The sequence below is a fragment of the Prunus persica genome, chromosome G4 (genome assembly GCF_000346465.2).
Source record: "Prunus persica cultivar Lovell chromosome G4, Prunus_persica_NCBIv2, whole genome shotgun sequence".
In the NCBI taxonomy this organism is placed as follows: domain Eukaryota; kingdom Viridiplantae; phylum Streptophyta; class Magnoliopsida; order Rosales; family Rosaceae; genus Prunus; species Prunus persica.
The window spans coordinates 6,185,459-6,256,360 of record NC_034012.1 but is presented as its reverse complement, the minus strand read 5'-3'; the positions used below and the strand labels follow the sequence as shown (position 1 = coordinate 6,256,360).

General features: G+C 36.1%; 6 protein-coding genes across 12 annotated transcripts; 3 read left to right on the top strand and 3 right to left on the bottom strand.

Moving 5' to 3' along the window:
* Window positions 22,963-26,790, top strand: LOC18778510. Its single transcript, XM_007214381.2, has 4 exons — window positions 22,963-23,623; window positions 25,202-25,276; window positions 25,447-25,590; window positions 26,025-26,790. The coding sequence occupies exons 1-4, from the start codon at window positions 23,366-23,368 to the stop codon at window positions 26,358-26,360; spliced, it is 813 nt and encodes a 270-aa protein (XP_007214443.2). The 5' UTR covers window positions 22,963-23,365; the 3' UTR covers window positions 26,361-26,790.
* LOC18778793 (phenylalanine--tRNA ligase, chloroplastic/mitochondrial) lies at window positions 35,686-42,086 on the bottom strand. The gene is made up of 10 exons (XM_007211663.2): window positions 41,745-42,086; window positions 40,712-40,902; window positions 39,172-39,378; window positions 38,960-39,077; window positions 38,651-38,727; window positions 37,570-37,749; window positions 37,362-37,406; window positions 36,777-36,881; window positions 36,161-36,274; window positions 35,686-36,073 (listed from the first exon to the last, which is right to left on the bottom strand). Exons 1-10 carry the CDS (start codon window positions 41,953-41,955, stop codon window positions 36,023-36,025), a joined length of 1,299 nt encoding a protein of 432 aa, XP_007211725.1. The 5' UTR covers window positions 41,956-42,086; the 3' UTR covers window positions 35,686-36,022.
* Window positions 45,329-52,479, top strand: LOC18778695 (UDP-N-acetylglucosamine diphosphorylase 1). The gene is made up of 15 exons (XM_007211960.2): window positions 45,329-45,650; window positions 45,908-45,962; window positions 46,037-46,188; window positions 47,704-47,743; window positions 47,914-48,006; window positions 48,246-48,358; window positions 48,452-48,526; window positions 49,032-49,071; window positions 49,176-49,258; window positions 49,615-49,692; window positions 49,943-50,086; window positions 50,292-50,359; window positions 51,183-51,297; window positions 51,404-51,560; window positions 52,138-52,479. The coding sequence occupies exons 1-15, from the start codon at window positions 45,501-45,503 to the stop codon at window positions 52,233-52,235; spliced, it is 1,461 nt and encodes a 486-aa protein (XP_007212022.1). The 5' UTR covers window positions 45,329-45,500; the 3' UTR covers window positions 52,236-52,479.
* On the bottom strand, window positions 52,857-55,944 carry LOC18778813 (urease accessory protein D). 3 transcript variants are annotated; one of them, XR_002271359.1, is made up of 9 exons: window positions 55,744-55,843; window positions 55,534-55,599; window positions 55,306-55,380; window positions 55,128-55,172; window positions 54,734-55,030; window positions 54,237-54,319; window positions 53,924-54,092; window positions 53,318-53,497; window positions 52,857-53,157 (listed from the first exon to the last, which is right to left on the bottom strand). XR_002271359.1 is itself a non-coding variant. In XM_020562799.1 (9 exons), exons 1-8 carry the CDS (start codon window positions 55,843-55,845, stop codon window positions 53,384-53,386), a joined length of 888 nt encoding a protein of 295 aa, XP_020418388.1. In that variant the 5' UTR covers window positions 55,846-55,944; the 3' UTR covers window positions 52,857-53,157; window positions 53,314-53,383. The 3 variants fall into 3 exon arrangements, 2 of the variants coding, with proteins under 2 accessions (XP_020418388.1, XP_020418387.1); XM_020562799.1 differs by having other exon boundaries at window positions 53,314-53,497; window positions 54,734-54,967; window positions 55,744-55,944; XM_020562798.1 differs by having other exon boundaries at window positions 54,734-54,967; window positions 55,744-55,944.
* On the top strand, window positions 56,016-57,884 carry LOC18781344 (50S ribosomal protein L7/L12). Its single transcript, XM_007211981.2, has 2 exons — window positions 56,016-56,114; window positions 56,855-57,884. Exon 2 carries the CDS (start codon window positions 56,966-56,968, stop codon window positions 57,608-57,610), a length of 645 nt encoding a protein of 214 aa, XP_007212043.1. The 5' UTR covers window positions 56,016-56,114; window positions 56,855-56,965; the 3' UTR covers window positions 57,611-57,884.
* Window positions 58,034-63,102, bottom strand: LOC18779383 (protein FAR-RED IMPAIRED RESPONSE 1). Of its 5 annotated transcripts, none has more exons than XM_020562794.1 (9): window positions 62,948-63,101; window positions 59,908-62,203; window positions 59,751-59,807; window positions 59,384-59,452; window positions 59,199-59,264; window positions 59,005-59,073; window positions 58,714-58,782; window positions 58,537-58,633; window positions 58,034-58,325 (listed from the first exon to the last, which is right to left on the bottom strand). In XM_020562794.1, the coding sequence occupies exons 2-8, from the start codon at window positions 62,167-62,169 to the stop codon at window positions 58,553-58,555; spliced, it is 2,673 nt and encodes an 890-aa protein (XP_020418383.1). In that variant the 5' UTR covers window positions 62,170-62,203; window positions 62,948-63,101; the 3' UTR covers window positions 58,034-58,325; window positions 58,537-58,552. The 5 variants fall into 5 exon arrangements, with proteins under 5 accessions (XP_020418383.1, XP_007214615.1, XP_020418386.1 ...); XM_007214553.2 differs by having other exon boundaries at window positions 59,908-62,198; XM_020562797.1 differs by having other exon boundaries at window positions 58,037-58,325; window positions 58,537-58,627; window positions 59,008-59,073; window positions 59,908-63,102.

Sequence of the window (70,902 nt, the reverse complement as noted above, 5' to 3'; positions counted from 1 at the left end):
ACTTCCACTTTCCTTTTCCTGCCTAGAATGAACATTGATACAGAGGCCACCAGGAGTATTGCTGATATGATCCCTGGAATAAGATACTTCAGGTTGGGTGAACTAGCTTTCCTTGAATTTGGTTTATGTGTATTATTTTTGCATGGTGGAACATGGAGTCAGGCTGCACCACAGAGCGCACTATTCGAGACAAATGATTGAGAGGAGAGGTTTCGAAAAGGTCGGTATTTTTCAAAATCGTATAGCCGCACGGCTATACTCGGGTATTTTATATTAAAAAATAGTATAGCCACTAGGCTTTAATAATGGTAATTTTTTTAAAGGATGGCAGCACGGCTATACTCGGGTAATGTTTTTATTTTATTATTTCAAATTGTATAGCCGCGCGGCTATACCATTTAAATATTCGTATATTTTTAATTAGTGATTCTCTCCCTCATCGGCCTCGCGATCGCCTGCGCAGAGGTAACCCATTAAATCCAAGTATCTGTGCAGAGATAAACCTTTAAATCCAACCAATGTTTGAATAAAGCGTTTCCCTTTGTTACGTTTATGCATCAGTCCATGGATTGTAAAGGACGATTTGTTCCAAGAAACTGTGGAACAGTTGCCTCGCTACTTCATTCTTCGATGAAAATTTCAGTCGTGTTCCAAGAAACTCTGAAAAATCGACCTAGGCGGCGCCTAGGCCCTAGGCGGCCGACTAGGCGGCTCCCAGACGTTAGGCGGGAGTGTTAGAGTTTATGAGTTAATCTGAGCTAATGAGAAAATAGAGTATTAAGAATAATGAAGAAGAGAGAGAGATGAACAAAAATGCTTTGTAAAACACTTCGTGTGAGGTAACCAATTCACACTCATATTACCGTTATAGGAGAGAGAGAGCTAGACAGCTCCTAGCTTCAATCTCAGCCATCCAACTACACTATCAATATGATTAAGACACCTGTCCAAGTCAAGTCCTATGAGACTTAACAAACTAACTTAGCCTATGAGCTAAGACTTAACACTAAACAAAACGATTATAATACTAAATCAGTTCACCATTTACACATTAACACTCCCCTTCAAATTGTGAACTGATTTCACCCCAAGCAATTCTCTAAGATATGAGAACTGTTCTCTTGCCAAAGCCTTAGTGAATATGTCAGCTACTTGCTCCTTTGTAGGACAATGAAGCAAGTCGATTACACCTTGTTGTAGAGCTTCCTTGATGTAGTGATACCTCCGATTTATGTGTTTAGTTTTCTGATGAAAGATTGGATTCTTGGTGATTGCAATGGCTGAGGTGTTGTCACAATTCAGTAGTGTGGCAAGAGCTTGCATTTCACCAAAATCCTCCAACACAAATCTTAACCATGTAGCCTGTGCCGTAGCTTCTGAGGCACTAATATACTCAGCTTCTGCTGTGGATAGAGCAACACATTGTTGCTTCACAGATGCCTAAGAAAACACCCCACTGCCAAAGGTGAAGGCATATCTAGATGTACTTCTCATGTCATCTTCTGAGCCACTTCAATCACTGTCACAGAAGCCTATCAAAACTGTCCCTTCTCCTTTCTTGTACTCCAAACCAAAATCAAGAGTGCCTTGAATATATCTAAGAACCCTTTTAGCCGTTCCATAACGCTTGTTGGTTGGACAGTGCATAAACCTTGACAACAAACAAGCAGCATACATTATGTCTGGTCTGGTTGCAGTAAGGTAAAGCAAGCTTCCAACCAATTTTCGATACTGAGCCTCATCTGCAGCTCCACTATCATCATCCTTCCTTAGTTTGTCATTTGGAACAAGAGGAATACTCACTGATTTGCACTCTTGCAGGCCAAATTTTCGTAAGAGAGTATAAGCATACTTCCTTTGATGTAGGAAGATGCAATTATCACTATGTATAACTCCCATTCCTAGGAAGTGATGCAAAAACCCAAGTCTGTCATCTCATACTTCTGCATCATATCTGACTTGAATTCCTGCAACAATTCTTGTGAGTTACAGTGTAAACAATGTCATCAACGTATATAGATACTATGACCAACTCTGAGTTTCCCTTACACTTCACATAAATAGTTGCCTCACTAGTACTTCTTTTGAAACCACTGCACAAGGTAGAATCAATCTCTCCATACCAAGACCTAGATGCATGCTTCAATCCATACAAAGTCTTGTGCAATTTGTACACTTTATCCTCCTTACCCTTCACTAGAAATCCATCTGGCTGCTCTATGTATACTTTGTCTTCAAGTACCCCATTCAAAAACACAGATTTCACATCCAACTGATACAACTTCCAGTTGTTCTTTGCAGCCAATGCAATGAGAGTTCTTATGGTGTCCAATCTGGCCACAGGTGCAAAGGTCTCATTATAATCAATCCCTGGCTTTTGTGCATAACCTTTTGCAACTAGTCTGGCCTTGTTCTTCTGAATTGACTCATCTAGATTCAATTTTGTCTTGTATACCAATTTTACCCCAATCACAGGTTTATCAAATGGTCTGTTCACCAACTTCCATGTCTGATTCTTTTCTATCATGCTTATTTCATTTTCCATTGTCTTTCTCCATGCCGCATCCTTTGCAGCCTCATCAAAGCACTCAGGCTCAACAATGCATACATGGCACCTTTCATAAATTTCACTTAAATTTCTATATCTCAATGGAGTATCATCATACTGGGAATGACTACTTGATTTTCCACCCTCAGTAGCTAAGGGAATCTCACTTTCAACCTGAGTATCATTAGAAATCACTTGATCTTGATTTTCCAATTCATCAGTAGTTCTATCCATATCTGTATATCTGTTTGCAGATAGAGGAATATAAATTTCCTTGACTTTGTGCTTCTCCCAATCCCACTTGCCTTGTTCATCAAAGATCACATCTCTAGAGAGTAACACTTTCTGAGTTATAGGATTCAGTATCCTATATCCCTTCTCACAGATGCCATAGCAAATAAAGACTCCTATGACACTTGTTGCTTTCAACTTGTGTCTCACAACTCCTGGAACTAAAGGATAACACATTGAGCCAAACACTTTTAAGTGTTTAACATCTGGCATTCTTCCACTAAACCTGTCAAAAGGTGTAGAGTTTTCCAAAGCCTTTGTTGGACTTCAATTTAACAGATACACTGCTGTGTTTACTGCTTCACACCACAGGTTGTATGGCAGCTCTTTCTCATGAACCAGGCACTTCGCCATTTCCATAACTGTTTTGTTCTTCCTTTCTACCACGCCATTTTGTTGGGGAGAGTAAGCAATAGTGAGTTGTCTTTCTATTCCCAATTCTTCACAAAACTGCACAAACTCATGTGAATTAAACTCCCCTCCTCTATCTGTCTTTAACCTCTTTATATGATACCCACTTTGTAGTTCCACCATCACTTTAAACTTCTTAAACACATGAAGTGCTTCTGACTTGTTTCTCAAAAAATATACCCAGCACATTCTTGAGTAGTCATCAATGAAGGTGATAAAATATCTATTCCCTCCCAAACTTGGTGTTTGCATAGGACCACATATATCCGAATGGATCAATCCTAGTCGCTCATTTGCTCTCCATTTCGATTCTTGTGGAAATGCCTCTCTATGATTCTTCCCCATTGCACATCCATGACATATTGCATCATGCTCTTGGATTTCAGGCAGCCCCAGTACAAGTTCTTGTTTCTGTAACAGTTTGAGACTTGTGAAGTTTAAGTGCCCAAACCTCTTGTGCCACAACTTGGAACACTCATGTACTGGTTTTCAAAGCAAACTCTTTGTTTGTATTGAAAACTAGTGGAAAACACCTATTCCCTTTCTGCCGTACTCTTACTACCAAATGTTGTAAAGTTCTATCATCAAATATGTCAACCTTACAATCTCCAAACAAGAGAAAATAGCCATGATTTGTCATTTGTCCCCCACTAAGCAAGTTTTCTGCAAGGCCAAGTACCAACATGACTTCTTTTATATACCGTTTGCCTTTTGTAGTTTCAATGACCAAAGTCCCTTTCCCTGCTACATCAACAAACACTCCAGTGCCTACTTGAACTTTGGCTTTCACTCTCCTATCAATATCAACAAGCAAATCTTCTCGAGCTGTCATGTGGTTACTACATCCACTGTTTATATACCACTCATCACTTACCCTTTTCTCTGTCTCAGTGTGATTTGCATAGAACAAATTTCCAGTTTCTTCAACCTGATTTACAAAATGCCCTTGTTGAACAGTCTTGTTTGTATGTATGTCCAATTTTATTGCACTTGTGACATTTGACTTTGTTTTTAACCCAGCATTCACCATAGTGAAGTTTCTCACAAAACTTACACTTGTCTCCACTGTTTGTTGCCTCATTCTTCACATAAGAATTAGCCTTATTGTTCCCTTCATAAGAACTAGCCTTATTGCTCCCTTCAGCCTTGTAACTCCATGGTTTCCATTTAGATTTCTGAGACTTATTCTGGTTGTTTTGACTATGGGACCGATTGAATTTCGATCCAATATTCAAACTCGTAAATGCCTTCTCTGTACCATTCTCACCATGCCTATCAAGCCTATGCTCATACCGTTTCAAAATAGCAAGTACATCTTGTGCATCAATTGTAATAACCCAAAACAAAATATCTAACAATTAGGATTAATTTATTCTAGCAAAAAGACGATTGCCCTCGCATTATTTAATAGGGAAAAAGTTGACTTTTTGATCGAGAAGGAATTTGGCAATTTTGCTTACGCCGTTGCGTAGAGCACGGCGAAACGAGTTCGTAGACACAGAGTAGACTCGAATCGGAGTTGTAACGAAGAAAATACGATCAAAATACCGCGAAGGGCAAAACGGTAATTTGGATAAAAAGTCAGATTTTTATCCCTTTCTCCTCTCTCTCTCTCTCTCTCTCTCTCTCTCTCCTCATTTTCTCTCTCCTCTCTCTCTCTCCTCCCGCGCGACCAGCCGCGCGCCTCCTCCCCTTCCAGCTCGCCCCGCCACCGCTACAGCTTGGCCCGATCTCCGGCAAGGGTACCGTCAGCTCCGCCTCGGCCTCGCCGTTCTTCCCCGACCCGCCGCCGACCTGGGGCCGCCCGGAACTGACCGGAATCTGGAGTTTTCCGCCAGTTTTCAGTCGAAACTTCATCTCCTTCGATCTCCTTCGTTTCTCCACCAAATCATTCGAGTAAGGCACCAGAGGACCGGCAGAACCACAGGAGGGACCTTCAAAGGGTCCAGCTAGCTCGGACCAGCAGTAAGTGGACTTTTCTTTCTTAAACGATTTTATAATTAACTTTTATATTTGATCTTGAATAAGTGTTATTACATATTTTCTGAGCATGAACTGCATCGTGAAATATCTTTATTTTTATAATACTTAGTTGAGCAGCAGACTTGAGATCTTTGATACAGAAACAGTAACTTAGCTCAGATTTATCAGATTTCGAAGAATTATCAGATTTTTCTAAATTAGAACCACCATGTACCCGCTTGTTTTTAGTGATTACCCTCAGACGGACCGATGTCTATGGACATCCAGTCTGTTTACAGTTCTGTCAGTGCACTTGACATTGCCTCACGAGTTTCGGGGACGCTCGGACCTTGAATGCCAGGATTTGCGGCTCGGCTGACTCTGTGTCCCCGAGACCTGCTAGGATTTACGGCTCGGCTGACTCGGTGTCCCCGAGACCTGCCAGGATTTGCGGCTCGGCTGACTCTGTGTCCCCGAGACCTGCCAGGATTGCGGATCAAGCTGACTACGGTCTCCTGTATCTTGCCAGAGTGGCTCGAGTCGACTTGGTGTCATCGACACCTGCCGGCGGATCAGGCTGACCATAGTCCCCTGAATCCTGCCAGTTTGTGGCTCGGATAGACTTTGTGTCGCCGAGACCTGCCAGGAGATTTGACGAATTTTACAGGGATACATTTAGGTGGTAGTTTAAAGGAATTTGAGTACTTTTATACAGCTATTGCTTTCAGTCATTTTATATAATTGTTTAGTTTTACGAATTTCTATACATACATTTATATATAGTTAGATGAATACCTTATATTGAACACAGTTGAACTTTAGCCTTTCAAGTTATTTTTAAACGGGGGTTATTATGTTATAAATTATTTTTAAGAACATTATTTTTGTCCACTCACACCTTCAAACTTGTTTTTCACCCCCAGGCTGTAGAAGTGCGCATGCATCCACCACTGAGCCACTCCTAGCTTCCGCACCACCAAGAAACGTAGGATTTTATTGTAAAAGTTCTTGAAATCTTGTAAATTAGTAGAAAATACTCTGATATCTCGTTTTAGTGGGAAACTTGATCTGGTGAATGCTTGGTTATTTTATTCTGGCAGTTGGTGGAAAATTATTTGCTTGTTCAACAGGTGGAAGATTTTGGGTTTAGACAAAATACAGGGGAGACTCTGTCGAATTTTCGGCAGGAGTCTAAGGGAAGTTTTAATAGTAATTGTAACAGGAAGGGTAAAAGGGTCATTTGTGCCCGACATTCGCCAGGTGTTGGACACGCACAGAACTTGGTTCGAATTCCAAAGTGAAATTGGGATCGGGTCCTGTCATCAATGGTGTCCAAATCTTTAGTATTCTCTATCATAGCTGCAATGCTATCATAGGATTTAGGTAAGCTAATCAACAATTTATGGACAATTCGTTGATTACTCAAATCCTCACCATAGCTTCTCATTTGATTAATTAAATCAAACAGTTTAGCAATATACCCAGAAAGTGTCTCACTATCATTCATACGTGTATACTCAAAATCTCTACGAAGACCTTGGAGTTTCACAAATCTTACTTGTTTGTCACCCACAAATTCTTGTTTTAAAATGTCCCACGCAGCTTTTGCACTTTCCTGAGTTGCAATCCTTGGAAAAATCTGATCGGACACAGCTCCTTGAATAATGCCTAATGTTGTGGCATCTTTCATCGTATACTCACGCAACAGCTTCTTCTCCGCCTCCGTGAGTGCATCCTCCTTCACTGGAATCTTATACCCATTCTCAACCATTTCCCATAGCTCGTGTGATCGAAAGATGGTTTTCATCTTGATCTGCCAGAAATCGAAGTTTTCGCCATTGAAGATTGGCGCTCTGAGTTCTCCTCCTCCAGATTCAGACATGTTAGTCTAGATTACTAATTTGAGCTCAAGAATCACACAATGAGCTTTTGCCTATAGATTTGAGCCCAACCTCACAGTCACAACGCCCAGAAAATTTAGATCAAACCTGGCTCTGAGGCCATGTTAGAGTTTATGAGTTAATCTGAGCTAATGAGAAAATAGAGTATTAAGAATAATGAAGAAGAGAGAGAGATGAACAAAATTGCTCTGTAAAACACTTGTATTCATCTATCGTGTGAGGTAACCAATTCACACTCATATTACCGTTAGAGGAGAGAGAGAGAGAGAGCTAGACAGCTCCTAGCTTCAATCTCAGCCATCCAACTACACTATCAATATGATTAAGACACCTGTCCAAGTCAAGTCCTATGAGACATAACAAACTAACTTAGCCTATGAGCTAAGACTTAACACTAAACAAAACGATTATAATACTAAATAAGTTCACCATTTACACATTAACAGGGAGAACACCGCTGCGAGTTCACCCTAAACGTTAGGGGTAAGTACCAGGGAGTAAGGTGGCGCTTGGGCGCCCACCTAGGCAGCCTGGGCGGGTCGGGTGACTGCTTCTCTACTCTTCTCGACCCAACCAGTGGCGGCGACGGCTTCTTCTCTTCTCGTCAAAGGTATCTTTGAATTTTTCTTCTTTTCTTTGTAGCTGTTGCGGGGCTCACCTTATTTCAAGGGAGCGCAAGAAAAGATTATGGAGGTAGAGAAAGATGAGAGACGTGTTATCCGCCCCCCAGATTAATTTTCAATGATAGTTCTATCTATATGAAATGCCAAAATACGTTTTGTTTTTCCACAGCACATGATGATATGTTAATAACCTGGCTTGATCTCTCTCTCTCTTTCTCTCTGTCTCTGTCTCTCTCTCTCTGTTATAGGCATACCGTAAATTGATATTTACATTGTATGTCTTCCCTAATAACCATCTGTTCATGTCAATTTTGTTGGAAAGTCTCTAGAATTGACTATGGCAAGTTTTCAGCTTTTGAATGAGTTAGATGAGGTATCAAATCACTCCTATACAACTTCAATTTCTCACTAGTTCTTTTCGCCTTATTTTTTAGCATTTCCCTCTAGTAAATTTTGTTGAAATATAATCCTACAGCAGATTTCTTAGAGCTGAAGCTATTCTCCATTTGTTCTGTTTTGGGTCAGCTTATTTAAATGATGTAAGGAGAGCCATTAGATCATAGTCTAGGTGGATTCTCTAGCTTAGATTTGCTATGACATGTGTAAGAATCTAATAGGATGACAGCTGTAATTCTGTTAGAAGAGAATCACATTTCTCTCCTGGCAGTCACACTATATAAGCTGCAGTTTTGCAGAAATCAATAGAACAGTGCATTTTTCATATTCTCATATTCATTCTCTCTAGCTAAATGCTCTAGAAGAGTACCTCTTCCTAATCTGAGAAAGAGATAAACTCAGAATGATAACATGGCCTCAGAGCCAGGTTTTGATTGTTTATTGGGCGTGAATCTGTGAAGAAGGAGCTGGTGCTTGGCTGAGCTGACGATTGAGCTCACTCAAAACTTCACGAAGCTTGTCTAGCTGCGTCTGATGTCTAATATGGCAGGATCAAGCTCTTCTGAGCTTCGTACACCAGTATTCAATGGAGAAAACTATGAGTTTTGGAGCATTCGATTGACGACCATTCTGAAATCTCATGGACTGTGGGATTTGGTTGAAAATGGATTTGATGCTTCAGATCCAACGAAGGAAAAAGGAAAGGAAGAAGGATCTAAAGCTGCTGAAGAGGAGAAGTCTGTAACGGCTGAGACTTTGATGAAAGATGCTCGTGCACTTGGACTGATCCAAGGTGCAGTCTCAGACCAAATTTTTCCCAGAATAGTGAATGAAGAAACCTCAAAAGGTGCATGGGATATCCTGAAGCAGGAGTTTAGAGGTGATAAACAGGTAAGAAGTGTGAAACTACAAGGCTTACGTAGAGAGTTTGAATACACTCGTATGAAGGATAGTGAATCATTTTCTGTTTATGCTGCTAAACTGTTTGATCTGATAAATCAAATGAAGAATTATGGTGAAGAGTTACCTAGAGAAAGAGTTGTGCAGAAATTGCTTATTAGTTTGCCTAGATCTTATGATTCTATATGTTCTGTGATTGAGCATTCAAAGGATCTTGACATTCTTGAAATTCAAGAAGTGGTTGCATCTCTCAAGAACTTTGAGCTCAGATTAGACAGGCACAATGAAAATTCAACAGAAAAGGCTTTCACTAGTCTGAACATTGAGAGTAAAAGCTCTAAGAATGGAAGTTCTTCTGGAGGTAACAAGTCTCAGAAGAACTGGAAGGAAAATGGGAAGAATTGGAATAAAAAGTCCAATTTAAATACCAAACCAAATGCATCAAATGATGGAACTAAAACACCCTGCAAGCACTGTGAAAAACTACACTATGGCAAGTGCTGGTTTGAAGGAAAACCAAAATGCAGAGGATGTGGAAAGTTTGGTCACATGGTTAGAAATTGCCATGACAATCAATCTGTGCAGAAGGTGAACTATGCCAATCAGGTTGAAGAAACTGGAACATTGTTTTATGCATGCAATGCTGTGACAGATGTGAAAATGAGCAACTCTTGGTATGTGGACAGTGGCTGTAGCAACCATATGACTGGAGATGAAAGGCTACTGATAGAAATTCGAAGGGATGTAACTTCCAAGGTGAAAATGGGGACTGAAGAGACAGTTCAAGTTGCAGGAAAAGGTACTCTTGTGATAGAAACCAAATCAGGCAAAAAACACATTCAAGAAGTGATGTTGGTGCCTGGTTTAGAAGAGAACTTGCTAAGTGTTGGTCAGATGATGGAACATGGGTATTGTTTAGTATTTGGAAAGGGAATGGTGACAATTTTTGATGATTGGTCACTGCAAAACCCTATAGCTAAGGTTCCAATGACTAGCAATAGGTGTTTCTCTCTCACAATGGTACCTGCTACTCAGTTGGTGCTGAGAGCAAGTGTGACTCACAGTTTGCAGACTTGGCATAAAAGGCTGGGTCATCTTAATGATCAAAGCATCAAGATGCTAGCAAATCAAGACATGGTTCATGGACTGCCTAGTCTGGAGAAGGATTTAGCAGTGTGTGAAGGCTGCAAGCTGGGAAAGCAGCATAGAGACTCATTTCCTGCAAAATCTACTTGGAGAGCTCAGTCTCCACTAGAATTAGTTCACACTGACATCTGTGGTCCAATGCAGACTGCATCAATGTCAGAAAACAAATATTTCCTGTTATTCATTGATGACCATACAAGAATGGCTTGGGTTTATTTTCTCAGAAATAAATCTAATGCTTTTGAATGTTTCAAGAAGTTCAAAGCAATGACAGAATTGCAGAGTGGACACAAAGTGAAGTCACTTAGAAGTGATAGAGGTGGAGAATTCATGTCAAATGAATTCCTTGCATACTGCAGTGAGGCTGGAATACAAAGGCAGCTGACAGTGGCATATTCTCCTCAGCAAAATGGAGTTGCTGAGAGGAAGAACAGGACAGTAATTGAGATGGCAAAGTCTATGCTACATGAAAAGAATCTTCCTTATGAGTTTTGGGCAAAAGCTGTTCATACAGCAGTCTACCTTCTCAACAGATGTCCTTCTAAATCTCTTGAGAAAATGACACCATTTGAGGCCTACACAGGAAGAAAGCCAGGTATTGCACACTTGAAAGTGTTTGGATGCCTATGTTATGTGCTTATTCCTTCTGTTTTGAGACACAAGTTGGAAGAAAACAGTCACAAATGCATTTTTGTGGGCTATGGATTGTGTGAAAAGGGCTATAGACTGTATGACCCTAAGACAAGAAAGATTATCTTGTCTAGAGATGTCTATTTTGATGAAGAAGCCTCATGGAAATGGGAGAATCCTAGCAATGCAGATGTGGGAATACCTATGCCAGATGGAAATCAAGGTACTACAGAAACTGAACAGAGGGTATTAGATGAACAATCTCAGTTCTTGGATACTCAAATGCAGATGGAAGAAGAAATTGCACCTCAAGGGGAAGAAATGTTTGATGAGACTCAAAGGCTTGATCATACACCTCACAAGTGGAGGAGTATTAATGACATCATGGCACAATGCAACATGTGCATTGTAAAACCTGACAGCTTTGAAGAAGCAGATTTGGATGAATCATGGAGATGTGCAATGGAGGCTGAATTGGAGATGATTGAGAAGAACAATACTTGGAAATTAGTTGACAGGCCATCTAACAAACCAGTAATAGGTGTTAAGTGGGTCTACAAGGTCAAACTGAACCTAGATGGTACTGTGCAGAAGAATAAAGCTAGGCTTGTGGCTAAAGGCTATTCACAGAAGCCTGGAATCGACTATAATGAGACATTTGCCCCTGTGGCAAGACTTGACACCATCAGAACTTTGATAGCTCTTGCAGCACAAAAGGAATGGAACCTATTTCAATTGGATGTGAAGTCTGCCTTTCTCAATGGCATTCTAAAGGAGGAAGTTTATGTTGAACAACCTCAAGGATATGTTCAAGAGAGCAAGGAAACCAAGGTGTTCAGGTTGAACAAGGCTCTATATGGACTGAAGCAAGCCCCAAGGGCCTGGTATGATGAAATAGATGCCTATTTCAACACTGCAGGTTTCAAGAAAAGCTTAAGTGAAGCTACTCTCTATATCAAAACTAGTGACACCTCAGGTATTATCATTGTCTCCCTCTATGTAGATGACATTATATATACTGGAAGCTGTCCTAAAATGCTTGAAGAATTTAAACAAGATATGATGCAACACTATGAGATGACATACTTGGGTCTGTTGCATCATTTTCTTGGCATAGGAGTGGAACAAACTGACAAGCATATTTTCATTCATCAAAAGAAATATGCCATGAAAATTCTTGAGAAGTTTGGAATGAGAGATTGCAAGTCAGTGGCAATTCCATTAGTGGTGAATGAGAAATTGTGTAGAGAAGATGGGAGTGAAGCAGCAGATGAAAGTGAATTCAGACAGATTGTAGGAAGTCTCCTTTATCTGACTGCCACAAGACCAGATGTCATGTTTGCATCTAGCTTGCTTGCTAGATTTATGCACAATCCCTCAAAGAAACACATGGGAACTGCTAAAAGGGTGCTGAGATACATTCAAGGCACATTGGATTTTGGAATTGAGTTTGCAAAAGGGAAGACAGCTACTCTAATTGGGTACTGTGACAGTGACTGGGCTGGGAGTGAAGATGATATGAGGAGCACCTCAGCATATGCCTTCACACTAGGCTCATGCATGTTCTCTTGGGCTTCCATCAAGCAAAACACAGTTGCTCTATCTACAGCCGAAGCTGAATATGTGAGTGCTGCAGAAGCAACTTCACAAGCTAAGTGGCTGAGATTTGTGCTTGAAGATTTTGGTGAAGAACAGATAGAAGGGACTCAGATTCTATGTGATAACACCTCAGCAATTGCAATGGCAAGGAAGCCAGTCCATCACCAAAAGACAAGACACATCAGCAGGAAATTTCATTTTATCAGAGAAGCCATTCAAGCAAAAGAAATTGAACTGATATACTGCAAAACAGAAGATCAGATAGCAGACATCTTGACTAAAGCTCTACCTAAGGATCGGTTTGTGAGGCTGAGAAGCTTGCTTGGTGTGAAATCAGCTAAAGGATTAGAAGGGAGTGTTGAAATATAATCCTGCAGCAGATTTCTTAGGGCTGAAGCTATTCTCCATTTGTTCTGTTTTTGGTCAGCTTATTTAAATGATGTAAGGAGAGCCATTAGATCATAGTCTAGGTGGATTCTCTAGCTTAGATTTGCTATGACAGGTGTAAGAATCTAATAGGATGACAGCTGTAATTCTGTTAGAAGAGAATCACATTTCTCTCCTGGCAGTCACACTATATAAGCTGCAGTTTTGCAGAAATCAATAGAACAGTGCATTTTTCATATTCTCCTATTCATTCTCTCTAGCTAAATGCTCTAGAAGAGTACCTCTTCCTAATCTGAGAAAGAGATAAACTCAGAATGATAACAAATTTTTCTGATGTGGATATATACTGTTGTAACTGGCTCATATTGTATCATAAGCTTTCATTACCATTAGTATAACTGTAATTAGTTTGTTTAATTTGTCTTTTCTATTTCTATCCGGAAAGAGTCATGATGCATAGACAAAGGGTAATAGATCACAGCTTGAGACATTGTAGGGTGGCGAGCTACTTAGCTTCATTATGTTTAAGATCCTATTGATTGATGAAATTTCCAGCTCATTTTTTATTTTTGTTGAAGCTCTAAATGGAACTTGATTTTCAATAGCTCATCTGTTGCAGTTTCACCTTGCTTAAAGTGTTCCCTTGCCAACTGCAGGCTTTCGAACTTTTGATACAAGACCTTGCTGATGCAACCAGAGAAGGAAACTTCCGAGCATCAGAAACAAAGGTTAGTTGACTCGCAGTAAGAGAATAGAAAAGGTTTCATCCAATTCGTGCTAACTAATCTCATTGCTGTATTGTAAACAAGCTTTCATTCAATTCATGGTTATGAGTTTTGACAGATTGTGTAGTTTCTGGTAGTTTTATGCCATAGAATTACTTAACCTACTTTTCCTGCTTCATTAGATAAGCGGAATTTCCCCATATTTTTTTGTCTTACTTAAATCTTCTTTTGTTGGTCCTTAGGAAATGTGTTATGGTTTCAATACCTAGTTAATGTTTTTAAATGAGATTTTCGAACACACAACAGTGTCTATGAAGTTAAATTGATATCTAAGTATATGTTGATTTATGCCTCTTAACTTTCTGTAAGTTTTAATTTGCTCGTTATTGTATGCAGATACCATGAACTGGGTAGTTCTGAGAGTCTTTACTCAACATGCTTCTGGTATCCCCTTCTCTGTCAAACCATGAATACTGAAGAGCCTGTTTTCCACTGGTTATTAAGTGATTTTTATACCACGACTCTTGCCCTCAAATTTAAGTACCTTTTAATTTGCTCGAGAAAAGTAAAATACTAAAGCTTGATGAAGGATTGCTTTCAACCATTATGTGTAAACTGTATCAAACCTATGCTGGATGCACCGATTAACTGATATGTTCAAAGAATTCTGCGGCAGAACCAGCTGAAGATTTTGATACTGCTGCTTTAATTTCTTTACTTGAGGTAGGAGAGCATACCTGCAAGCCATGCAGGAGTTTCTAATAATGGTGAGCCCCTTAGCAATGTTTTAATATTTGTAGATTCAGTTTATGCACTGGCACTGATTTCAGTCAGATAATGGAGCTCGATGTGTTCCAAGACAAGTGCAGATATGCAAGGTTCTACTACCAGAGCTGATGGTGTCAGGTATTCCTCTCTCTCATGTACCATATTCTATTTGCTGAAAATACATGCACTTTTTGGATTTGGTGCAGAACTCCTGTGGTGGAGATAATTCTGGACGAGCTACCTGTTATAAAAAATAATAGTTTTCCTCTTTCCGTAAAGCCAAATACAAAACATTTATAACATATAAACCAATTGGAAAGCTTTGAAGGTATAATAAAATTGAAGAAAACAAAATAATAGGTAAGTAAAGGAAAATAAATAATAAGTAAGAAGGTGAGTTGGGTACGGTGAAGCACGTCAAAGACGCTGTCCTAAAGCCTTTGTAGCCTCCCTACGTGCAGGTACTGACGGTCTACAAGACTCCAAGATACGACCCCTTGTACATAAACTCAAGATCCGCTATGAGCACGTTCACAGACAGATATAGGTATCCAAGTCACATAACCAATGCCCAAAATAATAGTAATAAAGTAGAGAATATATGTAAAAGTAGAAAAGGAGAGAATTAGAATGTGTATGTGATATTCTGATAGTGTATTGTATATATCGTGTGTTTTCAAATGTGAAGGAGGAGTGGCCTTTTATAGGCATCCAAAAACATGTAACCTTCACCAACCATAAAAGTTCACCAACCAAAAAATTAAAGCTTTTACCAACCAGAAATAAAACCTGAATATTAAATACTTATAACCCCCACAATAAATAAAATAAAACCACCAAAATAATTAAATAAATAAAACGGTTAAATTTTTAAAACCTTTTAAAATTCCAACAATCCCCCACAAGGTTTTCAAAATTTTACCGTGACAAAAAAACAGTGAAAAATATATAATATATATATATGAGCAATATAATATATATGGGCAATATAATACTACGTAATAGGTGTAGGTGCCTTCCGGGCTTGAACCTTCACTTAGTGATGATAGTCTCCATTTGAGGAACCTGAGTGTACACAGTATTGAACTCGGCACCTTTGACCAAACTTCAACATATCCCACACATAGTATTAGTTGAGACTTGGATGTGGGGTAGCGCTATTTATGGCCATGCGCTAATCTTGATTCTCATGAGAGTTACTAGAGAATAGCCCAATTCTCATAGTCGCGGCCTCACGACGTCTCTCACTTAGGTGAGTTCTCCAAGAGTACATGTGACCTGCACTCTGCGGGAGTTTGCCCGCCTCGAAACTCATTCAGGGATAAATCCCTTCCTAACGTCACATAAAATAGCACTTATGCCTTATGGATGAGCAGAAGAATATCTCAAGGATATCTCCATAGTTTTATGAGTGCTATATGAGTCACGCAGTATGGATTGTTTCTACCACATTGAACTCTCTTCATGGGATCTCCAATCACAGAAGTTGGGTTACCTCCCTAGGTGACTCCCTTATGGGCTTAAGCACATCCCCCTCGACATTTTGCATTAATAGCCTCCTCCACGAGGCATGCATATCAAGACTAGCCTTCACAAGGCATATATAATGTAGGTCATGTCTTTATTCTCCATTTTAGCAAGCTTTAAACCAGCATGTTATTAAAATATTTCCTACACAATCTTGCACACAAGTAATTAGTGGATTTCACCTCGGTATAATTGGAAATTAAATACGAATTGGTATACAGTTAAGTATAATGGAAATACATCATACATTAAATCTTCTGATCAAGAGTACCTCTCAAGTCCACGAAACTTTGAGTACACTCCCTTTTGTGCACTCCAAATGGCTGAAATCGTGATCACATATCCAAGTTGAAATTGTATCTTGTCGATTCTCAATAAGAACCTATAAGACAATAAGAAGTCTCTACCAAAATTGTATAACAAGGTAATCATTAGTTGCACACATTTTCATAAAATTGAAGACAAGTTAGTCTCATAATAAAATTTGCATAATGAAACAAATTTCATACAGACACAGTATGTTTGCCAATAAAATATAAAAAGTATTATGTCACTAAATGAATCTTTCCCATGAGAGCAAAAAGAAATTGAAAACACACAAAAATATGGGAAAGAGAGAAGGAAAGCCTACATAAATGAATCTAATATTTTCAGCATAAAAGCAAAACTGCATAATGTTAACAAATAAATTACAGCATTAAATTTTCCATTTAAGAAAATTCAACTTCCATAAATTGGTCCACATGTTTAAAAAAATATTAATAATTATCAAAACGCAAATAACGTAAGCATTTGAGCGCTAATTAAAATAGAATAAATCTGAATAAAGGAGATATGAAAACTTATATAATAAATGTACAAAATAACTTTAGTTTTAAAGAGGTAATCAAATCACTCAAAAACTGGAATATTAAATTTTAAAAAATAAGTATTGATATTAATTTTGTATTTGAAATACCCACAAAAATTCCAACAAATACCCACATAGTTAAGGAAAAACTCAACCCCCACAAATTAGGGAATTCTCAAAATATATGAAGACGGTACCAAAATTTATTTAATTTTAAATTCATAAGATATGTACTCACAGTCATTTTGATAGTCATTGTAAATATAACAAAACCATCGAAAACCTCAAAAGAAAAAAAATGCCTAAAAAATTTAGGGTTTGAAAGCCTTACACCAAAACTCAAAATTAATGCAACTTACAGTGATATAATTTATTATTTCATTTCAGTTTTTTCAGGAGGATTCCACAATGTACACTTCATGGCAATTAACTCAATGTGGCAGCTGTCAAGACTTTATAATCAAAAGAACATTAGATTAACTCAAGAAACTAATATGAAGGATTGCACAATCGAAATATATAGGCGTTGGCAACTTTAAAAAGAATCCAAGGCATTAAAACAAAGATGTAATTAAATTGCATAAATGATTAGAACATTAAAGGCAATAATAACCTAACAATATCAACAATTTTACTGCCAAAATAAGCTCTAAATGTCATGAAATTGACATTAAAGTTTTGAAACTAAAGCTGCATAAATTAAAAGTAAATAAAATCTCGTAATTGAATGTGAAATGCACAAGCTTCCAAAAGAAGTTAAGAGCAATTAACTAATTCTGGAATCAAAAGGAGCTAACGTCTAAGGTGTTACAGTGATGCATTATACTACCCAAAAAAAACCGTAGGTTTTTCTCCCAAATTCAAAGTAATGACAGCCATCAAAATAAAGAATAATTAGGCTCAATAAAACTTGCAATAATATCACATAAACTCTTTGCACGTTTTCGCAAAAATAATAGATATAAATGAAAATAAGAATCAATATAAAAATTGAATACACAGATAGGCCAAATCTAAAACTGACGCAATATTAGATTTTGAATTCAAAATTAAACTACAAAAGAACGGTTTGCACTTTTTCCGTTTTTTCTTTCAAGGATTTGAAATCAAAGTAAATATTATACTACACATATTTGCGAAGATGCAACAATTGAGTATTCAAATCATATTTGTCTTCATAAAAGGAAAACTAAATTGTCTGTTCAATATTAATTCATAATTCATTAAACGACATAAAGATAGTGCATAGAAACCCAACATTAAAACAGTAATTTCAAACACTAAACTTTAGTGCTAAGAATATATTATAATTACTTCTTACGTTGGTATGAAGGACTTCCAAAAGTAAGAACAATAAAATGATATTAAGTCCAACAACAAAAATATAAGGGACCGTTATATAAAAGAATATTGATGGCAACCAAAATGAAAGGCAAATGTAAAAGGCCCAACACAATAAAATCAAATATATACTTGCTTTGAAATTATCAGACCAAAGATTTTGAAAAACTTCAATGTTTCGGTTTGAAACACTTCAATGTTTCGGTTTGAAACACTTCAACCATTCAATATTGGATGTTTCACCATAAATTGATTAATGAATAATAATTAAGTAATCGGTAATGAAACGATACAAGTTATTTAAAACAAACAGTAGTTTAGAAAAACATAGCTCACTTCAATATATATATTTTTTCATTATTTCAATGATCATTAATTAGCTTTTGAATGCTATTAACATTTTAAAGATTCTGAAATGTATTTTAAAAACAAGTGTGCTGTAGAAAACAGACACACCACATAAAATAATAATACGTTGAGTTATAATAATAATACCACATAAATTAGTCTGTAGGTTTTTATTTTCAAACACCAGCATTAATTTCCCAAACGTTAGCAACAAATTATAAACATATAAATGTACCAACAATATTTAAAGCAGTTGAAATTGTATAGACAACATGAAAGCTTCAAACTGCATCTACCCAAAATAATCGTAATTTTCATTTTGAAAATCCAATACAAATGCAAAAGCTTCAGTCAAAGAGTTAAAAGATATTAAAGCTAGGAATACGGGAAGAAAACAACTTTAACTTACAAAGGCTTTAGATTGTTATAAAAAATAATAGTTTTCCTCTTTCCGTAAAGCCAAATACTAAACATTTATAACATATAAACAAATTGGAAAGCTTTGAAGATATAATAAAATTGAAGAAAACAAAATAATAGGTAAGTAAAGGAAAATAAATAATAAGTAAGAAGGTGAGTTTGGTACAGTGAAGCACGTCAAAGACGCTGTCCTAAAGCCTTTGTAGCCTCCCTACGTGTAGGTACTGACGGTCTACAAGACTCCAAGATACGACCCCTTGTACACAAACTCAAGATCTGCTATGAGCACGTTCACATACAGATATAGGTATCCAAGTCACATAACCATTGCCCAAAATAATAATAATAAAGTAGAGAATATATGTAAAAGTAGAAAAGGAGAGAATTAGAATGTGTATGTGATATTCTGATAGTGTATTGTATATATCGTGTGTTTTCAAATGTGAAGGAGGAGTGGCCTTTTATAGGCATCCAAAAACGTGTAACCTTCACCAACCATAAAAGTTCACCAATCAAAAAATTAAAGCTTTTACCAACCAAAAATAAAACCTGAATATTAAATACTTATAACCCCCACAATAAATAAAATAAAACCACCAAAATAATTAAATAAATAAAACGGTTAAATTTTTAAAACCTTTTAAAATTCCAACACTACCTTACAACAGAGATATTCTTTCCCCATTTCTTCAGGTTCATACTTGTTTTAATCCCTATCCCTCTTTGGCTTGTGGTTTGCCATGTTTCTGTATCCCTTATTATCTGTGGCACAGTTGCCGGCCACTTCACACGGAACAAGTTTCATATCTCTCTCAAAGTGTGACAGTGTAATTGGGTTCATATGCACTTGATGCGTGATTAGCAATTTCTTCGAGTTTGTTAAGGTCTCATGTTATATTAATTTCTAATGCTTCATTCGTAATGTGTAAGAATTATAAAATTGACTATTTATGATAAGCTGGTCACTATGTCTTCTGCCAGTTTTTTATGAGGTTGCATTGCACGTTTCCAATGAACCTAAACGGGAAGCTTGAGGTAGTTGTCCTGAATGCTTTTTATATTTGGTGTTACCCGTTGTCTGTTTACATTTTCTTGAGGGGATTTTGATCTTGTAATGAATGTAGTTGAAGCACGATTTTGCCTCATTGATTATATCATCATTTAGTTTATTATATTATGCTTGTGTAGCCTTCTGTTCACACTAGATGCGAGCTTATTCGAATATATTTAAAGAATTTGTAAATATTTAAATAGTACAGCCGTGCGGCTATACTCTTTTAAATTGTTTGTTTAAATAGTATAGCCGTTCGGCTATACCTTTTGATTTTTTTTTATTTTGAAGAGTATAGCCGCTCGGCTATACATGTTCTATTTTTTTATTTTAAAGAGTATAGCTGCGCGGCTATACCTTTGCAGAACCAGGAAATTAACCATAATAGAATTTCGACCCCCGAAAAAAAAAAAAACCACATAACAGAATTGTACCGTCGGGCTTAAATGCTTGGGCAGCTAAAACAAGTCCATATAGCTGGGTGGCCGATATTTGGGGCTATAACGTGTAGGGAAAACCGCTTCGCTCACAATACTCTTTAGTTACATTTAATTATAATGGAGATATGGAAATTGAAAATAGAACTCGTCTTCATTGTGGAAATTGTTCCTACAAATATCGTTGTTATAACTATCATGAGCAAAAATAGCACCATCACAAGTTTATGAGCAGAATTAGCACTAAATGCAAGTGAAATGTTGGCACTATTTAAATACCTCTTATATAGGTAACGTGAGTTAGGCTAGTTGGTTAAGACCGTGAGCTCTCCTTGTTTTACCTGAATTTGAATCCCCTTCCTCTTAAATTAAAATTATATTAATTTAGAGTAGTTTAAAGTAATTTAGAGTTCGCTTGTATTAAAAAAAAAACCCGCTTAAATAGACTATATTGACTCTATAGTCAATATATATCAACAACATATGGATACTACTGAGATGCAAACATGCTAAAGTGTACGCAAACAAGTTGTCTAAAATGATATTATTTCTAGAGTTCAACGCGCATTTAACACGAACAAGACAATCCTTGGGAAGGCCAATACTCCATATAGCTGTCATAATCATCCCACCCCTAGCATCTAAGTTAAGTTCTAACATGAAAAAAAGAATTTGGAATCCTAAGCCACCAAGGTATCCCTCTAAATTGAAGGAGAATGAACCTCGTTAATTCAAAATATTAAACAATACCTAACAGTGTTATTCTTAGGTTTAACTATTTTAGGGAATATTTTGGAAAGCTAGTTGTCCGTTGCATTTCCACGTGCACCCTCTGCCTAATTTTACACCCAAAATTAAAATTGTTTGATGGAGAGCCGGTGAATTTGCAGAATGCAGCCATTTCTTTCTTGTCTCTTTTTTTCTTTCTCCAGTCCCTTTGTTTTGTTGCATGATATAACAACAACCAATCACAATTATAAACACATGAAGAAAAAAAAACACCCTAAACACCAACTGTAAATTGCTCAATCCTTACCCATTAAATCGATACGTGAGTTGGATTCAGAATGTCGTGAGACAATTCAGTCCATATTCGGTGTGAAGTGTTTGCAGTGCTAATTGACCTGAAATTAAATTAAATTAAAAAAATTTCTCCCTTAATCAGACCCTCCTCCACCTGATTAAGAGCATATGGGTAAGTTCCAAATGGGACACACCTCCCAAAATTAGTAGACAAACATGACTACAATTAGGTGTTTTTGAGTCATTCAATACATAACAAAATAATTTTTTGAGTAATTCGATGAATTTTTAAAATCATAAAATAGACAGACCAAGTATATATATCCTTAACCCTGAGAAAAGTATGTGTATTTATATATAAAAACAAAAACTGAAAAAGAGAAGAAAAAAAAAAGGACACACCAAGTATGCATAAATACAAGTAAAGGACCTGTAGGTCATATGACATAGCTTTTTAACCGAGGTAGTGCGATTGTGCCTACAGCTAAAAGAGACAAAACAACCCAATGTTCATCATATTTTTTCTCTGTGTTATAAATTAATATGCAGAAAGTAGTACTATTTTCTTGTTTCTGCATTAGAAGAAAACCTGTACAATCTGGGCGCTCCTCCGAATTAAGCTTTGCTTTCTTCTTCTAACTCTGTTGTTAATTTCCTGATTTAGTTCATAATTAATTACAACAGGAGGGTTAAACCAGATGCTATTTTCCAATGATATTCTTGAATTAATGTTATGCCTTTTTTTTTTTTCCTTTTTGGGGCAAGGAAAGCTTTTCCCTGTGGCAGAAAGAATGGAACCCATCAATGAATAATGGAACCTGATCAATACCTATGGAACAAACTTCATAGTTCCAAAGTTTGAAAGAAAATAATTTGTTTTAAAATTTTTAAGACAGATTCTGATCACCAAGTAGTCTCTTTACATTTGAGGTGAGAATTGATCCATATTATTATTGCTATATGTAACAAATAGGATTATAAAACAAATCAAGAAAATACAAAACTGCAATGTACTTGCTAATTGATTACTAATAAAAATTCACTTGAACGATAAACAATTTAACAAATATCAATATTTTTTCTTGCCAACAATTATACTATACTCTTCATCCAAATTCGAATTCCCTTTATCGTAATTTAGATTAGATTAAAATAGAATATCGTTTGTATACTATACAAGTATATACAAAACTGCAATGTACTTGCTAATTGATTACTAATAAAAATTCACTTGAACGATAAACAATTTAACAAATATCAATATTTTTTCTTGCCAACAATTATACTATACTCTTCATTCAAGTTCGAATCCCCTTTCTTATAATTTAGATTAGATTAAAATAGAATATCGTTTGTATACTATACAAGTATAGGTTGATTTTGTATTGCCGAAAATTTGCAGCTCTATTATATGACGCTTAACCTAAGTTTGACCTGATTAATAAACATTGTTTTGGTAAATGTTGTGATCAAAACTAAGCGCAGTTGTTTAGACAAGTCAGTCAAAATACAAAGCAAAAGGGGTTAAATGGGGCGCTCAGATCACAGTAGAAAAAGGAATTGTGTAGTATGCAGAGCAGAGAAAGTACACATTTGTGGGCTGTCTTCCCGCCATTAACTCCACTCCCCCATCCTACACCACACCACACCACACCACATCCTCCTCACCTCACCTCACAAACCAATCCATCACTCTCTCTCTCTCAAAAGCTTTTCTTTTTCTGGGTTTTCTTCATTTTTTCTTGATTATTATAAATAAAACTCTCTCTCTCTCTCTCTCTCTCTCTCTCTCTCTGTGTTTCTGTGTGTCTTAAAAACGACAACAATTCTGGAACCTCCCCTGCTATAAAAGAGCAAGTTTGGTTAGGGTTTTAGAAACCCACTTGGGAAAAAAAATAAGAGAGAGAGAAGAATTTAAGGGAAAAAAAAAAGCTAGATCAACATCAATTGGGTAGCTATATATTATATAGTATAGCTAATTAAAGTTCCTCTCTTTCTATCATCCCACTTCTCCTCTTCAGAGAAAACAGACATATATTTCATATTCTTGGAGAAAGAGAGAGAAATTAAAGATAGAAAAGATGGTGAGAGAGGCATATGCATACGGTTCAACAACTGCAGCTAGTAATATGGAAATGAGTGGAGGTGGCGGTGATGGGGGTGTGATGAGTAATATGAAGCCTGCATGGCTGGAGGGTTTGATGGCTGAGACATTCTTTGGTGGGTGTGGGGTCCACGAGAACCGCAGGAAGAACGAGAAGAACATTTTCTGTTTGCACTGTTGCCTTAGTATTTGCCCCCACTGCCTCCATTCTCACCGTTCTCACCCTCTCCTCCAGGTACTTTTTCTACTATTCTCACCCACTGCCACTGCTGATTCTGCTGCTATCACTCACCAAATTTGCTCACCAAGCCCACCACACTGCGACAGTGCACACACCATCCATCCATCACCAAACCCTTGCACACAGCTACCTTGTTTTCCTCAAAATTTTTGTTTCTACCCTTTTGAATTTTCATCATTTTTGGACCAAAGTTTCTTTCTTTCATTGGCTTCTAGCTTGTTTGAGCTTTCCTTTTCAGTTTTTAAGCTTGTCACCCTCAATCCTTGGTGTTTTTGGATTTTTTTTATTTTATTTTTTGGTTGGAATTTTCTGGTTATTCGGAATCCTGTTGAAAATTTTACTGTAGAATTCTGTCTGCTACAGTGAATTCAGGTGCAGCTATGTACTGTGGCTTCAATTTTTGTTATTTATCTGTACAATTTTCTCATTTCCACTCACATGTACCTTGGAATTTTGTTAACTTTTTTCTTTATCTGGGTTTGGTTTTTCTTTGGTTCTTTATTTGCAAAATTAAGAAATTCTTTCAGTGAAGAGCTCATTGCTTATGAATTTTAAAGGTTTACCTTTCTTAATCTCTAAGAATTGGATGATTTATGATCCTCCTAATTTCTGTCTTAGTCTCTTAGTGTTTTGTGTTTCTCTATGGAAACTACTGTCTTAAAACAACCTCTTGCTGAAATGTTGTAATTCATTGTTCAGAAGCAATTCTAGCCTTTTCCCAATTTTTGGTGAATTTCTCCCTTTGATTTTTTTTTCTTTTTTAAAAACATAATAATGATCTTGATTCTGGCCACATAAACGAAAAAGAAAATAAGAGAAGATAATTCTTGTTGAATGTTTGAATCTCGTCAAAATTGTCTTATTCATGCAATTGTATTTTATTTTATATATATATGTATATGGTATGCCAAAAAGGTTTGATGATGCCTTGTTTGAGTCCCACCTTTTAGATTTGGTTTGTTTCCTATTAATAGAAGATTTCTTTTTCATCCATTTCCACCCTGCAAAGGTTCCCCAGCTGTTGCTTTCAATGAAAGCGAAACTTTGACCACATTTTCCCTATCTCTTTTTCTAGTGTTTCATTCCCAAAGGATCCCACTCCTTTAATTCAATTCAATTGAGCTCAGTTCATTTATTTTTCCTTCATGAGAGAGAGGTTGGTTGTCTACCCATTTCACCTAAATTTCCAAGTCCAAGTGGTTATTGCCTGGTGAGTTAATAAGTTGTTTTTCAACATGTTACTATTTCCTTTAAGGACACATTTCCTATTTAGAGGGCCGATAGCATACTAAACTCACACATACTACACGGATACTAAACCACTATACTTGTGGATCCTTTGCTCAACAAGTTACTATATGTATGTGGGGAGGAAGATTTTTTAACTTAGAAGTTACAAAACATGTTGGATTATGGTGATAAACTTAATTACTTTGTGTCATACATTGCAGAAAAATTACCTCAAGTAAAATTGTTAATGTTAAGGGTAATTTAATTGTAGGGTAAATCATCATTTGTTGTGGCTATAAACAAGTCCAATTGGGTTTTTTTTTTTTTGGCTCCATGTGACAGGTTAGGCGATATGTATACCACGATGTGGTTCGATTGGGTGATCTTGAAAAGCTCATTGACTGTTCCTATATTCAGGTATTCAATTTTGATGACTTAAAATAAAACAAAACCAAATTAAAGAAAAGAAAAATACTTAAATCTTTTCTGTGTTTTTTTGTTTGAGTTTGATGATGATGATGGTGAAAGAACTGAGAGCATAGGGTTTTTCAATTCTGTTAACAACTGTGTTCCTTATTTGGTGGCAGCCCTATACAATCAACGGTGCCAAAGTGATATTCTTGAATCAGAGGCCCCAGTCTAGGACTTGCAAGCAGGGCTCTGCCAATATCTGCCTCACTTGTGACAGGATTCTTCAAGAGCCTTTCCACTTTTGTTCTCTCTCATGCAAGGTCCATTTCATTTCATCATGTCTCTCTACCCTTTCAGTCTCTCATTGTCCAATTGCCTGTTTGAATGAAGGGTTTTTACTTATTTTCTGACACACCAGCCAATATTTTTCAACTTCATTTGCAATCTTGGAAGCATCTTTGCTTTTTGGCTTAAAGATAAAAGGAAGAAAAAAGTCCCATTCCATATACACTTATTCAGTTTATGTAGAAGACAAAAACTGTGTTTTAATGCTCATACTGCTTGTTTTTTTCCCTGCACCTCAGACTTTCAAACTTTGCTATTAGAATCTTTGCTGCCAAACTAGGCCTTGATATATGCATTAGCCATGCTCTTGTTTTTTTCTTTTGGAAGAAGCCTTACGTTCAAATCTCCCCTCTCCCATTGATAAAAAAAAACTAATGTGACAGACATGTAACAAATCTATATGTGGCAGGTTGATCACCTGGTGTACCAAGGGGAAGATTTATCTGGCATACTCTACCGATTTGATGAGTCCGACTTCACAATTTCTCAATTTGAGGGTTTACGCATGGATGGTTCGGAGGTGATCGATGATGATGGCCACATGATTCCTAGCTCCATCATAGAGGACCCTTTGCAATATAGAGCTTCATCATGCTCCAATGAGGCCACAAGTGATTCAGTAATGTCGCAAGAACCGGAGGTCATCAAGAAGAAGAAGAAGAAAGGCAGTGGATTTCTCCCGGGGATTGTCCTCTCCCTTAGCAGCCGGAGAAAGGGTGCTCCTCAGAGAGCTCCTCTTTCTTAGGCAGAGAGACTTTAATAATAATAATAATATGAATAATAATTAGAGGGCTTAAATTATTGGCATCATATGAAATATGTTATTAGGTACCATAATACTATAAGGTTGGTCGGTCCACGGTTAATATAGATTAATTAATTTAATCTGTGTAATGTTCTAGCATATGGTTATTGTCTGTATTTGAGTGTTGTTAATTGTGGGGTGCTTTATTTTCTTTCTAACTGGGATTTGCATGGGGCATTTCCATTACTGAGTTTAGGTGGCTGAAGAGAGACTGATCACTGATCTAACGGTTAGACTCTCATCTCCACCAATTTTGTATCTAAAGTAATGGAGCTTGCGGGTATATACTATATATTTTCTTTGATTTAAGATTAATGTTCTTCTCGGAGCCAAATATTTCAATACTATTTTAGTATACTTGAATTTGGCACATAGTTCTTGTTCTTGACTGGTGTGCTTGATTCTCATTTTTGTTTTTGTGGGCCCTATTTTTGGAGTAAAATTAGAACTTAACACGTTTCATATCTCTTTCTTCCTATCTTCTGTAACTACATGGAGAAAGGGGTATGAAATATGAGATAGGTAAGTTCTACAAAATGAAACGACATTATGAGATAAGGTTGGCATTTGGTTATGAAATACTGAAATGTCGATCAACAAGCTGACAAGCCACGAAAACCGAATGAGAATGTCGGTTTTTTGGTACCGACCAACACCTCTGGTTGTCGAGGCGGTTCCTCAAACCCAATACCGACGATTTTGGTTGACAACGACTACTTCGTCGATCCAACCAATTCATGGTTAACTGATTATTGTCGGGCTGTGACTGATCTCAAATATTGCAATACCGCCCATTGTTAGTAAGTTTGCAGTTGCCGAGAAAAATTTCGATTCCCGAACCGATTCCACCCGTTATTATAAGGCGCAACCTTTGCCAATATGGCAATGTGAAATGAACAAGTTCATGCATGACAATGAGAGGTAACTTTTATATATATATATATATATATCCAACGGATAGGGTTTGATGCTCCAATCTTGAGAAATGAAGCAAAATCTGTGATATAATTTTTGTGATAATGGTAAAACTCGTGTCCTCTGTTGAATATAAAACAACCCACAAAATGAAGTTGTTTGGTTGGGAAGCAGGAAAGTTCACGGGAAAAAAGGGTCGATCCAAATTGGGTAAGTTTGATTTTTTCTAGAGATCTGATAGGCTAGTAGCTCTTTTCGTTTTTGGCAATGGTTTGACCCAACATAAAATCATTATAAAAGCATTTGTGCTATGACCTATGACACTTCATCTACGTCTCCTGTGAGTCCACGTGGGAGCACAGCATAGGCCCGATGTAGAGGCACAGAGCATCTCTTTTTCTCGGATGCGTGTTTCTGTAGGCCCTACTTCACCCAACATCGTTAGTAGTGTAATAAGCTCCTCAATTTTTTTTACTGTTTGGGTAAAAGTAAAACTTCGTTGTCATGAGGTATGTACTCATTCCTTTGTGCGAGTTATTCTCGTTATTCTTTTGTGAGTATGAAATTGGTCGCGTGATGAGTGTAATAAGAGCACGTAAGTGTATATGTTAGTATGAAAATTATATTGTCATTTCTTAGGTTCTAGCATAGATTGAAAGTTAGTGTGTGAAGAATTGTTACTGGACGTTTTCGCACAACTCATTCAATCTTATACTTCCGAGGCATGACTTGACCGATATGAGAAACTGATTTCAGGTAAATCATAACATAATCATACATTCATTATAGGATTCCTAGTTGGAGTTATTTTTACTCAAGCACTTTTATATTAGCCCTATTTTTAATAGGTTTAGATTTTATCTCTTGAGATTGCTTTTCTAGTTGGACTCTATTTTGATTCAAGTTAAAATCTTATCTTTGTTGGGTCTAATTAATTTGTTTTAGGAGATATTGTTTCTCCCTAAAAGAATGGCTATTTGGCATCAATCAGTCAGAGTCCATATTGGATCAAATATGATATTCATGATTGAATAGAACTTGTGGTCTCCTGTTTGGCGTGATTACTTAGAACCATATAGGAAGTTTGGCTCTGTCATTCAGCATGCATCTAAATCTTATATTGATGATGGGAAGTTTGCATGGTCTGACGATTTGAGGTAGGATTCTATGTGAATCAAATATGATTAATGGCAAGAGATTGAGTACGTGGCTTTGTGCTCTTCTCTTGCAAAAAGGAGATTGTGGTTTGTATAAGGATATGACGTGCTTCTTTGTTTTCGCAGCTTGCCAATATTTTTTTTGAGCATCTAAAATTTTTAAGAAAGTTACTGTGCATATTTTTAAGATAAATCATCAAGTGTTTCATGTTTTACTTGGTGATTTATCAAACACTTTAATCATTCATATTGCATTCATTTGCATTGTTCGGTAACTCATACGGTTGAGGGCACCAAGACCGTGGTGACGGTTTTCCTCCGGCAAGCTTAAAGCAATCGTGGCTAGTATTGCGTTCAACATAAGGAGTGTCGAAGATCATCCCGTGACAGAAGTTAAGTTACGAAAAAGTCGGTAAACATTATCTAGAATGTGTCTAGGATAAGTGTGTGAGTACTTCTTGTAATCATCGTTCTATAGTGGATTTGTGTTGGACTGAGGGATCCCGTGGATTTTTCCCAGAGGTGGGGTTTTACTACGTAAAATAATTCTCTGCGTGTTCTTTTACTTTATGCTCAACACGTTTCAGGATTGATAATCCATATCAATCCTGCTACCGAAGTTTATTTTTATTTATTCGATTATAATCTTAAGTTGGCCTATTCACCATCCTCTAGGCATTTTTAGTCATCCTACAGGTATTTTCAGTATACTTTGATGTACATAGGTCACTCTAGTTGTTTTTTAGTCGGGTATAAATTTAAGATAAATTTGACGTCACATAGTTATGTTGTTTATAATTCATTTCATGCTCCGATTCTCGCTTTTTTATTATCATTGCTAGTGCAAGTTTGTAAGCTCAATTTGTTTTTCCTTTGAAATAAGTAAAATCATGCATGGATAACACTTTTTGTTATATAATTCAAGAGTGAAAATTCAGTTTTGGATTCTTAGGGTCTGTTTAATAACCATTTTTATTTTTCATTTTTGGTGTTAAGAGTATATAAGAAAATGAGAGTGAGAATAAGAATGAAGATGAGATTGAGAAAGGATGAGAGGGGAGGATGGGAGGGATGAGTAACAAAAGTATAAACATAAACTTGAAAGTGAAAACAATTTCAAATATATTTTAGTTTTTAGTTTTGGTTTTCACTTTTGTTACTACTCCTTCTCATCCCCCTCCCCTCATCTTTCCTCTCAATTTCATCTCCATCTCATCCTCACTTTCATTCTCCTTCTTTTTCTTTATACTCTAGCATGAAAAACAAAAATTGAAATAATTATCAAACGCCCCCTTAATTATTGTATACATCCTATGCATTGATCTTATCTCTTTCGTACCTCTATCATTTTCTCCAAGGTCCCGCATGCACATAATTTTATGAGGTGGAAAAGATGGAAGAAGGAAATCATGATTTGAAGTTGAACAAATCTGTGCATATAATTGAAGAAGGATCTTGTTATCTTAAGGTTCATGAGGGAGTGATTGAGGCTAGCTGCTAGTCCTACCACAAAGGTACTACCCTAAAGATTAGGGTAGGCAAGATTTTAAACGACAGAAGGATCTTGGATAGGATTTAAGGGCTGGGATTAGCAAGAGCCACAGAGTTTGGGGTCTTAAAAATTTGGACACAACTACAACAGTGTACTAGTGTAGCCTGGTTTTGCAGCACAAGATGACAATGATAAGCCCGAGGCTTTGCTGAGCTTCCCACCACATGCTGCTGCTGCTGCTGCACTACAATTGAGCCCCTTGGAATCTTTTTTAGTTCTAGCAACAAAATCCTGTCAGCCTTTTCATTTTTACATTATTACATTTCACCCTCATAAGATGCTTGCTTTCTAGTTTAACATCTATTTTTCTTTACTTCCTTTTCACTGCTGTTATTTTCCCTTTTCAAGAGAAAAACTTACATGTAACGAGTGTATAATCTCCCTTATTTTTATAGCACTTTAATAGTCACCAAGCTTTGTGACAAGTTTTACAAGAATAAGAGGGTGTGTACTCCATCCAATTTCAAATTGTCTAACAACATAACATTTATATACACATACAAATACATTTAGGGCCAAGAAGTTATTGTATGAGTATAGGTGTCAAGACTTATGCCTGGGAATTGACAACTCTTTTGAGGTAATATGTGAGCCAAAGTGTGTGGGAGACGGACTTGCATGTTATTTTCATCCAATCATGTTGGAACTAGTAATAAGGCTACCATAGACTCTAGCACAGGTAGCTTTTAAAAATATTTAAAAATATTATATGTATTTTAATGTGATTTCACTCTATAAAAGATTAGTAGTTCATCCAAATATCTATTTTTTAGTGCCTATCCACGTAGTTTTTGTGAATTCATACGACTTTTGTTCTTTTCTTACATTTCTTTCTAGTTTCTTGTAGCCTAGTAACCCCCATTGTCCCCTCAACCTATAGACTCATAATCATCTTATATTTAATTTGTTTGCTCACTTAAGAGCATCTCCAACGAAGATGTCAAATAATATGTATCAAAATTGAATTTGATGGCTGATAACTTCAGTCAATGGAAATAGTATGGTTCATATGATTTATTTTTGTTATTCGCTAGGGAGGGAGAGTATTATATTTGGTTACCTTAAGATTATCTCCTATATGAATCGAACCTAAGTGCACTTGGGGGATAGGGGGAGAGTTTAACCTACTTTTCCATTGTAGTATCATTCCATGTACATGCTTTGTCATATAAAATTCTTTTATACGTAATATTAAAAAAATAATAATAAAGAATAATAAAATAGTGTTATCCCATAATATATAGTTTTCCTCTGTGTGTGGGCACACACGAAATGTGGGTAGAAGAAAAATCTGATTTTGCAGTCAAAGTATATATATTGAATTCAATAAAGCAGCTACTACTACTAGTGTATGGCTTTTGGGATGTGATCAGAATAATCGCATTATTAGATAGGTGGAGTCAGGTGGATCACATGGGTATGTCACATTCTATTTTCGGGTTCCATTGTAGGAACCTGCCAACCTAGGCAGCACACAGGGTATCTTACTTGGCATTCTTGGGGTTGTTACACGTGTCAATACTCCCATGCAGAACATTATTTTTAACTCTCCAACTATTCTCAGCAGCAGTGCACAGATCGATTCACTGTTCACAGCATACAAAGAGTCTTTTTTTTTTTTTATTTTTTTTTTTTTAATAATAAATTTTAAATTCTGAGATTTGCATGTAGGATTTCTCATAAATTTCTCCTCATGTGAGAATTCATAGGTATATCTTCTTCTTTTTTTTCTATTTTTAAAATTTTCCAGATTGTTTTACATAAGGGTAAGGTTTTGGGGGTAAAAAACAAAGGTACAAAGTGAAAGTTTAATCAAGAATCTAGTCTGCCTCCAATTCATGGATATGGAAGAGAAAGAAAACTGATCTTTGTAAAGTCTGTGGCTCTGTCGACTTACCTTTTTTCATTATTTTCTTAATAATAAAAAAATAAAAATAAAGAGTTCTTGGAGTATTAGAACTCTCAACAAGTACACTGTCTGTATACATACTTTCCACAGTATTGGACCTTTTTCTAACCTTTCTTTTTCTGCACACACAATTTTATCAAAGAAATCTGGATTAAAGAATGCAGAAGATATTTTTCCTGTTGATAATCTGCTTCCTTCCATGTCGTAAGTTGTTCTTCTTGTCTTACTAAAGGGTTTATTTATTTATTTATTTTTCTGTTTCATCCGCAATAAAGAAAGAAGAAAAGGAACAGAGCCCATGGGCCTGAGTCATGGGCTACCATGCAGCCTGCAGTTGCAGAAAGTAAGTATTATGGGCTTGAAGTTTTGGAGAGAGAAAGGGAGAGGTTTTGGGGAGAGAGAGAGAGAGAAAGAAAGGGATGGAAGAGGGGGTTTGTGGGGTTTCCAAGGAGGAACAAATTCGAGGAAATCTAAACAACATAATTGAGGTTGATTTGATTAGAGTTGTTGTTGGGTTGTGGTTCTGGTTATGGTTATGTCACCCTCTCAAACAAGAAACGAAAAAGGTTCATAAACTCTGTAGTAATGTTACAGTTGAAAAGGAAATTTCTTATTAATTTACAAGGCACTTGATATGCACACCATATCATTACATTATAAATATTCTTGATATGCACACTATATCATTACACTATAAATATTATTATAGGCAAAATTTTATGTTACAATGACATTGTTGACATGAAAAATGCTTTAAAACTCGAGTTTTTTCTTTTGAACGTACGAGATACTTGACATGTACAAGAAACCAAAAAAGGCTCATAAACTCTGTACTAATGTTATAATTAAAAAGGAAATTTCTTATTAGTTTACGAGACACTTAATACACACACTATACCATTACTTTACAAATATTATCATAGGCAGGACCTAATGTTACAATGACATTGTTGACATGGAAAATGCTTCAAAACTCAAGTTTTTTCTTTTCAATGTACGAGATACTTGACATGCACACTACACCATTACATTGCAAACATTATCAATTGTAGATATTTAATGTGATAATAACATAGTTGAAACGAGAAATGCTTAAAAACTCACCTTTTTTTTTCCTTTTCAACTTATGAGACACTTATATACACATTACATCATTATATTGAAAGCATAATTATATTGTAGAACCCAATATAATAATGACATGTTCGTAATGGTATAAATTCATAAAAGTCCAACGATATGCACACAACATTATTACATTGAAAATATAGTAAAACTCAATGTAATAATCACATGATTGAAATGAAAAATGCTTTAAAGTGATGATAGCATGTTAACTAGGGGGGTGAAAATGTAGGATAAGAAGAAATGTTGAGGTATGTGGCATTGGCTCGTGAGCCACGATGCAGCTGACAGTACCCAATCACAAACATAGTTGGGGGGCCTCGGGTTCCTCCTCTCTTTTGAAGTGCTCAGATCAACTTTAATTAAATGAAATTTTCACTTTGAAGTGATCAATCAGCTTTGACACTTGGCTTGGCAGTGGCTCTGGACTTTCTCTGCACAATGTCACATTCAATTCAATGGGAAAAAAAAAATGTCTTTTCAATACTGTTAATTGACCAATGGGAGATAGTGGCCTCATGGCAACCTCTCAAAATATGCTACCCTAGATTTCCCAAATTTTAATGACCAACAGATTTTGAGAAAACCAGAGCAGCCAAATAAAGCAGAAAAAAAAATTGTTTTGAATTCATGCATATTTGAGGAGCTTGAGTTGATTAAGAACAAGAACAACACTAAAAAACTCACATGTATGTATGTATGTATGTGTGTATGGGTGTTTTGGGATTGTGGGTTTTGTTTCTTTGTCTGTAAGTTCTTTGAATCTGTCTTCAACTCTCTAAGATTATTGCAGAAGAAAAACAAACATGAAATTGTAAGCATTGATTGATTGTCATCTCCTAGCGAAAGAAATGCTTTTGACTGGAACCCCACATGAAGTGACTAACCATACGTTGACTAAAATTCCCATTCAAACTTCATCATCATTGTGTTTGTCACTGGCAGTGAAAGTGAAAATGACCTCAATGGCTGTCTGGTGGTGCATTTATACAGCAAACTTGTAAAGTTCTAGCATAAAATGATAGATTTTTTGAAGAGGGGAAATTTTGAATTTAGTTATCAATTGTGAGTTTGAGTCTCTGGGATTGTTCTTGGAGGTTTCTGTTTTTGATTTCATTTTTTATCAATTTGGTATCGGAGCAAGGTTGAAATTATAATGTATGTCCAAATCCAATAATTGCGTTTGTGGGTAAAAACTCCCACGAAAGCATGTTCATGTTGTGGATGAGTTCAAGAATTTTTATTTTATTTTTAATTTTGGATCGAAGATGAGTTCAAGTTTGCAATGATAGATTTGTTATAGTACACAAAGATAATAATAATTATAAAGATGAGGTCATGAACCATTTGAACCCTGCAGAATCTGTGAAGTAGTTGGGGTTTATGTAGGACTTTGGGAGACACGTCCATGTAAGAGAGAGAGAAGAGTCTTATTCCATTTTCCTATATTTTTACACATCCTTATCATAATTCTACACACTTGTCAGCCTTTCCAACTTGCAGCTGGCTCTCTCTCTCTCTCTCTCTCGGCGGCTTATTACGTCCCTTCCATCTGACCACCTGGGTGACTTTGCTAAAGCCACTACGCTCTTTCTGATGTGAAAATTCAGTTTTGACTTCACAAGCTCTACAGCTGGTATGGTATAGGATCTCTAGCTGGAGAAAAAGTATCACTGAAAAAAATACAATTTTGTTATTCTTAACTAATTACGTATAAAAATACGATAATTTTTTAACAAAATTAATTAAAGATAGCAAAATAATCTTATCTGTGATATACAAGTTCTCCTTTAGATGTGTTGTAAACTGCAGCAACTTTATAATTTCACCAATATCAACTACAGTCGCTCACACGCATGTAAATAGGTCCTATTAGTGCATGTGCGAGACTCGAAGAGAATCAGTCACCTCTTGCGCAACTAATTCTTAACATTTTTCATCTCCTCGAAGTCCCATTTACTCTTGAGCTTGACATAGATTTGTTGGGAGATAAATTGAAACAGATGGGCATCCTTGTCATCTCTTCCAAGTCCTTGAGAAAAGAGCAGGCAGACAAGGTGAAGGTGGAAATGGACCCAACATCACATATTCCATAGCCTATCATTGTCCCATTTGTTTGACTCATGTCACTCTTGCTGCTGTCCTTCCCTTGACCGTAGACTCTGCCCTACCCTTTATAGGCCTGTTGCCGTCCTGAAAAGTTTTGCCTTCTAGCTACAGTATTTATTGTCGGCAAAACATAGCACATATATATAATCATATTCATATGTAAAAGATTACATTATTGTCTTAATATAACGTAAACAAAACATTTTACAGGTCAGGTCACACATAGCTTCTGAATTTGATATGAGCACCGCAGGCTTGGTAAATCAAGACTCATGCAACTTCTCAAATGGTAATGTTTCGCATTTGGATTATACGAAGCCCGTTAGCATATATAGAAAGCAAGGAAATTTCAACCCATCAATGGCTGTGATGATGAATTGTCCATATTTGCATATGAGTTTTCATGAAGTTCTTCATGTCACGGCCTGTAACATACTAACAGGCTTTTTTTTGTGTGCCGCTAATGGAAACAGATGTGATATAATCATATGAAGGAACTTGTGAAACCAATCAAGACTTGTGAAATAATAGTGTTCGTTTGCTGCCCAAATCGCTAGTCTACCAACTTTGTTTTGTTTTGTTTTTTTTCACTAAAAACCTTTTTTATTTTTAGTTTCCAGTGTCTCCCCCATGAATCCTTGGAGGGTTGATCTCTTTATCTCTCTCCTGTCAAGGCGGGCTTAAAACTGTATTCACACCCAGCCAAACAAAAAAAATAGAAGGAAAAAAAAAGGAACAATTCTGTTTGTGTAGGCCAAAAATTCGAACGCCTATAAATTACATGAAAAATTTACACAGTTTGAGCTGCCAAAATAGGCTGCCGCAGCGGGACCTCTCATCTTAGCACGACGTTCAACTTGCTCTGCACCAACTCTCTTACATTCCACTGCATAAGAAATTGAAACAGTTTTGGAGGTTACGAGTGCTGCTATGAAGGAAAGAAAGGATTGTATCCTCTTTTTATATGAGTTACCTGCAACTTATTGATTTCTTCATCAGTGAGTGAGCGTTCCATCGATCGATATGCAATCCTGTAACAGTGACTGGTCATTCCTTTCTTGTTTGTGAAATTGTCTATCAATTGCACCTGGCAATCATGGAAGAGATATTTCAGTAAACTGGATATTAAGACTTCCAATATGGATGGATTGCAAAATATTTGATGAACAAACTTGAAGGAAATACAAATATATTGGTTCCACAGTGGCAATCATAGAAAAGATTTTTCCATGTACTGCATAGTAAAACTTCCAAACTTGGATTACCAAAAATTAAGTGTCGGGATTATTCCACAAGAACCAATTTAGTTTCTTGGAGTAAGATATCCATGAACAAAGTTGATAGTTCATAAATAGTACTTTTGTATCTTCCAACCTTAATCGACTTCAGCACGGATATCATTTCAGAAAATTAACTACACTGAAATACGTCAAATACGAGCTTCTTTTCATTTCTGATAAACATCAATGTATCCCATCAATCAATAACCAATCAATAACTTTTAACGTCTGTTCATCAAAAAATATAAATAAATAAATAATTAACGTCTACACCTCCAGAAAATTTATAAAATTGAAAACAAGACATACCTCTTCAGCAAGATCTCCAGCAACTTCTCTAACAACTTCACATAAATTGTTTTCCGTGAAAGCTTCATTGATCCAAAAACTAACATCTTTGTAACAAGGAGGATACTGAAAAGAAAAGGGGAAAAAAGTAGCTTTATAAGAAATGTTTGGAAGCAGTAATCTATCCTGAAAATCAGTAGTTAAACTCATAAATAACAAAATCTTAAGAAGCTGTTTTATAAAGAGAATAAAAAAAATTCCAATCACATATCAACTGCTGTAAGATCAGAACTTCATTCTTTCTCTTTTCATGGTTTAAATTTTCCTTTCTATCTTTTGATTTAATGCAAGAATTGCATAGAAATGAACCAGACATAACAAAAGGACGCCACAAGCTCTAGCACCAGTTCCTTTACACACACAGAGAGAGATCAAAGCTCTAACTAAAATTTGTCTTGCACATAATAATAAGCGACCAAAAAAATCAGAAACCTATATGAAAAACTTTAAATCCAAAATTTCAAGCGTCACTAGAGGACATGCACACACTTGCACCACAAAAAGATATTAATTTCCTCTGTGTGTGTGTGTGTGTTGCAACAATACCTTTGAAAATGGCTTGAATTTGACTCCCAGCTGGCCACTTGAAAACTATAACCAAAAATCCAAAATTAGATAATTAGGTCTTACTGGATTACAGAACTATATCGATTCTTAACACTATTATTTCATTTTTCAAGACTTGAATTTGAACAAAAGGAATATATGTGAAAACGATAGGAACAAAATCATGATTAACAGATTCAGGAACCACCTGGGAGGTGAACCTCTCATCATTTGACCAGAAAAGCCGAATATCAGGGATGTCAAATAAAACCATTGCCAGCCGTTCCAACCCTAGTCCAAAAGCCCAAGCAACATTGTCTGTTTTGCCACTTCTCCTTAATATTTCTTGTTCTGTCACCCCACAACCTAAAACCTCCAACCACTTTTCCTGGAATTGTATTCAACATCAGCTGATAAAGTTGATTTAATGCTAAAAATTCACACATGCATGCAGTAGCTCAAAATACAAAAAGACCAGGGTTTTCAAAAAATGAAGAAAAAAAAACTTGCCTTAACATTTAATAAGCACAACTTATTAACTGGCAACATTTATATCAACGACCACAAGTTCAATATGCGATTTGATTATCAAACGGTGTCCTAGTTGAAAACAAGTAAAAAAAGCACTAGTTGAACATGAATAGTAGCAATAACAATTGAAACAGACAGAATAGAAAGAAATCTCAAAGGATCCGGAACCAACTAGAATTTGACCGACTGAAAAAAAACACACACAATATGAGAGATTTCATGGATAATCTTCACCATATTCTGTGGAAGGTACATTTGGACAAGAGTCTAAGATATCTTTTCTTATAAGTTTTATACTTTTTCATCTTCATGCATTTAACGCTTTGTGTTTTGGTTTCTAAGGGTCTCAAGGTTAATTTAAGACAGGCATCAAGTTCACTAGCTTCATCACCAAATTGTTGAAGACCACACTAGCATTCCTAGATATCATAGCCAGCAGATAAGAGAACTTACTTATACAGGCAACTAATACTATCATGAGTTGCTATCACCTTGTGTAAGTACCATTCTTGTAAGTTGTTACTTGTTTAAGGAAATAAGACATGCTTCTGCATAATGTATAAATTTCAGTCACCTGTCCATGGAACAAAAAGAATCTCTAACAGAATGACGCAACAAGAGAGAGGCAGGGAGAAGCAGAGTTCCAAAATTAAGTATCTACATGTGTACATATATATTTAGAAATAGCATGTCGGCAAATCCACAATCCAAAAACAAACACATGATGCTTTTTTTCCTTTTCAAAATGATCAGAATACCTGAAAAAAGATCTCAAGTTCAAATGATGGGTTGGTAAATGGGAAATATGTATCAACCCAGCGCATCTCCACAGCACCTGAAAGTTTCAATTGAATCAATTTAGAGGTTCCAAAACACTGTTGCACACTACAAATAACCGAAAAAAAGTACTAAGAAAACACTTGAAGAATTTTTTTACCAAATAAAACTCCATATCCTTGATGCCTTATTTTTGGATAGTAAAACACTCAAATGGCATACCCAAATCACAGCTATGTCCATGAGATAATGAGTACAATGGTTCAAGATAGCAGTCACTCTTAATTTACCAAATAAGTGGCGTGCCAAACCCTCAAGACATTTCTTTAAATCCCCAGCAACATAAGTTGTGCCATCTGTGCCAGATGCCTCCCAATCAGATGGAGAAAAGACACGCACACCTTCCATCTATACAGGCAGGAAACAATTCCATCAGATAAGGCATGATTAAAAGAAGATAATCATCACAGAAGTCTTATTGTAAGCACTAGAGATGGGAAACCTGATGGAACACAGGGTAATGAGTTGAGTCAATGGAATCCCTACGGTAAACATCTCCTGTTACAAGGAAATGAGTATGTCCTCTTCTCAGTAGTTCTGCTTGATGTGCGCTTGTATGACACCTCAAAACTGTTTGAGCGTCCACATAATATGTGTCATTATAACTTCGACTTACATGATCAGCAGGAACCAATACATCGTCAAAATTCTGAAAGAAATGAAAACATAGAGTCATTGTCAAGAAGTCACAAGGTTTTAGAATTTTACAAGGATAAAGGAGCATTGCAACAACACACATCTACAATCCTGCTTTTATGAAAAAATCATAACTTATTTAATGAGGTTAACAATCTGGAATCAAATACAGTAAACATGAATGCTAAATATTTTTTTTTTCCATCATTTGGTGCATGTTGTGTTGGGTTTGTTTGGCCGGCCACGCGTTTCAGTTGGCTTCCTAACTCAGTGACCTAGGGTGATGACACCTGGAAAAATAATTACTCATTCAACATGATATGATGTTGATATTATCCAAAATGCTGAATATAACAGTTAATCAACTTACCATGTGAATGCACCTAAAATCATGTCACACTCTAGAAATGCTAAAATATAATTGTGAAGCCCTTAGCATCTAATCCTCAGAGAGAGAGAGAGAGAGAGCCCATTTTTTTGTTTTTAGTAAAAAATGAAGGTTTCCCTTTAAAAAATGCCTCCTATTACTGGGGCAATTGACAGATTGTTTACACACAATCCAGGATCAAGTTTGTAATAAAACTAAGCTAGTAAACGAAATTTAGTGGCAAACATTACTCTAAAGTGGGTGCACAGCGATGAAAAACTCAATGGTTGGTACGATTGATTCTCATTATCATCGCATGATCAATGCCTCAAGGAGATGGAGGGTAGACAGCATGTCTATGGTATTCAAACCCAAAAAGCACGCATTTACATACGTTCATAATTTATTCCACAAGGGAAACTTGTTTGAAAGGATGTTGGCTCACCATGTCTGGCTCCCAACAAATAATTTGCCAGGAAATTATTAGCATCACTAATGAAATTACAAATTGGAGATATACATTAAAAAAAACATTTTCTAGAAAAGGAAAAGGTAGCAGAAGTCATTGCCCGTGATGATTTCTATACAGCTAATATCCAAAATGAAGCCCATGAGACAGTGGAACCCAAATCCTGTACCAATAACAGAAGATAATGAATGGAGTTGCTTAAATATCACACCCACAAATGTGCATTCGTGTGTCTGTCTCTATTTGAAAATCTATGTACAAGTGTGGATGCAGTGCCGCCACTGTATTATTATTTTTCCTTTACTAGGAATGCCTCAACTAATTTGTCGCATAGGCACAAATACTAGAACAAACTGGAGATAAAGATCTACGCAACATAGGCTTGAAAAGTATAAAACATGCATCAACAATTTGGAACATAAATGGATATTTCTGGAAACTGGTGAACGAGTCATATTCATCATAATTGGGTATTTCATGATCCACAATTTAACAAATTCAAGGTCATACCTCTTTCACAGACACAATTGGACAAAGATTATCAAACTTATCGAACTGATTTGAGTAATTGGTGTCGAAATACTCGTATATAGCATTCTTCAAAATCCCAATTGGGTGCTGATCTCTTCTGTGGAGTTGCATTCCAAGCTTTGCAAAAATGGTATCCGGAACATTGTTTGTGGGGTCATCCCTCAACACATCTACAAACCCATAATCCAAACATATTAAGCCACTAACAATTTTTCAGAAAAGCAGGTCTGCAGTTTTCCAATTCCATATATATCTGATACAGTAAGGAAGCAACATATGAGATTTCTAGCATGCTTGAAGATGGTTGTTAGGCTTAGGCCGTCAAAGAGATATGGATGTCGAAATGTGCCAAACCAAGAACAGTATAATACCAGAATGCAATGATTGAAGTGAGATGCAACTTTCTAAAAAGTTGTATCACAAACAACTTTGCAACAAAAATTCCATCACTTAGGCAAGTGAAGAAACCAAAATAAGGAACTCTGTCCACACAATGAAGACCAGCACGACAATAAAATTTTCAGGTTTGCGTTCTATGATTTAACAATTCAGTGTTGTTGGTTTCTTTTCCCCCCGCTAAGCAATTCAGTGATGTTAATTCATCCTCCGAAACCAGTACCCAATTTCGTACATCTAATCAATAAATGAGCTTCAAAGCTCCCAGAGAATGACCCTTTATTTCACCTAATACCCAAAAGAGTATACGAAACAAAATGCAAACTTTTCAACCAACTAAATTACATAGCAAACAAAGTACAGTGCAGCAGTTAATGAATGACAATAAAACATGAACTGACCCAGGTTCTAAAATACGTCAAACCATCTCATATATCACAAGTTTGCAGAATGCCACAACATATTGAACAAATAAAGTAACAGCTTTGGGCCAACTCAGGTTGTGGAAATGCAAGCCAAGTACAAAAATCTCACTACCACAGCATACCCAGCACAGCATAACAGCAAAAAGCTCAAAACTAAGAGCAACCCGTATTTGGGAAATGGTCAAAGTTACCATCTTTAGCAATCTTGACGCCACCAAGTTCCAGCACTGAAGCCACTGGCTGTCTCCACTTCTTGCTTTGAAGCTTATCAGACGAAATAGATGCAGCTGATGAAGAAGAGAAAGGTAGGCAAAAAGAGAAGCTTCTTAGGCCATTTGTGCGGATAGAGAGTGAGGTCTTGGAGAAGAGAATGGTCTGCGCAAATGAGAAGGCCGTTGCCATTCTCGTTGAGACTGAAAGTGCTGTGCGTGGCAGTCTCTCTAGTCTTATCGATGATTTGGGGCTTTTCTTTTCTCTGGTTCTCTGGTTCTCTCTCTCTTCTTTTTCCAAAAAAATTTCTCACTGATTTGGTGCGTTTGGGTTTGATTGGCCCAAAATAAAAAACTAACAGTGGTAGAACTGAAAATGCCCAATATCATAGTGGGCCTAAAGGCCATCTATATTATTATGGTATTTTTTTTCTTGGTCAAATATTATCATGGTCACACAAATTTGATTAATTGGTGTAAGTAAGAAATTGTTATTTTCTTTAACACAAGTGATATTTAGGGGAAAGGATGATTCGAACATTAAACCATGAGTCTGCGACAATTTTTAATTGGCCACATTAGAATACATGATGTATAGATAGTATGCCACTCTCTATCAAAATGTGTCAATTATACTCGAAGGAATTTCATGCTATATAACTCATACTTTCTCTTCTTAGAGCAACTTTAAGGTACGAGGCAAATGCATGAACTACTCTAATATACGAGAACAACTTTCTTACATTCGTTGCATGAAATCAATATGCATACATGATAGTTTTTCTTCTAGTACGCTTTCTTGGTTTGGTTGGAAAACAATATTCCTCATGCACAGGGGTGGATTCACAAGTGGGGTCAGTGGGGTCAAACGAACCTATGGACTCCATGAAAGCAAGGTAGAAGGTTTCCTTGAATGGCTGTGTGACTCTATGAATGGCTGAAGGAGGAGGTTGCAGATCTAAGGAAGAAGAAGCTGAACAGCAATTCTGTTTTTTTTTTCAAAAACAAGATGGCCAAAACAGCGTTGTTTTGGCCTAGCTTTTATTTTCTTTTAAAAAAAACAGGCTGGCCAAAACGGCGTCGTTTTGGACCAGCCCAGCGATTGTTTTTTTTTAAAACGTGCTGGCCAAAACGCCGTCGTTTTGGCCCAACTTCTATTTTTTTTATATTTAAAACAGGTTGGTCAAAAAGGCGTCGTTTTGGACCAGCCCAGAGAATTTTTTTTAAAGACCTGGCCAAAACGACATCGTTTTGGTCCAGGTCTTTGAAAAAAAAATAGAACATATTGTATAATTGAAACAGACCCTTCCTCCCGAGTTAAGAACTCCAAAACCCCCATTTCCTAAACCCCCAAACCTAAATCCCCAATCTCCACCCCCCACAAACCCAAAACCCCTATTTTCTAAACTTTTACACTATTACCCTACGAGTCAAGATTCCTGAGTCCGTCCTTGCTCGTGCATCCCCAAGCCAAGATCGATTTGAAGACTAGTAGGCTGGCTGGCCCCTTACTATAGGCTATAGCTCATATTGTAAAAGGACTTAGAGATTCTCATGCTGACTCACAATGACCTCATACGCATTATTGAGACAATGGAGGTGGATTAGGTATCGTTAATATCCTGCGTGGTCCTAAAGCAGCTTACTTTTGAAGACTAAATAATAAATAGACCACATAGATGCATCCTTGTTATTGTATGACCACATAGAATTCCATGTTGAATGACGCTTCATTTACAATATAAAAAAAGAATAAAGTTGAGGTTAGATTGGATTAGGCTCATATCATTGATTGAAATTTGGTACGATGTCATTTTATTTCATTGCGTATAAAAACCATTAGGAAGAAAACCTGTTTCAACCAATTACAAAACAATGATTTTATCAATTCTCCTCTGGCTTAAAAACTAAAAATATGATTTATTTTTTTTCAGTTAAAAGAAAAATTATACTACATTAATTAAATAAATTTGAGGTTGATTGGTGATGATGTTCAGTAAAGTGTATTTTTCCCAACCACCTAGTCACCTGCATGGGACACAAAATTAGAAAATCTATCATTGCTATGTTTGTTTATTATTACTAGTAATTTAGTATTATATATTATTACGTATGATTAGATAATGAGAGTACCCAAAAAAAAAAACATAATCATTTCTATTTTCATTTTCTTTTGGGGTTGAAAAGTATATCTACGGTTTGGATTAATAGTAGATGATTGTAAATTTGCATGTGGCTCAAATCATGGGCCATTGAGATGGAGATGATCCTACTTATTATCATATCATGTCTTTTTTTTCTTCTTTTTTTTCTTTCTAATGTTCTCAATGGCTTAGGTAAATGATATACTTGTATAGTTTTTAAAAGTCAAACCAAAAGTTGGCAAAATACAAAAACAAAAAAGAAAAGAGAAGAGATATTCACTAGGGGATTGCCCACCCCAATAATGATTTGGTGGTACATGGTCTTGTTGAGGGGGGCAAACTCACAGATCTGTTGAATTGGCCTAATCTGCATTTGCTATTTTAGATGTTTATACAATAGTATTAAAGACGCAAATATATTTTAGTAAATTTATTCTCTAAATAAATAAATTTTAATACGAGTCCAAATTTAAATAAGTGACGAATTATATTACATATCATTTTGGGAATGAAATTTAATGAAAAAAATATGGTGTGAAAATCTTATTATAAGGAGTTGGGGTTGTGAAAAATTCTCCACCCTTTTGACAAACAATGCATGATGAAATGCTTCCATGTCATGAAAACCCAATTTCCAAATCCCATTTCCCATTCATTCACCTGCCTTTATAGCCAATGAAATCTTTTTTGTGTAGCCCCAATTTTTCCACCAAAATTAGGCAAAGTTTGCAAAGTTTGGTAAGCAAACTTCTAAAATGAACTTTGGGCAGCTTAAAGCAACTCATAGTCTATAGGTGGGTGGTAATGCTAAATTCTCTAGTCAACAAGGCTCATAATTTTGATTCACAGAGACTTGAGGTAGAGAGTCAAAGACACTTTGCACAAGTTAGAAATTAAAAGAAAAGCCAAAAAAAAAAAACACTAGATGAGATTGGATCCAACTTGTCTTTGAGACATATGTCTTGTTGTGCCCCTAATTGAATATCTATGGGCAAAAATTTCAATCCATCCATCATCATGCACATTCATTGGATATCAAAAACTAATTTGTTTTTTTTTTTTCCCAACCATCCTTTAAACAAATCTCAAATCTCAAATCTCTATTCCATCCATTTTTTTAATTTTATTTATTATCATATAAAATGTTTATTTTAATTTTTGTTTTTTAGACCGACCCATTTCCAATGGGCTCGGATCATAACCGGGCCCCACCCGCTCAATGAGGGAGGGCAAAATCGGCAGAGCGGCCAAACAGGTGGTTGAAGCTTCATGTCTAGGCTCAACCTCGTCCCTATATTTCCAACAGAAGAGCAAACATATGCCTAGCGGGACCCAGCAACCCACGCCCGCTACCCCAAATCGGCACACGGTCTAAAGTACCCATGGGCCCTGGCCCCACCCGGTACTTCCCGAATCGAGGGCACTTGTGTCATTTATAGGAGGTGGTTACACTGATAATTGATTCTTGTCTTCCTCGCCACTGCTACTGTTAGCTGTCTGTCTTGTGGATGCTCTCTCTGTCTATAAGCTCAGAGAGATCTCGCCATTTTTCCAGAGAGAGAAAGAGAGAGATTCAGAATTTTAGAGAGAGAAAATGAGGGAGCCACTGAACGACGTGTCGTCCGCGCCACCGCCGCCTCAGGCTTTGCTGGAGCGGCTCAAGGATTACGGTCAAGAAGACGCCTTTGCGCTCTGGGACGAGCTCTCTCCCGACGAACGTCAGCTTCTAGTCAAGGAAATCGAGGTCATTTCAATTCCCTTTAGATCTCTCTTTTCTCTGTTTTTGGTTTTCAGTTTTCTTGGGAACCAAACACTGGAGTTAAGATTCTTGAACAGAGCTTGGCAATCCAACTCGGGACCAATACCAATCACGATAATTCAGCAGAATTTTCATAAATTTTTTATATTTGAATTCTTTTATGATACAAACGAATTGATTGCATGGTTAATTTTGCTTGTGAATCATGAGATTGATGCGATTGAGGTTTATGTTTTGTGTAGAGTTTGGATCTTTCGAGAATCGATCGGATCATACGGTGTTCGCTTCGATCTCACGGTTAGTATCTTGGTATCTACACGCACGCATTATAATTATAGTGTAGTTCTGATGGATTTTGGTTTGTTTTGAAGGGCTACCGACGGCGGCGATTGAGCCGGTGCCGGAGAGTAGTGTATCGTCGGTGGAGGAGCGAACGCTTGAGGACAGAGAGAGATGGTGGAAGATGGGATTGAAAGCCATCTATGAGGGAAAGTTGGCTGTGCTACTTTTATCTGGTGGACAGGTAAGGTCCTATTTTCAATTATGTTTTGTTTTGTAACTTTTAGGATATGTTTGCTTAACGTGGCTTTGCTTAGTACTCGTCGCTTTTGCTTAATGTTCAACTTTACACTACATCAAAAGATAATTATTAGTTTTATAATCCTGTTTTAGTCGGCTGTTACGTTTGCAACCTCTCTCTCTCTCTCTCTCTCTCTCTCTCTCTCTCTCTCTCTCCCCACCTAAAACTGTAACTTTTGGTATGGTGTTGCTTTTTTGGGGTTATGTGTACATGAAGACAACTTGATAATAGACAGGGTTTGGTCACTTATTAATAATGCATAAAGCAAACTTTATAAGTTTATAATGGACTTAATCACCCGCTCCTTCTCTCTCTAACTATTATTTTGCGATCATGTACATTATGGAATTATGGATTTCTCTCCGAATAATCTCTCTCTCTCTGGTTGTTATGATGTTCTTTTTCTTAATGTCCATTTGGGACAATTGTTAATGGCACTTGGTGATAGAAAAAGCATGCAATTTGGTTTGTCCCTTGAGTAAGCATTTAATTACAACAAAGTTGCTTTATAGGATTCCAAACTCCTTTATTCTTTTTTCTTGGGGGTGAGGGGATGCATTATGCAAAGGGAAAATGTTCTACACTGTAGCTCATTCTCTAGTAACAATTGGAACATGATAATGGAGTAATCCTATCTGCTTGAGCATCACCAGATGTGAAATGTAAACACATTTGGGTTCCATATCTTTTTTATTTATTATAAACAGAACTGTTCATTAACAATAAAAAACAGGGGCCCATATTTGCCGATACTTCTGTAAATGCTTTCAAAGCATATGAAGATCATTTCAGGGGCCCATCTTTGTCAACTTCCTGACTCAGACAATCGCATTTTGAAAGTTGTGTGCACAACTCATGGTGATAGTAAACTACTCAAGCTTCATAATTCTCTGGATAATACTAATTATGGCAATGCAAACCAGTAGAAATTTTGTTTAGGAATGAATTGATTAAACATATAATACTTCAGCACATACCAAAGGAAGAGGCCTTTCCTTACTGTTGCAGAGTTTTGCTTTTTGTTGTTTCGAAACTTTTTTATTACTTAAAATCCAGAAAGATTTATGAAAAATTGTATTAGGTTATTTTAGGTATTCGAACAAGTTACTTTTGATTGATTGTGAACAGAACTTACATATACCATGGATTTTGGGCAGGTAATAAGTTATACATCCATGCATAGGTAAACATTCACAAAAATGGGAAGATTCCCCGTAATCCCCCTTGTATAGAATACTTATGTGATCATGCTTCAGGTTTGAGGCATATAAATTTATGTGGATTGGTCCTCCAAACGGTTTATGGGTTCAGCAACAAAGCAAAAAATATATTTGATGCAGGCTTGGATTGCTTCTGCACATTTTCTCAATACTTTATTAAGATATCCAGCATATTCTCTTTTTCTTTTTGGTCAACTATCCGGCATATTCTCAAGTGTGAGCTTGGTTGATTTCACAGGGAACTCGGCTCGGAAGTTCAGATCCGAAGGGATGTTTCAGTGAGTAGTAACCCTTCCTTTTTTTCATTCTTCACCTGATTTTGAAGCATTTTCTTATCAACCTCTCTCTCTCTCTCCCCCCTCCTGCTCCTCCCTTTTGCTCTCTATAAAATCATACCTTTATGTTTAGTTTTACCCAAAGTGGTTATCTTATTTGTACTTTTTTATAGACATTGGGCTTCCATCTGGAAAGTCGCTCTTTCAACTCCAAGCAGAGCGGATTTTGTGTGTTCAGCGACTAGCTGCTCAAGCTACAACTGAGGGTATGGTTTATATCTTGTCTTTTCCTTTCCTCTCTTTCCAGCCCAGAGGCTAGGCTATAAATCAAGGTAGCCTCCCACTACAGATAAACTTATAAGTCTTGGTGAAGCTGAAATTTGAGCCAGTTCTTTTGTATGACAAGGCTACTAGCAGCCGAGCTGGCATTTTTATGGTTCATTGCAAGAGGTTCTGTATGGCCATAAGTGATTTGAAATTTCGTACTAATTACTGTATTATTCAGGTTCTACCACTGCACTGCAAATACATTGGTATATTATGACCAGTCCATTTACTGATGAAGCCACACGAAAATTTTTTGAAAGTCATAAATACTTTGGTCTTGAAGCTGACCAGGTAAGAAGTTTTCAGATAATTTTTTTCTTAAACTTTGTGAATAAGGCTTTAGTTCTGGGATGATTTTGCTTACTTCGCACTTCCTTGATGCAGGTCACCTTCTTTCAGCAAGGCACCATACCTTGTGTCTCTAAGGATGGTAGATTTATTATGGAAACTCCATACGGGGTATGGTTTCTATTTGTACTTGATCTTATTCAGAAAATTCTTTTTGTTTGAACCCCTTTTTAAGGCTTTGCATAATCTCTTACTTGCTGTAGAGCTATAGCCAAAGGATAATTTATTGTTTTACAAGTTAAGGATAAGTACGCAGAGCTTAAAGGGTTGTATTATTTAAAAATGCCACTTTTGAAATTACTTAGGTCATGGGCTTAAGTGTATATGAGTCCGAATACAGAACTCTACTTTCCTTTTAAAAAAAACATTAAGAAAAGGAAAATGGCAATTGTAAAAGGACTGAGGCAGTGAAACATGGGATCTCTCTCTCTCTCTCTCTCTCTCTCTCTCTCTCTCTATATATATATATATATATATATATATATATATTACTCTATATTAAGGGTACCTAATGTTTCTTATATTACTCTATATTCACTAGTCTATAAAGATAGTAGTTTACTGCCACCCATTAGAAATGACTTTGATTAACATTAGTTTATTTTTTTTAAGCCAGGTAGCTAAGGCTCCGGATGGTAATGGAGGAGTATATTCAGGTATGTTTCTATAATATTTGGCCCAACATGTCTATTAATTTCATCAATTTTCCTTAACTATCGAGAAAATATTCATTAGTGGACTCATATATTCTTTTTATCAGCTTTAAAATCTTCAAGATTATTAGAAGATATGGCTACGAGAGGAATTAAGTATGTGGATTGCTATGGAGTTGACAATGCACTGGTGAGATTTCTTTCTCCCTGAATAACGTGTATGGTTTGCCAGAAGGGAAAAAAGAAGGGGAGAACCAAGATTCCTTTTCTTCCAATATTGAGTTGGTTGAGGAAGAAAATTGCCATTTTCATTGTCCTCTCAGGTCCACCAAAAAATATCAACTGAAAATAGGTGATGCATAGTGGAAAGTTCGGTAGAAGGAACCAAACTTACATATTGGAGAGATACAATTTCCTCTGCTTTTCCTTTTACTTTTAGAATTTGAAATTTTAATTCAACTGGAGTGTTAAATTATTCTTTTATTTATTGAAGTTTTGGAAATTTTTCTTATTTTAGAGGCATAGTGATTAGGTTCTTGAAAGCAGGTTCGTGTAGCTGATCCAACTTTCTTGGGTTATTTCATTGACAAAGGTGTTTCGGCTGCTGCAAAAGTTGTTCGTAAGGTAACTAATATGCACGCATGAAACCCTATTATTACCTCAATTATTTCCATCCATTGTCTCATTAAATTTTAAACTTGATAAAATAACTGATTTGGATTGACATATATCTTTCATTGCTTTATATAATCCATTTGAATCCAAAGGTTCCCTCTTAAGAATTTAACTCGCTTACTCTCTCTTTCTTTCTTTCTCTGACACACGCACAAGCATTTCCTCTTACATTTCGAGTTACTTGGGTTTTGGGTTACAGGCATACCCACAAGAAAAGGTTGGCGTGTTTGTACGTCGAGGAAAAGGTGGACCTCTTACTGTGGTAGAATACAGTGAGATGGATTCATCTCTGGCTTCTGCAATCAACCAAGAAACTGGACGTCTTCGTTTTTGTTGGAGTAATGTAATGTCTACAACTTTTAACCTGTCACTTTTTATTTATTTATTGTATTTTTCTTTCCCCCGAACATTGACATGGATAGGTTAAAGCTAGCGACCGTTGTTATTATACTTTCAGTTGTCATTTCCTTTTAGGTTAATATTTCAATTATGACATTTGGTTCTTGTTAAATTATGCTTCAGTACTCTTGACATATTGTGTTTTCCAGGTGTGCTTGCACATGTTTACTCTGGACTTTCTAAACCAAGTGGCAAATGGCCTTGAGAAGGACAGCATGTTAGTCTCTCTCTCTCTCTCTCTCTCTCTCTCTCTCTCTCTCTGTTTTTTTTTTTTGGTTCTCTTTCTTGATCCACAGTATGTCTCAAAATGCATCAGATAGTCTGAATTCGTATCGAGTTGACTACATGGTTACATGATGGATATGCAAGGGATACAGGAGGGGTTATTTTTTATTTTCTTTTTCAAGAACAAAGGGGTGAGGGTAATTGTTTCTAGAAAAAAATGGGTTGTTTGGAATTGTTTCTATAAAAGCGAGATCTGAGTGCAAGTTTCAAATGTTAAAGAAAAAAAAAACAATTAATATTTAACTATATATTTCTTTATTGTCTTATCCCTGTATCTGCTAATCTTTTATATTTGTCATATCATCGTATTTTTTACATATCTTGTAACATATCTGTGACACAGTAATGGATTATTAGCTTTCTTGTCTGAGCTTTTTCCTTTCTGATTTTCCGCTTCAAATTAAAAATGATTATATCAATAGTGATTATCATGTCTAGCTTGTTAGAAATGGATAAGATAAGTGAACCATATTGTTGAGATTACTGTCATGGCTCTGTTCTGTATGGCAGAGGTTCCATGGACTTCTCTAAATTATGCAAGCAGAGGATCTAGCTTCTAAATATCTACTTTCTCTCCTTCAACTTGAGCTAGCTTTTGTCTAAGTACATACCACATGGTGTCGTTACAAAGTAAAATGCAGATGTTAATTTTACTTTTGTTTTTTAGTTTATACATCATCAGCACCTTGCATTTGGAGTTTCTCATCCATGGTTATTCTAATGATATTGTTGCAAACATGCTGTTGTGAATGCAGTTACCATCTTGCTGAGAAGAAAATTCCTTCTATCCATGGACTTACAATGGGATTAAAACTAGAGCAGTTCATATTTGATGCGTTTCCATACGCACCTTCAACTGCACTTTTTGAGGTGACTTCATTTTCCCCCCTCCACTCTCTTTTTTTACACTAACACCATTACTTTCCTTTCTTGACTTCGTGGTGCTAAGGGTTGCATTTGTTTGCCAAATATTCAGGTATTGCGTGAAGAAGAGTTTGCACCAGTAAAGAATGCAAACGGGTCAAATTTTGATACTCCAGATAGTGCTCGGCTTCTTGTTCTCCGACTTCACACTCGTTGGGTAGTTGCCGCTGGTGGATTCTTAACGCATTCAGTGCCTTTATATGCAACTGGTAATTCATGCACTTTTTCATTCACATTCTAGTATGCGCATAAACGAGGGGAAGGAAATAAAACCAAAGAAAATGGATGATTGTGCATGATTTTGACCTGGAGTCCTGAATAGGTGGTCTCATACTCTGGTCTGTTAACCGAGTAAAATTCTACCTTTGGAAAAGCCATGGGCAGGGTCAAGTGTGACTACTATAGACCCTCAATTTACATTAATGAAGATACGACTGTGCTGTGTCCATTTCCCTGGAGAAAGTCTTGGCAGCTCTCTGACAATGGTGTGGAGCCTTGATGCAGGTCCCACAACATTGTCAGAGAGCAGCCCAATAGGGCAGCCTCACCAAAGAATTTCTCCTGAATATGGATCTTAAACATCGAGATTAAAATAGTAGTGGTGAAGTTCATATCTCTATTTTAAAAAACGTGTGAAAAGTGAACGGTTGTACAATATGAATGAAAATATTTAGAAGAATAAAACGTTCGTTTTCCTGCATTTATCTTTTTAGCCCATTTCTAGCCTTTGTGCCCTTAATGTAATTCTCAGTTCTCTGACACAATTGATGTTGATCAAATTCTCAGGTGTAGAGGTGTCACCTCTTTGTTCTTATGTCGGAGAAAACCTAGAAGCTATATGCCGCGGAAGAACCTTCCACGCCCCTTGTGAGATTACATTCTAATGAGTTGAAAGAATCGTTTCTTTTTTATTTTATTTTATTTTTTCTTAATTTGTGCGGCTGTATTTTACCTGAAACTAGAGTGAGTTAGGTCCCTCTTTCTCTGAGGTGTTGTGATAAGTTTAGTGGGTGATTTGCGTTGTATAAATATAAAATGAGGGTCTTGGGATAATTTGGTCATGATCCAATTCTATCAATATATGTTTTGCAATTTTCTTCTTTGGCTATTATTGCCCTCCTTGATTTATTATGAGCCCCATTGATGCTTCTCCTCCCTCTTTTGTGAGTGTTATTCGTTTTCAGTTCTGTTTCTTGAGCTTTCAATCAAAATAACAAAAAAAATGTTGTAAAACAACCTCGTATCAGATTTGAAACTTGTGTTTGTCAAAACCATGGTTGAACTGTTCATCACAATGACATACTTCGATTCTTATCTGCACTGGGTGTGCGACTACAAAGAATGATACCATATATCCAATAAGATGAAAACTAAGGGCATGGCTACTAATATTTTCATTTTAGATTTTTAGTTTTTACAATTTTGTTATAGACGAAAGGGAACCTATGTAGGAGAATGAGGGATGAAGGTAGAAAAAGAGGATTTTATGAGGACCAAGGAAATGGTGAAATTAACTATAAATACTGACCTCACTTGAAAGCTACTGTCAATGTGTGATTCTCTATATACAAAACATTAGATCTTTATTTTGTTGTCCCACTCAAAGTAGTAAAATAAGTTTCCAGCCAATACAAGCATATCAGAGAGCATGCCAGTCACAAGACAAACACAAACCACAATGCTCCATTGCAACCACAGAAGGAAAAAGAACTAAAAAAAGCAAAAAGGGGTTTCAGGCTCCGGGCAGAAAAGTTCCACAAATTGCCAGAGAAAATGAGAAGTCACATAGGGCTGTAGTGTGGGAACCTGAGAAGTAACACGAATGACACCAAGCATTAAGAAAAAAAAGGGCCAATAACATGAGATAATGACTATAGTTAGAACATATATATCAAATACAGCAGCCAACAATGACTGTAACTAATTATGCAAAGCACTTTTGGAATGGAAGGCATCACGCACTTACAATAAATCCACAGCTTAGGCCAAAGTATCAGTTTCTATCATTAGAATAAACATTCTCCATGTAGGTTCAATGATATGGTGATACCCCAAGTAGTGGCTCCAAGCCCGCCAATTGATGCTGCAGGAACTTGTAAACTGATTCAGTTGTTGTGGCAGCTATACGAACAACCACCCCTATTCCCTGAAGACATAATGAACCGTTGGCGTGCATTAACAATGAGTCGTGCCGTGCAATAATAATGATTAGACATATTGAGGAAAAATGAAATGTAGAAGCCAAATTTCATCAATCAAAATCACATATCAAATCTACCTTTATATGAATTATTACAAGTAGAGATTGTGACTAAGATTGATCAAGTTTATACATGCAATTAGAGGTTAACAGGAAACAGAGCTTGTAGAGGGGATTTCACAAGTTACTGAGGTGGTCAGTGGTATTGACAGGAAGGTTTAATGATTTAATGGAAAAGTCATTACTACTTGCAAAATTAGTTTATTAAGAGCTTCTACAGCTCTCTCATTCAAGGATAAAGAACATTTGGCAAGCCTTGGTTTAACACCAGAACATTAACAGGCGCTTAGCAGCATGACCTGATCAATATACCTTAGGACCAAAAACACTTGAAGAAGCAATAAAGCTTGGTTTGGTGAAGCGATTATCAGAATTTGGTTTTAATTGACGACCAGAGGCAGTGGAAGGAATCTGTAATTGCTCAGACATCATCCTCTTCACATTTTCTTGAACTAGGTTTTGAATGTGCTTGATCCTTGGCCTACAATGAAGCAGCCACAAGTTAACATTGATTTATTTCGTTAATTCTGTACATCCTAACGAGTAAAGTAATGAATGTCAGTGATTAAATTCAATAACGGTACACGAGAAGATGCAAAGGATCTATGCATAATGAAGTACTAACCCCAAGAGTACAACCATTGCAATGACTTGGTAGTCCTGCATGCGTTCTGCAATCGAAGAAACACTTCCACGCTCCAGGTGCACCTGTAACACTGAACCATCTGAGTAGAAGAGCAAGGGAAGACAACAGGATTTCGACATGCAAGCTCATTTCACAGAATTTTAGCGCAAGCATAAAAACAAAGTTTGTTTCTAATAAAAATGGAACAGGAAATACATACATATATGTATATACGTAGAGAAAGAGAGAGAGAGAGAGAGAGAGAGAGAGAGAGAGAGAGAGAGAGAGAGAGAGAGAGAGTTATATTATGTCAATGGGTATATTAAGGTGATTAAAGTTTTACTAGGTTGATAACATATAACCAACACATAATATAGTCAAGCAGTTTTCCCTCTGGTGAAAAAAAACTTATTGGCAGAAGTACCACCACTAAGAACTAAGCATTCGCCTCTTTAGACGGCCACAAATACAAAATGAAATAAAAGGAAAATGATTACCATGTCAAGAAACAAGGGCTCATCATCTTCTATAAATATGTGGTTGGCACTCTTATAAAGATCAAAATCCCATTTTTCTCCACTTTCATGACGCCCACTGGTAATCCAATCAACAATGACCAAACTTGAGTTAGAGGCTACCCTAAAGACTTGTTTCTGAGAGTACCTTGCCGTGGAGAAACATGTCACCGGATCTGGAATGACAGCCAAAAGGGCATCGCTCCCAACTCTTGCCTACTGTATAGAAATGTGATTTCCAAGATTCACAGGTAATGTAGCCATTGACAGAAGCATTAACTAATCAGAACACATAATTAGAATAACTGTGTATTGATAACGTCCCGAAAATGTGCGGCATTAAATTGCTCTATGTTTGGTTAGGCCAGATTGTTACCTCCAAGACTTGCTCACAGCACTTTGATCCCACAGACTTGTAGACCTACGCAAGAACATAAATCGAATTAAGAAATCTAGACACAAGGCATTTCAATGAAGCCAATTCTCCAAACCATCTAATGGGAAAAAGGGAAAATTATTAAATCTGAGAATGAAATATATTTTCTGTATGTAACCTTAGTGGAAGCTTGGGTTGTTAAGACAGTGGTGCAACCATCTCCAATGGTAAATTCACATGAAACAGAATCTCCCTAAACAATAGAACAAAGTTAAATAAATTAACCCCAAAAAAAAAAAAAAAAAACAGATTACAACCCACAGGCAAATAAACAATCATGAACAAAGCAAAAATACACACAATAGACGGGAAGAGGGAAAAAGAACAAGACAAGGAGAGCACATACAGAGACAATGCCACCACCATAGGTGAGGGTGTAAACCCAAACAGCATCAGTTTCAGAGGAACCCACCTGAGGAAAAAATCATAATTAGCATCCCAAACTGATCAATTCATATTATTGTCATCAAAACAAAGGTACCCATATGTCCATATGATATGATATGTGAGCTAAGATTGCCAAAAGAGAAAATATGAACAAAGCCAAAAATGAGACCTTTCTGGGAATTATAAACTTGAGAGGATACTTTGAGAAGCATCTTGTCACTGTTGACCTCCCTCCCACTTTATCAACCACCACCCTTCCCTGTTTTTCCATCTCTCTCTCTCTCTCTCTCTCTAGAGCTGTATAGTGTATGCAAGCGAGGCCAAATGGGGAGCACGTGTCAAAAAATTGGGTCGGGTCCGACGTATCGGTTTAAACCCGTTATCTTTATCCGGGTTCAAACTTTTTTCCTCGTTATTTTTAGGAATTTTTTTCTTCTTTTAAAAAACCCAAAACAAAACCCCCTCTTCCTCAGTCGCTCCAGTCTCTAGGGTTCTAACTCAGCTATCACCAGCTCAGAACTCATACTCGTCTTCTCCAAGGTACACTCTCTCTCTTTCTCTGTGTATATATTTTATGTTATATACAATCTATAATGTTCGATTTTGGACGTGTGAATCAGAAATGGTAGCTTTTGTGTTTTAATATCAAAGTGTCTATTTTTAATGGAGTTTATATCGAGCTCCGAAAGTGGGCTCTTCTTTGTTTATTAGTTTTCTTTACCTTCTGTTTGATTGCTCAGAAAATGGAATCAGAAAATTTTAACCGAAACTTCAAATGATCCCTTGCTTCCTGTCTATTCTGTTTTTGATTGCTGAAGACGAGGCTTAGTTGAAGACAAAGTCTCAATCTTGTTATTAAAAGATACCAGAAAAACACAAAGCTGAAGCGTTTTCTATCTCAGAATCCAAATGACGGGATTCTGGGATTCAAAATTTCGCCCCCTACTCTCAGAAGTCAGAAACCAAACATTTTTTTTCTTCAATTTTAATGATTTGATAATTTCTTTTGATATAAATATAAAATGATTTGATGGTCGAGGAATGATAGAAATTTACTTCACTTGAGATGGATAATGTATTTTGATAGGAAACGAACTGATAGTTGAGGAATGCTAGTTTTATTTATTTATTTCAAAGAGTGTATTTAGTCAAGCTTTCTTTTTGTTAGCGTAGTAATCTTTTCGTTTTATTTTTTAGATATCCACTCTTTCATTCTGTCAAACTTCAATCGTTTAGCACTAAAATGCCTACGAATTAACTATAACAAATGCATCAAACAGGTTGTGTGTGGATTCCAGCCTCAGATAATTGCTAAAGTGAGTGGCAAATGTGTTCCTCATAGGTCGATTTCCACTTGTTAGAGAACAGACTCTTGTGGCAACCTTGAAAAAATGAGCTTGGTCTTAAGATTAAGGCAGCATTTGCCTAATGGGTTTTGCAGAAGACCCCTTATTTCTCCCCTTGCAGCACTGAATCCTGGTAGCTTAAATGGGTTTTGTCAAAACTTTAGTCAACCTGCAAGGAAAGAAGAGGAAGAGGAGGAAGAAGTGGAGATTGACCAAAGGAGACTACCTGCTGATTACGATCCTGCAACATTTGATCCAACAGAGCATCGCAGTCCTCCAACTGATCGTGTTTTTAGGCTCGTAGATGAAATATCATCACTCACACTGGCCGAAGTTGCTGAGCTGGGTTCCATTATGATGAGAAAAAAGGGAATGAAGGAACCACCAATTGTAGGAGTCATGAAGCCAGGAGCTGCTGGATTAGGATTGGCAATGAAGGGACCAGCAGCAGCTAAGGAGGAGAAGAAACCAGAAAAGACTGTCTTTGAATTGAAATTGGAGTCATTTGAGGCAGCTTCTAAAATAAAACTGATCAAGGAGGTAAGGAGCTTCACTGACTTAGGCCTCAAGGAAGCAAAGGATTTAGTGGAGAAGGCACCATCTGTGCTAAAGAAAGGATTATCAAAGGAAGAAGGAGAGCAACTAATAGAGAAGCTCAAAGCTCTTGGGGCAAAAGTTGTTCTTGAATGAAATCATTACGACGATGCATGTGTACTCCACTTTGAGAGATTGTGAGATTAGTTAATGTTTCTTGCGGAACACCAGGTCACCAGCTTTTATGAAATTTTAGCAATCCATATAAAACACATCTCAGATTTTCTCCAATTGTTTTGAAGTTGAGATATTTTCTGATGATTGATTTCTTTTTGTATTGATATCTAAGCTGGTAAAGGTGAGATTTTGATTAAGAATGGGCCATCGACATGGAAGGCTTTCCATAATTGAAGGGGGAAGTTTTTGAGTATGTTTGATGTCATATCTTCATAGTGTGTTGTAATTCTGTACAGAGCAGGACCTTGTAAAAATAAGTTGCGACGGGTAGCCTTCTTGCCTTTCTAATGCTAAGGGGTGGAAAGCTCCAAGTGATAAGAATGAGATACCTATTTACTTGGCTAATTAGTAGAACTTGCAATTTGAATCAACTAAAATTGTGTGTATTTGACACAAACGAGCCAAGCCCCGTTACAAATTAGGTGTAGACTAAAAAGAGAACCGGATTATATTAATTCTTGGACTTCTGAAGTAGCTCGGGATCCTGGGACAAGTACCAAATATATTCCGTCTTTATGATCAAGATCTGTGTATATCTCCCTATTCACCAAACTAAAAAGGGCACGGATTCCTTCTATTTGAATTCTCCTGTTGATGTGTGTATATATATATATTTCATCTCCACACTCTCCACCTGTGAAATAACAAATTGCTACGTTATAATTTTACAGTTACGGAAAATAAGAAATATGAAGATAAAAACAAGGGCCGGAGAAGAAGCATGTTCTTGGCACACCAAAACAAAGAAACAGTGTGGCATACGATTAGGTCAACCGAGGTTGGTTTCCAAGATGTTGGGGAATTTCCCTACAGAAAATAAGCAGCAAAAATCCCTTATAACTCACTTTTGGAAATGCATTGCTATTGACGAGAGAGGTCTTTCGAATGCAAATGTCTTGATGCCAAGCCGTGCAGCTGTGTGGGTCCCACAGTAGACTGGTCCTAGAACAAGAGTGAAAACTCAATACGTACATAATCATGCCAAGCAAAAAGCCAGAAAATCTAGGTAAGGATTTGCTTACGGTATCTTGCAAACCATCCGGAATGTCAAAACAACTCGGAATAGATTGGGGTCTGAAATGCAACTGCCCCTACAAGCAAGCAACACGATATGATTTACTATACCAAGACATATAAACAGCAATAGCACTAACAGGAACAGATTATATCAACCCTCAAACTCAAAGGAACCCTTGGAGTATGTCTAGACTATAAGACAAAATTACCCCAAGAGAATGGACTCTCCTTTCTTTAATGATAAAAACAAATAATAATTCCACAAAGTCAGATTGAAAAACAACAGAATTTTGTACCACCCCGTGCAGTCTTTGCTGAGTTATATAATGAGCATCATGGATGGGAGCTATCGAGTTTAGTTGCCCCTGTGGCAAAAACAAAGGCTCCAGTTAAGAAGTTGTACTACACATTTGATAAATAATTAGAAAGTTATAATCAACACTAAATGAAAATATACAAAAAAATTAGCCGAATATGAAATATGCACTACCAGCCCTTGCATATGCTGATTGCTATAATAATGATCACGGCTTGAGGCTATGGTGCTTGGCTGCCCCTACAAGAAGATTTAAGGGACACAGGTCAAATCAACTTTAATAAGCATATGATAAATTTCGTCCGAGTGCTTCAACAGAATTCCAAAATTGTATTTTTGTAATGAGAAAAATCTCTTACAGTTCCTTGAACAATTTGTTGACTGCCAAAATAACCATCAAGGGTTGGAGCTCTTGAGACAAGTTGTTCCTACAACAAACACACAAGTAACTCCAAAATTTCAGGAAATTGTGAATTTTGAATAAACAACATTGCGAGTAAGCAACAATGATTTCCTTTTCAAAACATTATGGTTGCCACAAAACTATACCATCCCTTGTATGCTCTATTGTGATTTATAAGAACAATTAAGGGGGTGGTCATAAATTTAAGTGCCCGACAACAAAAGCGGAACCCACATCAAGAAATTCTTTTCATATTTTCCTATTGTAGTATATGCTTTAGAATGTGTAGTGTAGGTTTAAACAATAACATCAACATGACTAACCACTTGTTGCCAGCTTTCCTGCACCCCAATGGTTATGACCTCCGGCTCTGACTGTACCTAAAAGAAATCGAAAGACATACTGAACTAAATGCCTATTCAAAAATTTCTAAAAAGAACCAGGAATATAAGCATAATAATCACCACAAACTCAACTAACCTGTCCTTTCTTGGATGCACCATTTTTTTTGTTTGTCTTGTTTTTGCTGTTACCTTGGTTTACTCCTTCAGAGCCATGAGTCTCTCCTGAGATTGGTTCTATTACACTCTGGATTGAGTTATTTGTACTCTCACAACTTCTCAGAGCTTCTTCCAATGCATTAAATGCAATATTGTAACTTTCTTGGGATAAAGAACCTTCATCACTCAATTTAAAGGCTCGTTCGCATAGATCATTGTAACGTTTTACTCTACAGTCAACAGAAGCAGACCCTTCTCTCAGTGTTTGCCTATTCTTTGCATCTTTTGTCCAACGCTTTAATATATACTGAGATGGAATACTGTGTACACCAGACATTTGCAGTACAATCATCACATGTCTACAAAGAAAACCATTGAACTCGAACGAATGGCAGAAACAGGATATATCCGATGTCATTTCGTTCCATGCCACAACGAAATCTTGATCCTCTTCAAAATCTTGAACTCTGAAAGTTTTGATTGCTCCGTCTTCAGTTTCTTTCTTTGGGTGACAAGCAACTACTCCCAAAACTTCAACTTGGAATTTCTTAAATATTGCATGAGTATACATAGTTGCCATTTGTTTACCAAAAGGTGACGGAGACCTCAATGCTGGTTGTTTATGCCATGTTTCAAAATCAGCTTTTACTTCCTCTTCATACTTCTCTCGAAGTATTGTTTTGTATTGTTCTAAAAACTCTTTCAATGTGGTTTTCCTCTGCATGTATTTGTCAAAGAAAGAATTTATACTTTCTGATCTCTGGGTTGTAGACATCCCTGCCAGGAAAATGCCTCTCATATATGTTGGTATCCATTGTTCACGATCTTCATACAAAGATTGGAACCATACATCATCTCTTAAATTGAATCTCTCAACCATTTTCCACCATCTTTTTTCAAACTGTTCATTGGTCCAAGACTTGAAAATGCATTTGTTAAATTTAACCATAAATTTATCATGCTGCCTAATCACATAACCAAGCTTCTCAGGAATCTTGCCCAATATGTGCCACAAACATAAACAATGACGAGAATCAGGAAGGACCTCTGCAATAGCTTCTTTCAAGACTTTGTCCTGGTCACTGAGTATTATTTTTGGAGCAAGTCCACCCATTGCTTTTAGCCATGCCCGCATCAGCCAGACATAGGTTGATTTACTCTCATTTGCAAGTAAAGCACATCCAAGCAAAATGAACTGAAAATGGTGGTTCACACCAATAAAGGGAACAAATGGCAATTTATATTCATTCTTGATATACGTGGTATCAAGAAATACTACATCGCAAAAATTTCCATAATCAAGTTTACCTTTGGCATCAACCCAGAAAACATTTCTCAAACGCTGCTCTTCATTCAGATCGATTGCATAAAAGAAGTTAGGATTTTCATCTTGCATATACAGAAAATGGTCAAGCATAACTTGAGCATCTCCTTCCTCTAGAGATAAATGCTTTCCACTCAGTGATTGATTGGTCCCACCACCTTTTTGATTATCTGACTGCTTGTAGCCACCAGACTGTCTGGCCATATTAACATACATCTTCTTTGTTCTTCTCCGGATAGCATGTAAGCCATCAGCATCACCAGTACCTAAATCTAAATTCCTGTGGCCCCGAAAATAATAGGCTTGATCAGGAAAAATTTCATGATTATGCTCTTTAATGAAACTACGAATAATCCATCTACCATCTTGCCTCTTAACATGCATGCAGGCTTTACAATCTGTTTTTTCCCAAGATCGGCTAGCACGACCACGTTTTCTCTTAACAGAGCTGCAGATACTAGATTCTCTGGAGTTTGAAACAGACTCTGGCACTTCAGCTGTGCTAGATTCTCGTTTGCTCCCATATCTAGTGCATGCAAATTTTGCATCTATAAACTTTCCAGATACTCTCGATCGACGACTGGCCTTTATTACAGCAGCAAACCCCACAGACTTGGCATATTCTCTATAGAACGAAAATGCTTCTTCCTTTGATTCAAACTCCATTCCATCATGAGGTTCAGAATCTCTTGAAGAATTCAAATTAATTTCATCTCTAGTAACTGTCTTGTTTCTAGTATCTGACACTCTTCCATTGACATTCTGTCCTGCATTCTCTTTATCATTTACAGGACCATTAGTTACACTGACAATAGCTCTATGATTCTCTTCACCTCTGCCATCAACTATATTATTCACACTAGGTCTATTATCTTCCTTATGGTATTCTCCTGAAGGCTGCTCAAGATCTATCCCCATGGAAAGAATCTAATTTCGTTTAAAGCAATCTGTTCTGACATGGACAGCAAAAACTGGGTAAATTTAGTACACGCAGAAACTGAAACAGCATTTCACTGCAGTGCTAAAGTTACAAGATCACAAGTTAAAAAATACCCCAGGAGAATGAAATGCCAAAAATTACTTCATAGCTATATAATACACATTAATCACACTAAAATCTTCTAATTATATAAAACAACATTAAATACCAAGGTTACCCAAAAAAAACTAGTACAGAGAAGAATTGATTAATTACTACTTATCCACTTCACAATTTCATATAAACTCAAGACAGAAGATTTTCACACCTCAAAAAAAAAAAAAAAAAAAATTTCTGCAAAAGAAAACATGGAAATGGAATATCCAAAAGCAAAACAGAGAACCATAACATCAAACACCCATTTGAACATCAAACAAATGACTGTTCAAAATGAAAACTTTCACACAAAATCCTACATGTAAGTAAGCAAGAGAGCAAAATACTACTGAGCATTAATTAGAATAGAAATTTCCCATTAACCATAAAAACAAACACACAAAAAACCCAGAAAGAGTACCAAAGGGTTCACAGCAGCTAAACAAGGGAAAATAAAATAAAAATGCAAATACTTTGAAGCAAATTAGGAAAATAAAGCTACAATCACTGAACTACGTAGCTAATAAGTAATGAAAATAAACAATCACAAAAAGAAAAAAAAACAAAGAATTAAAGTTGAAAAATTGGGTTTAATAATAACGGAAAGAGATTTGAAGTTACATGAACTGAATCACCAGGTTCCAGAGAGTAAGAGAGCGCAATTGGGGGCCGCGAGTAAGAAGAGCTTTGGACTATGGATTTGGAGGTTAGGGCTTCAGTTGCGACTCCCGCACTCGCATTTCCATTTTCCTATACTCGCCATTCCCTTTCATGTGGGACCCGCCAAAAAAAAATCTCGCAAACCTGATTTTGATCATCTCCTAAATTAGTAACTTTATCTTTAATTACCCCTTGACAAAAAAGGTTGTATAATTTATGAACATTAGTTTAATTTTTCATTTTGTTTGATCAATTGGTTTCAATTTTATTAAATATTAGCCTTTGCGCATGTGCTTCTGCCTGCAATTGGGTTTTTTTTTTTTAAAAAAATTTAATTTATTTTAGAATTAAAAAAGATAATGATTAGTTGTGTTTCAAAAAAATGGGATCCATTATCTGATTTTTCTTTTAATTTTAATTTTTTTTAATATGAAAAGTGTGAATTTACCATATTATCCTCATTTAATTAATAATTTCAATTCTTAGCGCCTGTTTGGCATTGCTTATGGGGGTGATAAGTGATTTTTAAAAAATTTTGAGAAGCCCAAACCGTTTGGTAAACTGTGAAAAAATCACTTATTGTTAAAAATTGATGTGAGAGAAAGCTATAAGGGAAAGCAGCTAATGAAGTGCTTTCATTTTCTGATTATGTAGAAATCAGTTTCAAAGAGGCGCTAAATTTAATTATCATGCGGCAATCATTTTCTTATTATGCGTAAAATCAATACCTACAACATTTTTAACAAGAATGTTACCAAACGCCAAACTGCTTTGTCTCACAGCTGATTTCTCTCACAGCAAATCTGACAGCGATTATTTTCACAGCACAACAATGCCAAATTGACCCTTAATGTTTGCATTAATCGATGGCATTTTGAGGTATTTTGAATGTTTTACCATCTTCTACTTTTTGCTTTATATATATAAATAAAGTAAATGATAATTTTTTTTCCCTTTAAAAGTAGCCCGATTATAAAATATTTGTGTAAAAATCATTTTAGCTCATTAATTTAAGCTCAATTTGTAACTCCATTCGTTGTGTTTTTAGCTTTAATTTTATTAACCTTCATGAATTTGTTTTTTTCTTTTAAGAAAATACGATAATAATTTATTGAATAGAGGAAGTAACAAGTAAAAAAATTTGACTAATCATTAAGTTAGATAATAATGTATTCTTTCTCTTGTTTCACCCATTGTGTATCTTTCGTGTTCTGTTTTTTTAATAATGCATCAATGAAAAAGGAAAGTGAAAATTAATAAGGAAAAAAAACTTGCTCACTGATTAAACAAAAGAAAGACGAAATGAATTACCATTCTGAATTTGCCTCATAATCTCCGCTTTCCATTGATATTGAACTTATTTGTTTTTAAGTTTGTCTTTGTAATAAGTGAAGATCAGAAGTTGTATCGTCCTTCTTTTGAGTTGGGGAGCCGTATTGGCCCAGTAATAAGGAGATGCTCCAATGGGCTTAAATTGCAGGCCCAAGATGGCAATATTATTTTTATATATATTTTTTATAGAATGGCAATATTTGTTAAATAACTTAAATAATTTAAGCTTACAATCACATATCTATTAAAATAGATGTATGGATGACTCATGCAATTTTTTAAATATTTTTTATTCTTAAAAAAGAAAGCTTTTTACAGGATGACTCACGTAGTTAAAATCACAATGTCCAAGGTAACCACAGGAAAAAAAAAAAAAAAAAAAAGGTAAAATTCGGTGATAAGCGAAGCTGCTTTGCTTTGATTGGGATTAATTCATTAAGTTTTGATGATCATATTAAACAATCCGTTTAATTGGAATGTTGTTATGTAATTTAGTTATAACTCATTTGGAAGTGATTATAGATTGATCAGAATCACTAGGTCACGTGTTTCTCTATATAATCATTTAAAGTGATTATGGAGAGAAGTACTTCCATGTGATTCTCTATAAAATCACTTAAAATCGCCTAAAGTAGTTATATAGACAAGTGATTTTTGGTCTATTCAGAATCACTTCCAAATGAGTCTTTTATAGAGAAGCACGTCCGTAAAATCACTTAAAAGTGATCATTAGCCCACCCAAAATCACTCCTAAATAAACCCTTAATCGAATGCACTGCATAGTTTCATTACATTTGCTATTCTTTTGATGTTTCTAGAATGGTTCCCACTTCCAAGTGAATTGAACCCAAAATAAATTATAATTAAAGTGTTACTTTTCAACTAGTTTCAATTAACCAAGACATTTATATTTGAGTTAAAAAAAATTCCACCGGCCTCCAATATTTTTAACGAGTTAAAGTAACCATTAATTGAGAGGTGATCATTTAATAAACATGGTTAGAATCTCAAGTTGTCTCAGGTTCTTTGCTAAATGAATGCAAATCGAGAAAGAGGGTATCGTAAAGTGGCAAACCCTAGAAATAACCCATTAAATCCTGCTATTATAATTACATTGTTTCTTTTAATAATCTTTGTAATAGACTCGATGCATATATTGCTAGTGCCTTGATACATTGTGTTCATTCATATACGGTTTCACAAGTAGTAAGATTTTTAGGTTTAAGAATGTGTATGTCTCACTTCACTTTTTTTTTTTTTATAAAAAAAAAAAAACTTGCACATCGTATTTTATGAAATGGATGTCTTACGACGATGTCTCACATTTAACTATATAATGTCAATGGCATTTCAAGTTACATGTGAAATACCTATTTCATACAACGAGTAAAAATAAATTATTCTCCCATTCTTTTGCCTTCTCAGCATTTGAACCTAAATACCATGGTCTAGGCTCTTAAATGGTATCGCCTGCTGATTTTCATGTCATGCTTTTCCAAAACATATCACATTTTAACTATTTGTGTTTTGTTGTTAATCCTTCATGTTTATAAAGTAATAAATAATAAAAACAAAAATAGTTTGTCTGTTGATTAAGGGGCTTCACATGTGAAGCTATATTCCTTTCAATTGCGGCAAATCCTTTCATGATGCATCAATCAAATTATTTAATAGTTTTCATTCATATTAGGTTCTAATTCCAATATTTGGAGCATTAAAATGCTAATGTAGCAAGGTAAATAAAATTTGCCTACTCTTTTGTCTCTTTTCTTAAAGATACTCTTACAATGTACTAATTTCTTCCAGATAATTTCTTCCAGAAACCAATTAATGGATTTCAAAAGAAAATACTATCTTGGGAAGAGCCATTGTGGCAAATGCACCTACCCTCTAATCTAGGGTCAATTACCCTACACAATAGTGGTCGGTTGACTTGGAATGTGGGTTTAAATTTAACCCTACTTATTATATTTATGCACCACCAAGTTCACAGACCCCAATTTGAATATGATCCCTTAGCTAGCTAGCCTTATAAAGAATGCTAAAAGAGAGGGGAGAAGATCAATGCAGCCATATACATAGACTTTGAAAATCCCTTTGACATAGCCACTAGGCTCATTACCAATGTAAAAAGTACAATGTATCGATCCATAAATATATTTGTATATTTTATGCTTGTGAAGAGCATGTTCTAGCCACATGCAGAGAGAGAGAGAGAAGAATCTTGCAGCAGATCACCAGTCAATGCTATTATATTATCATATTTTTAACATTTAAACCTTAATTTCATGATCATCACTATAATTTTTTGACTAGAAAAAGTGGAACCAAAATCCACCCTTTAAGTAAAACTCTTAGAGTAGGATGTCTACAAACCGAGACAATTATGCGACTCTAGGAAAATGTGTACGTGAGAAGTGTAAGATAGAAATCTTTACATTTCAATTCCTCTGCATTCCATGCATTTTTGTCCCACTTTCTTCTGTCTCAAATTAATTGCCTGAATTTGTCCACAAAAAAAAAAATTAATTGCCTGAAAATCTGTTCATCATATATATATATATATATATATATATATATTTTTTTTTTTCTCTTGCAAATTTGGGCCATCTGAGAATCTCCTCTCGCCAAAATGAAGGCAGACCCATGTTCATATCTCCATTAAAATTATTTTGTTCTTTTTGGTGTCTAGAGCACATTGTCTATCTTTGATGTTTTCCTGCATATGGATTGATGGAAATGACCATGGCAGAAGAGTACAGCGGCAAAGGAAGAATGGAAGCCCATGCCTCTCTCCCTTTTCGTTTTTTGCTTTTGTTATTCTTCTTTACTGTTTATTTTAATTTTATGTCATTCCAAAATCATTAGCAAAATAAAACCCTGCCTCAGCTTGAAGAACTTACAAATATTATAAACCTATAAAAGTATTTGTCATAGGATCCTACGCATATAACACACACATATATATATATAATATATATGCACTTTTGATCTCATCATGAATCGTGAACTCATCACATATATGAATATGATATTCATGCTCTCACATGTTGTCAGAATGTGCAACGCTAGTTCTTATTATATTGTTGATGGTCAATTTAATAGTATTGTTTTTCACATTTCATTTTAATGTACAAAATGCTTGACAAAAAGGGAAATGATATACATTAAATCAATTTTTTATCGAATTATGAGCACAAGATTAGTAATAAGGTTATTCTATTGTAGAATAACTCTATTACGGATAAGTAAACATATCATATAACCTTAAAAATATATGCGATTTATAAACATAAAAAAGAGAGATTTTTGTGGAGAACAATATCAACTAGTTGTCGGTCTAATGATACTTCTCTTTTACAATATTAGAGAAAGTCTCAAGTTCGATTTCCTCATGTCACCCACATATATACATATAGTATATTTCATCATGTCTTTTACTTTTTGTTTTTAATTTTTTTTATTGGAGGAAATTGAAGAACAAAATGCTTTATCTCTATGAACTCTAATTAACCTCCTCACATCTCAATATCCTGCTCTTTTACCAGCACACCACAATGATATTCTAACCGGTTACGAAAGGTCCAAACAGAACTTCAAAAGTGCACTTAGATTTTATGCTCAATCACATCTTACCGTGTCCAAGTGGCCAAGTGACATAGTGACCACTGACCAGACTTCTCTAAGATCTCCTCATTATATCCGTATATGTAATGAAACCAGAAGCAGAAAAATGTGTTAAAGAACTAATAGTATAGGCAATAGGTCTTCTTTGCTTTCCGGTGTTAGAAAAAAAAGTAAGTGATAGATCTCTGGCTTTTGGCCTCTTTACTTCAATCAATGTGACCGAGCCAGTGAATGTCTTCGGCATAGAAGAGGACGCATAGAGTTGGAGAAGCGAGATGAACTTGCATCTCACATAATAACACTATTTTGTTATTCTTGACCAATTATTATACTGAATAAAATATAATTAATTAAAAATAACAAAATAATATTATTTCCGTAATATACAAATTCCCGTATCATAATTTATATAATTGATCTCCAAATAAAACCATGAAAGAAGGGTAGGGGGCCATGTGCTGCAGCAGCAGCAGCAGCAGCTGAGGCTACTCTTCGACTTTTTTCTGTTTCTTTTTCAGTATAAAAACCGATAGTTAATCAAAGCCACCCACGTGATCGATGCCCTCAGGCCTCAGGGCCTCACACCCCATTGACTTGTGCCTTCTTGCATGCTTTCTTCAAGACACTCACAAAACTTTGTTTTTCTGACACATTGGACTTTGGTACTTTGATTTTTCGTGTTATCAACTTTCAACTTGGTGGTTACTTATTCTTAAGACTCTGAGTTTTAGCGTCGACTGGGAAAACAATTACCCAAAAAGGAAAAGAGAAGCGAAAACAAATTATTCCATTGTTGCATTAGAGAGAGAATGATAAGAATCATAACGGGGTGATTATGAGATAGGGAATAAGAATATCCCTGCTTGTATGTATTATTAATCAAACGTTAGATATAATCATATAACTCTAAAGTATTTTTTTTCTTTGTTTAATTACTTCTAGTCAAAGGATACTTGAGTAAGAGAATCTCAAATGTTATTGTAAACCAGCAAACGAAGGTTTTCGAGTCAATCACTTTAATGTCTAGTCATCTACAATAAAAATTGTTTCCAAACACAACGGTTAACTACGATATGCATGAAATATACCATTTAAATATTATACAGATTTTACTTATGACATATGTATGTGTTTACGTGTTGAAAATTATATAAGAAAATTAGAAAATACTAACACGACGATGATGAGATTGATTAAAAGAAGAAAATGACAATGTACAGTTATCAAATATATGATGATGAAATTGATTATGCATATGTTTAACATTTTCTTGTATTAAGTTGCTTGATAAAGGATAGTTCTCAAATGTGTGGCTTTAAAAACAACAATTATATAATTCTGATAATAACTTTGTATTTATTTCTTATCTGCTAAAGATTAAAATTACAGAATTCTGGTGATTGGATTCACAGATCTTAGAGTTGACAGTTTCGTTGATATATGGGACCCACGTGAAGAATATTATACCAACCGAGGCTGCCCACTTGGGTCATCTCAGTCAAATTATTTCTCTGCCTCTCTGACAAAGACTTGGATTAGATTGGGATGCCACTGCCTCACTGCCTCACTGCCTACACCACCTTTAATCATTTTCCTCTTAATCATAGTCATTACTCACCATCTTAACCTTGCTTTTACGTTCAAATGTCGGTTGGAGCCTCAGTTGCAACAAATCTCATCATTAACACTAATAGGGTTTTCCTATAATGTCAATTTCCGTTTAATTGGAATGAGTTTGTAGCTGTTAAATTGACGAGTTCATTAATTCATATCTTTTATTGAAAAAGAATTTGTATATCACAAGAATAATATTGTTTTCATATATCCAACCGAATTGTGTTTTCATTAAACGTGAATTCTTGTACTTAAAATGCACTGGGGTGATAATTCTTATTCTTTTATGAATGTGATGATTGTACCAATAATTCTTATATCTTATATATGAAATATGTGATGATTGTGGATCTTTGATCAGATGGTGTATTGCTCGAGAAATAGTGTATACTTTCTCCATTTGAACTCAATTAAAAAGGTTCACATTGGCTTTCCGCCATGTGGATGACACATTTTTTATACATTCAAAAGTACAACGAAACCATTCAAAGTTTCAAACTTTGGCTTTGCATGCAACCTACTGGTATAACCTATGTTGTTTTAACAATTTAACTTTAAGAAAAGTGAGATAACACCTCCCTCAGCACCCCCTCACTTCCTATAAATACACCCTCAAACTCACTTGCAGTACCACATCACTTTCTCCATTTCAATTCACTCACTTCCAATTTCCAAAAAGAGTAGAAACACATCTATATTCAACACATAACTAGAGAAGCTACGTATATAAATATATATTTTGTACACAATGTGGCTTATTTCTTGGCCCAAGAATACATGCACCACCAAGGCTGGTGGTCATAAAGGCGGCACCACCGCAACCGCGGGTACTGCCGTGGCCGCTAATTGTCTTAGTAGTTCATCATCCCACTGTACCTGTCTGGCCAAACTGGTGAGGAAGCTAAAGAAACATAGGAGAAGGATAGGGGCTGCTAGTAGACAAAGCTCATTCCAGTGCCATTATGATCCATTGAGCTATTCTCTCAACTTTGATGCAACTGGATGTGGAAACTTGTTAGATGATCAAGATTACTTCAAGTTCTATGCCTTCTCCTCCAGGTTTGTGGCCAACCAATCAGAACCTCAGCTGGTCCAAAACTGATCACCACTCCTCACAGAAATATATTTATCAATTCTAATGATCTTGAGCTTTGTATCTTTGGCTTGGATGTAATGGGTATTTTGTATATTGTTAGAGGGTTTGGCATCTAAGATTGAGAGAGAGAGAGAGAGAGAGAGAGAGAGAGAGAGAGAGAGAGAGAGAGAGAGAGAAAGGTTGTTCTAGCTTCTCCCTTGATGGGTACTTTGGCTTATACATTTTTGTACTGGCTGACTAGTGGATA

Excerpts from the sequence above, each read along its gene's own strand:
- LOC18778510 (XM_007214381.2), top strand. The coding sequence starts at position 23,366 with ATGGTGAGAGAGGCATATGCATACGGTTCAACAACTGCAGCTAGTAAT. Across the intron at positions 23,624-25,201 it reads GTTCTCACCCTCTCCTCCAG|GTTAGGCGATATGTATACCA; the intron begins GTACTTTTTCTA and ends TCCATGTGACAG. Across the intron at positions 25,591-26,024 it reads TTTGTTCTCTCTCATGCAAG|GTTGATCACCTGGTGTACCA; the intron begins GTCCATTTCATT and ends TATATGTGGCAG.
- LOC18781344 (XM_007211981.2), top strand. The coding sequence starts at position 56,966 with ATGAGCTTGGTCTTAAGATTAAGGCAGCATTTGCCTAATGGGTTTTGC.
- LOC18778695 (XM_007211960.2), top strand. The coding sequence starts at position 45,501 with ATGAGGGAGCCACTGAACGACGTGTCGTCCGCGCCACCGCCGCCTCAG. Across the intron at positions 46,189-47,703 it reads TACTTTTATCTGGTGGACAG|GGAACTCGGCTCGGAAGTTC; the intron begins GTAAGGTCCTAT and ends TTGATTTCACAG. Across the intron at positions 47,744-47,913 it reads AGATCCGAAGGGATGTTTCA|ACATTGGGCTTCCATCTGGA; the intron begins GTGAGTAGTAAC and ends ACTTTTTTATAG.
- LOC18779383 (XM_020562794.1), bottom strand. The coding sequence starts at position 62,169 with ATGGGGATAGATCTTGAGCAGCCTTCAGGAGAATACCATAAGGAAGAT. Across the intron at positions 59,808-59,907 it reads GTGCATCCAAGAAAGGACAG|GTACAGTCAGAGCCGGAGGT; the intron begins GTTAGTTGAGTT and ends GATTTCTTTTAG. Across the intron at positions 59,265-59,383 it reads AACAAATTGTTCAAGGAACT|GGGCAGCCAAGCACCATAGC; the intron begins GTAAGAGATTTT and ends ATCTTCTTGTAG.
- LOC18778813 (XM_020562799.1), bottom strand. The coding sequence starts at position 55,845 with ATGGAAAAACAGGGAAGGGTGGTGGTTGATAAAGTGGGAGGGAGGTCA. Across the intron at positions 55,173-55,305 it reads CAACCCAAGCTTCCACTAAG|GTCTACAAGTCTGTGGGATC; the intron begins GTTACATACAGA and ends GTTCTTGCGTAG. Across the intron at positions 54,093-54,236 it reads GCAATGGTTGTACTCTTGGG|GCCAAGGATCAAGCACATTC; the intron begins GTTAGTACTTCA and ends GCTTCATTGTAG.
- LOC18778793 (XM_007211663.2), bottom strand. The coding sequence starts at position 41,955 with ATGGCAACGGCCTTCTCATTTGCGCAGACCATTCTCTTCTCCAAGACC. Across the intron at positions 39,379-40,711 it reads CAATTGTGTCTGTGAAAGAG|AATTTTGACGATGTATTGGT; the intron begins GTATGACCTTGA and ends CATTTCTTTCAG. Across the intron at positions 39,078-39,171 it reads ATTACCCTGTGTTCCATCAG|ATGGAAGGTGTGCGTGTCTT; the intron begins GTTTCCCATCTC and ends CTGCCTGTATAG.